The sequence below is a fragment of the Rhinopithecus roxellana genome, chromosome 15 (assembly GCF_007565055.1).
Source record: "Rhinopithecus roxellana isolate Shanxi Qingling chromosome 15, ASM756505v1, whole genome shotgun sequence".
In the NCBI taxonomy this organism is placed as follows: Eukaryota; Metazoa; Chordata; class Mammalia; order Primates; family Cercopithecidae; genus Rhinopithecus; species Rhinopithecus roxellana.
The window spans coordinates 111,593,293-111,660,599 of record NC_044563.1 but is presented as its reverse complement, the minus strand read 5'-3'; the positions used below and the strand labels follow the sequence as shown (position 1 = coordinate 111,660,599).

At 38.8% G+C, this 67,307-nt stretch overlaps 1 protein-coding gene across 2 annotated transcripts; it reads left to right on the top strand.

The window, feature by feature from the left end:
- Window positions 1–43,404: 43,404 nt before the first annotated feature.
- PRRG4 (proline rich and Gla domain 4) lies at window positions 43,405–66,169 on the top strand. Of its 2 annotated transcripts, none has more exons than XM_030919027.1 (6): window positions 43,405–43,528; window positions 44,553–44,677; window positions 51,037–51,200; window positions 53,507–53,555; window positions 54,705–54,837; window positions 65,108–65,542. In XM_030919027.1, exons 1-6 carry the CDS (start codon window positions 43,428–43,430, stop codon window positions 65,337–65,339), a joined length of 804 nt encoding a protein of 267 aa, XP_030774887.1. In that variant the 5' UTR covers window positions 43,405–43,427; the 3' UTR covers window positions 65,340–65,542. The 2 variants fall into 2 exon arrangements, with proteins under 2 accessions (XP_030774887.1, XP_010356643.1); XM_010358341.2 differs by lacking the exon at window positions 43,405–43,528 and adding an exon at window positions 44,072–44,222 and having other exon boundaries at window positions 65,108–66,169.
- Window positions 66,170–67,307: the final 1,138 nt, after the last annotated feature.

Below are 67,307 nucleotides of genomic sequence, written 5' to 3'. Positions count from 1 at the left end.
GACAACATAGTGAGACCCACGTCTCTACAAAAAGCAGAAAAATTAGCTGGGCATGGTGGTGCACACCTGTGGTCTCAGCTACTCAGGAGGCTGAGGTGGGAGGATGGCTTGAGCCAGAGAGGTAGAGGCTACAACTAGCTATGATCGCACCAATACACTCCAGCCTGTGTGACAGAATGAGACCCTGTCTCAACAAAAAATAAACACAGACACCTTTTTCTCAAGGAACTCTAGTAGAGAGATACAGATATACAAAATAATTATAATACAATGTGATCATGTGTGAAGATGGACACCCAGCATGAGAAAATCAGGGGTGGCTTGGGAAGGCCAGTCAGCCTGAGGAAGGTGACTTCTGGGCTGAGACTTAAAATCTTAAAAGACAAGACATTAGTAAAATGAAAAATTAGATAACAGTATTTTAGAGGGAAAAACAGCATAAGTAAAGGCACAGATGGAAGAGATTGAAGTCTAACAGGTAAGGCTGAGAGAAGATGAGATGAGGCTTGAGAAGCAGGCAAGTCTTAGGGGGTCTTTTATGTCATGTTAAGGAGGCTGAACTAATACCATCACATATTCTGCTCTATTATACCAAATGCCTTGCCACATATTCTTTGTTTAAACATATTTTAAAATCAGATCAAATTCCATCTCCTCTGTGAAGATTTTCTTACAAATCCCATTCACACCAATTTCTTCTTTTCTGAACTATACTTACTGTCAGATCATATGGTTAGCACTTTATTGTGTATATTGCCCCATTCTGTTATTGTCTATTCCACATAATTTTGCACTTTATTTTATCCATTTATAATACTGCCCATAAATAATGTTACTTTTTCATTAACTGCTTCATGTTTGAAGAAGGCTTATTAACCTCCAAGTAGGGAAAAACCTTGAGAGCATAGTGAATACTTGATAAACATTTTATTAAATTGATATAAATTATATAAAATTACAAAAACCACTTTTAGTTTCTTAAAATATTTACACTATTATGAGTAAAACATTCTCTATTCATACTAAAATCTTTACCAAATTGCTCCTTGTTTTAAGAAACAAAGGGAAGATTATATATATAAATTTTAGAAATTTAGAAATAAACAAAACATTAACTGTATGATATGTGTGAAGAGATTGAGAGAATTAGATATTCTGTCCACAAAGATCATTATGAAACCATAACATAAAATAAGCTACTAAATGTACTGTAAATTCAAACAATCTAAGGCAACATACTAGAGACCTTTGGATCAAGTACATAAACACTAATTTTGGCCACCTTATAAATAAAACTTAGGAAAATTCCTTTCAGGATTTTATAAAACACTTACAACTTTTAACTAAACTAAACTCCAATTTTTTTTTCAAATATGAAACAAGAATTGCCAAATAGCTTAATAAAAGTTGATTCCAACACAGCTACAAATATACTGCTCATTGAACTTAACTGAAAATAAGTTTTAGTTTTATATGAAATTAATCAGTGCCAGAAAATCTCATAAAGGTTTTTCTTGTTACTAACAGAAAATTTCCATAGGTCATCAGGAAATTAAGAAAGCTGAATGACTTCCGATGTGTTTCTCTGTCATGTCAACATTAGCAAATAAATGAATTAGGAAAATGACATGAATAATTTACAACAAAAATTTTCACCTAAATGTACATTACAACAAAAACATTTCTGCCTTAATTATCTACATGATTATTTCCCAAAGTATGTTCTTTCTGTCGCCCAGGCTGAAGTGCAGTAGCCGGATCTCAGCTCACTGCAAGCTCCGCCTCCCGGGTTCACGCCATTCTCCTGCCTCAGCCTCCCGAGTAGCTGGGACTACAGGCGCCCGCTACCTCGCCCGGCTAGTTTTTTGTATTTTTTAGTAGAGACGGGGGTTTCACCGTGTTAGCCAGGATGGTCTCGATCTCCTGACCTCGTGATCCGCTCGTCTCGGCCTCTCAAAGTGCTGGGATTACAGGCTTAAGCCACCGCGCCCGGCCCCCAAAGTATGTTCTAAAGGGCACAAGGCCCACAAGATACGTTTCTAAAAACAGGTTCCACAGTCAAATAAATCTGGGAAATCCCATACACTAACTCCCCATTTCAGAGATAAGCAGTCCCATTAGCTTTGTTAGAGCCTGTTTAACTTTAATCCACATTTCCCAAGTTTACCTTGACCATGAAACACTTTTTTTCATAATTCAGAAGACAAGCCAGTATTCTGGGGAACATGTATTCCAAAGAACATACTTTGGAAAATTCTAATCTACAAAATTGTTATATGTTCTTCCTTCACTAGTGGCCTAAACTGATTGTAAAGAATAATTTCCCAATTAAAAAAACACCGTTCTCAGACAGGTGTGGTGGCTCCCTGCAATCCCAGCACTTTGGGAAGCTGAGGCAGTGCAATTGCTCGAGCTCAGGAGCTCAAGACCAGACTGAGCAACATGGTGAAATCCTATCTCTACCAAAACACAAAAACAAAAAGTATCCACTTGCGGTAGTGTGCTCCTGTAGTCCCAGCTATTCAGGAGGCTGAGGTGGGAGGATCACTTGAGCCCAGGAAGTGGAGGCTGCAGTAAGCCAACACTACGCCACTGCACTCCAGCCTGGGCAACAGAGCCACATCCTGTCTCAAACACACACACACACACACACACACACACACAATCCCCACCACTGTTCTCATTCAACTGTTACCAGGACTGATAAAAGAACATAATCCATCAACAAAGACATTTACCATTGCATTGATGACTTATTTCAACTATAGCCCTAACACAATTTCCCATAGTGTGTTCCATTAATAAGTACAACACAAAAAAAGAGGACCCCATGGTCTAGTGCAGTAAAACTGTAGACTGTGACTCATTCATGAGTCAAAAAAATCAATAGAATGGGTCTTGACCAGAATTCTTTTTAAATGAAAGGCTGGACTAGTAAAAAATAAAATAAAAAACATAGGTGTACACTGCTTATGGAAAAGGTAAGTACTGACTCATGTGTAAGTATTTATTCATATGGTAAAGGTAAGTATTAACTCTTCATGTCAGCTGTAATCAGAGAAGTTTAAGAATGTTCAAAAAAAGTTAGGTTAAACAAGTTCCTTTACCGCAGGACATTTTAGAGCCCTTTAGAGTATTTCTGGCCACAGAAACCTTTTTTTATTGAAGCATCTCACAGGACTAGTGCTCCCTGGAATACAATTTAGGAAATACTGCGTTTTGGAAACGGTGTACCTCCAACTGTCTTGAGGTACACTATATAAATAACAGTGCCCACTTTTCACCTCCTTCAGAAAACTCACAATCAGACTTCTCATCTTACAGCATCCTTCACAATTTGGTCAAACTTGCAATAACTTTAATTTGGTTAGCATGAAGTGGTGGTTAAGCATCTGGGTTTCAATTCTAGTTTCACCACTTGTCGGCTGTGTAATCAGCCTTGCATTGTTATTTAATCTATTTCCCATGGTTTTCTCACGAAGTGTAAGGAGAATACTGGGAATCCCTACGGTACAGGGTTTGGGGTTTGTTTTCTTAGGATTAAATGAGATAATCTCCAGTCCCTGGCATGTAATAAGCATTCCATATATGATATCTATTGTTATTAGAATAACACTATCGCCGCACCTGTAGTTATTACGGGATACACGGCCAGAGCGAAAGAAACTAAAAACACTATGCTGCCGCCTAGTGGACACTCGGAATTTAAAAATCTGTCATTCGCTTCCTTCCTGACACTACGATATGAGGTCGTATGGATATTAAAACGTTTTCTCAAGCTGCATTAACACATTTTATAAATCATCAAAGTGGGGAATCTAATTTTCCAAAACTAAACAACTACCCCAAGACAACCCTGAAACCAGGGAGGGTTGTAAAGACTCAAATTGGCCGAAGAAATGGCTGAGAAAAGACACCAGTGAAGGACTACAGAGGAAACTCCACCCACAGAGTATTTGCAGATTCTCAGGTTGGGGTATGTCAGTATAGGTTTTTTCTTCAAGGTATAATACAAAGACAGCCATTGGAATTTATCACAACTAAAGCAAAATAACTAATAATCATCAGTTCGAGGATCTCAATGTAAACAGAAGACTCCGTGGAATCTTCACATTTTCTTTCTAAAAGAAGTGCAGTGACCGTAAAGGTTCCCATAACTGACTTAAGGGTTGTCATTTATTTTCAAATCAAAGTGAAGTGGAAGATTGCAGCAATGACATAAGTAATTTATTTTATTTTATTTTTAGACAGAGTCTTGCTCTGTCGCCCAGGCTGGAGTGCAGTGGTGTGATCTCAGCTCACTGCAACCTCCGCCTCCCGGGCTCAAGCGATTTTCCTGCCTCAACCTCCCGAGGAGCTGGGATTACAGGTGCCTACCACCTCGCCTGGCTAATTTTTGTATTTTTAGTAGAGATGGTGTTTTGCTGTGTTGACCAGGCTGGTCTCAAACTCCTGACCTCAGGAGATCTGCCCACCTCGGCCTCCCAAAGTGCTGGGATTACAGGCGTGAGCCACTGCCCCGACCAAATAATTTATATTTATAATTCAGCATTATCAGTATTAGCATGGCAGTCATCTCATTCCCAGTGAGATTCCATTTAAATTTGCTCGTGCAAGGAACTTCGGGGGAAACAAAATTACCAGCAGAATGAAGAAAAAAATAGAGAAATGTCCTTGGGAATTTACACACTTCTGCAACTGCACTAGAACTTTCGCACTATACTTAAAACATTCTGCAAAGTAAGGTTCACCAAAGAAAAACTCGAGATTCACCAATAACAGTTCCAAATGTTGCCAACTCTGAGCGGTCAGAGTTGGTTGAAAATTTGCACAAGAACAATCGACATTACTACATTGCATTCATAAGGCAAACATGAGGTTTAAAACAAAAACCACCACCACGCAAGGCACATGTACAGAAGGCGCTTCTCCACGATGAACAGACGAGACCCTCATGACTCACCCACAGTCTCAATCCTGCCCAAGCAGAGATCCAGATGGAGGCCTAGGGTGGCTGCTTCTCCTGGGTCGGGAGCGTGGAAGATTCTAGACACAGCCCAAAAGTCAGGAGGCTCCAGGCCAAAGCAGCCCCTTGGCAAACAGAGCAAGGATGGGTAGGTTAGGCAGCTGGAGGTGCAGGGCAAACCCGTAAGTAGACTCAGGATGAAAAGATTAGGGCTGCTTCCTAAACAGCCCAACTACACGCTTGTGACTGCTCCGAGTTACCTCAGTGAAGCGCGCCTCTAGCTCCTGTCAGCCCTTCCGGTTCACCTTTTCCCGCGCTAGGACACTTCCGGCTTGAAGGTCATTAGGCTAAGATAGGTGGGTAATCTTGAGCATCTGGAGCAAAATATGATTGATTTTATTTTCTTTTTAAATACAAGCTTCGGAAAAGATCCCTGGATATTTGATGTTTTTCCTTGTTTAAGTATAGCATGTATTGGCTTATATATTCGGATTTTGTTGTTGTTGTTGTTTGTTTTGACACGGAGCCTTGCTCTGTCGCCCAGGCTGGAGTGCGGTGGTGCGATCTTGGCTCACTGCAAGCTCCACCTCCCGGGTTTTCACGCCATTCTCCTGCCTCAGCCTCCCGATATATTCGTTTTTTCAAAAAAGTCTTTGGAAAGATGAAAGAAAAACGAATTAAGTGTTACCTGTGGAGAGCAACGGGAAGCATGTGCATGAGAACAGGAGAGAAAGGGAGACTTCACTGAATGGCTTTTTATACTTTTTGATGTTTGCTTCATGTGAATGTGTTATTAATTCAAAAAATAAATGTTGGCCAGGTGTGAAGGTTCATTGGCTCATGCCTGTAACCCCAACAATTTTGGAGGCTGAGGCAGGAGGATTACTTGAGGTCAGGAGTTCGATACCAGCCTGGGCAAAATGGTGAGACCCCCCCCCCATCTCTACCCAACAAAAATTAGCTGGGCATGGTGGCGTGTGGCTGTAATCCCAGTTACTTGGGAGGCTGAGGCAAGAGAATGGATTGAGCCTGGGAGGTCAAGGCTGCAGTGACCCGAGATGGCACCACTGCACTCCAGTCTGGGTAATGGAGCAAAACTCTGTCACCAAAAAAAAAAAAAAAAAAAAAAAAAAAAAAAAAAAAAAAAAAAAAAAAAAAAAAAGGTGCTTAATTTTTAAAGTGAAATATTAGAAAAAAAAAGCTATAGTTCTAGTTATACTGATAATCACACCTATTTTAAGCACCTAACTAATGATATGTTTCAGTATGTTGTGTTGAATAGTCATTCAATACGAATGTAATATGTTTCAGGCCCACATTGTTTTTGCATGCTGCCAAAATGTGAAAGAACTGTTCCCTACCCTCAAATTTTTTTTTTTTTTTTTGGTTTTTGTTTTTGTTTTTTTGAGACAAAGTCTCTTTCTTGTCCCCCAGACTGGAGTGCAATGGCACAATCTCGGCTCACTGCAACCTCCACCTCCTGGGTTCAAGCGATTCTCCTGCCTCAACCTCCCGAGTAACTGGGATTACAGGCGCCTGCCTCCACTCCTGGCTAATTTTTGTATTTTTAGTAGACAGGGTTTCACCATGTTGGCCAGCCTGGTCTCGAACTCTTGACCTCAGGTGATCTGCCTGCCTTGGCCTCCCAAAGTGCTGGGATTACAGGCATGAGCCACCGCACCCAGCCCCCCGCCCTCAAATTTTTAACCATGTTTTCCAGTAAAAATCTGTCTGAAATTCTTTTTACTCCTTCCCTTTCTCCAGGCCTTTGCCCAGATGTCACCTTTTTAGGGAGAACATTCCTGACTACTCCATAGTAACACCCATGCACATCTCATACTTTAACCCCACCTTGTTTTATCCTCCGTAGCACAATCACCATCTCATCTGGTATATTTATTAACTGTATCCTAGGACACAAGCTTCATGAAAACAGAGATAAATTTTGTTCACTTGCTTACCAGATTCTAGCACAATGCCTGGCACGCAAATGCCAAATAAATTCAAATGACTGAGTGAACAGACTATGACCTTTCAATCTGGTATTTACTAACCATAACAGCTATACTCTAATAATAAACAATATTTATGATAATTTACTATGTGCCAGACAATGAGCTAAGTGTTTTTACGTACATCATCTCCTCTTAGTCTCCACAACAATCCTATAACTATGTACTTTTTGCATATTAGAAAACTAAGGTGTAGAGAGGCTAATGAGTTGAATGTCATCACCTCTGAATGACCTTCTAACTCTATGCAATTTCCCTAATGATCAGTGCTATGGTTTGAATGTTTTTGTCCTGTCCACAATTCATGTTGAAACTTAATCTCCAAAGCAACTGTGTTATGAGGTGTGGCCTTTAGGAGATGATTGAGTCATGAGGGGAGAATAAGATTTGATGCCCTTATAAAAGGGTTTTCAGCCAGCTGTGGTGGCTCATGCCTGTAATCCCAATACTTTGGGAGGCCAAGGTGAGTGGATCACTTGAGGTCAGGAATTCGTGACCAGCCTGGCCAACATAGAGAAACCCTGTCTATACTAAAAATGCAAAAATGAGCCAGGCATGGTGGCAGGTGCCTGTGTAATCCCAGCTGCTCAGGAGGCTGAGGCATAAGAATCACCTGAACCCAGGAGGCAGAGGTTGCAGTGAGCCAAGATCGCACCACTGCACTCCAGCCTGGGTGACAGACTGAGACAGCCTCAAAAAAAAAAAAAAAGTAACAACTTAAAAACTTAAAAAGTTAAAGGACTTAACCATTATTTTCACTTTGGGGATATCACTTTCAAGTCATTGTACATGTGAACATCTAAAGAAACCTAACTGTTTCTATCAGTAGTTAGAAACTGCATATATGAGCCAGGAATGGTGGCACACATCTATAGTCCCAGTTGCTTTGGAGGCTGAGGCAGAAGGATCACTTGAGCCCAAGAATTTGAGACTGCAGTGAGCTAAGATTACGCTACTGCACTCCAGCCTGGGTGACAGAGAGAGACCTTGTCTCAAAAAACAAAAAACAAGTTTAGAACTCTGTACATCTTCCTCCACTTGCCTGGCATATCCTGACTCTGCCACAACCAACAGTTCCCTTCACGTTTCTTTATACATGCTGCTTCCTCTACTTGGATGCTCTTTACTGTCACTAGGCCTATCTAAAAACACTTTCTCATCCTTTAAATTCCAGTTCACAGGTCCCCTCTTTGAAATTTCATCAACTCTCCACTCCCATCTAAGTAGAACTAATCATTCCCTGCTTGGTGCAATCACTCGACTCTACATATCTTTATTGTAGTATTTATCATAGACCCTTGCAATTGTCTGTATACACTTTCTCTCTCCTAATAGACTGTGAACTTTTTGAGGACAGGGACTTTGTCATATTTACTTTTAAATCCCCAATGGCTAGCACAGTAAATGGCACATAGCATAGAGATTAAGAGCAAATGGCTTGGTCCAAATCCTGACTCTGCCATTTACTAGCTCAGGACATTGGGCAAGGCATTTGACCTCTCTGTGCCTCAAAATCCACATTGGTAAAATGGGAATAATGATACAGTATGATCATCCCTAATCCAAAAATCTGCAATCCTAAATATTCTAAAATCTGAAACTTTTTGAGCACCAACGTGATGCTACAAGTGGAAAAGTCCACACTGGACTTGATATGACAGACTGCCATCAAAACTTTGTTTCATGCACAAAGTTATTAAAAATATTGTATAAAATCACCATCAGGCTATGTGCATAAGGTGCATAGGAAACATAAATGAATTTTGTGTCTAGATTTGGGTCTCTAACCCAACATATCCCATTGTGTATGTTCAAATATTTCAAAATCCAAAAACACTGAAATCTGAAACACCAAAGCATTTTGGAGAAAGGACACCCAACCTGTAGTACCTACCTCTAAGATATAAATATGACAGATAAGGTGCACAAAGTGCATAGCACTGTGCTTGGCTGATAGTAAGCATTCAAAAAGTATGAGCTGTTGCATTAGTATTAGTATTAGTATTTTAGAAAGGTCTCGCTCGTCAACCAGGCTGGAGTGCAGTGGCACAATCACCACTAACTGCAACCTCACCCTCCTGGGCCCCAGGGGTTCTGGGCCCCAGTGATCCCCACCTCAGTCTTCTGAGTAGCTGGGACCACAGGTGCACGCCACCATGACCAGCTATTTTGTTTGTTTGTAGAGACAGAGGTCTCCCTGTGTTGCTCAGGCTAGTCTCAAACTCCTGGGCTCAAGCGATCCTCCTGCCTTGACCTCCCAAAGTGCTAGGATTACAGGCGTGAACCACTGTGCCCGACTTTATTGTTATTATTCATTATTATTGTCATTACAATTTTTAGGAACTCAGTATGTATAAATTGGTTAAATGAATTCATGAATGAATAAACAAAGATATTTTCAGTGGCTAATCAGGCATCTAGTTCCAAGCACAGGTAATGGAAGTTCTTCCTCTTTCTACCGCGTGCTCTCTTGTTTCCCTTTTTTCTGTCCCCATTTTCCCCTCTTAGTTAATCTAATGTAACTTTACATATATGCAAATTAAATGCTTTTTTCCACTACAAAGTCTGTGGGTTTTTGTTTTGTTTTTTGCTTTTTGGGTTTTTGTTTGTTTGTTTTGTGGGGGTTTGACACTCAGGCTGGAGTGCAGTGGTGCAATCTCGGCTCACTGCAGACTTACCTCCTGGTCTCAAGCGATCCTCCCTCCTCAGCCCCACAAGTAGCTGGGACCACAGGAGTGCATCACCAACCTGACTAATTTTTTTTTTTTTTTCCGAGTCAGAGTTTCAATCTGTCACCCAGGCTGGAATACAGTGGCACAATCTCAGCTCACTGCAACCTCCGCCTCCCAGGTTCAAGTGATTCTCCTGCCTCAGCTTCCCGTGTAGCTGGGATTACAGGCCTGCACAACCACACTTGGTTAATTTTTGTATTTTTAGTAGAAATGGGGTTTCACTATATTGGCCAGGCTAGTCTCGAACTCCTGACCTCAACTGATCTGCCCACCTTACCTTCCCAAAGTGCTGGGATTATAGGCATTAGCCACCATGCCTGGCCCCATTTTTTGTATTTTTTTGTATAGATAGGGTTTTGTCATATTTCCCAGCCTAGTCTCGAACTCCTGAGCATAAACCACCATGCCCGACCTGTGAGTTTTTTTAATGAATAGAATGTGAATCTGTATTACAATTTGGAATTATTTTTACACTTAACATAGATTAAAGCCTCAGACTGTCTTAATCCAGTCCTAACCATAATCGTCAGAGTGAAAGTATGTCATTTTTACTTGATGTAGTAAAGGGAGTAAGCACATTTACATGTCTCCCAAACTAGGTTCTCTATAATCACAGTTTTCACATCCTACACTATTAGATCTAGAGCTAGTTAGAATTGGTTGTGAATAAGCACAGTGACTCCCTAGGAGAATAACATGAGATAATATCTACATCAAAGAATAACTTATATACATGAAGTAAATGAATAGGTTTCTGCAGCCTACTTAAATGCTATAGTAAAAGCAAGTGAGTGCTTATAACTTGTTATAGTGACAGCACCTATCACATTTCATTATAGTTATTTCTTTCCATGCTTGTGGGCAGAGAATGTATCATATTCATCTTCGTATCTATAACCTCAGCACAGTGCTTGGCACATAACATATATTTAATAAATATTAATGCACAAATATTTATAGTCAGAGTAGCATATAACTTTAAATTTTTCATGTAATAATCGGTAGGACCACAAATTGTAGTTGAAATCTTTCTGAAATTTGTTGTATGTACTGAATTTTCACTCTGGTTTTTACTTTGTATATAATATAGTAACATGTCAATTAGCTATTGAATTTTAAGTGTCAATATTAGTATGATGGATTAATCAACTACAAATAATTATCTAGAAGATGTACTACATACACCGTGGGAGAGGTTTTATGTGAACTTATGATTTATTTATTTTATTTAACCTTATTTTAGATATAATGTACATGGGAGAAAAAACGTTATTGTTGAATTCAAAGTTGCAGTGGGCTATGATCAAGCCACTACACTTCAGCCTGGGCAACACAGTGAGACTTCATCTATGTATTTTTAAAAGTTATTCTTATTATAAAATTGAGAGTAGGCATACTCTTAATAAGACTTTTGCTTTTTTCCTAATAGAATAGGTTTTCTTTTGGGCTTCTAATCCAAAATTTAATGAAAAGCAATTAAACAAACTCAACACATTTATAAAATTTGTCTTTTTTGGCCCCCTCAACTAACTCCTCTTCTGGACCCCTTTACTTATGTTAATGATGGCACCATCCTTTCAGTTAATTAAGATGGAAACTTCAGAGTAATAGTATACTTCTCTTTCCCTCTCTCTTATTCCTCTCCTCCAAGTTGTAGGCCTAGTCAAGGATTTTGGATGAAGTAGGAGAAGAACAGTGAAGTAATGAGTCCTGGGGTTCCTATTTAAGCACTTGGGTAGATAGTATCATCATTTAATAAAATTGAGAAGGAAAGTCAACACTTTAGGGGCAAAAATTGTTATCAGGATGCCTTTGGCTGCAAGTAACAGAAATATTCAACTTAAATTGAGTTGTCAACAAAGTTATTATCTCAGATACTAGGAAGTCAAGAGATGGAGGATTCCTGATGTGGTTTGTGAAATCATTTGCTCTATTCCTTAGTCTCTTTGTTTTGCCCTCCTCCAGTGTTGGCTCCATCCTCACCTAGGCAGCGAGATTGCTTTTAGTTCTGAGCATCTCATTCATACACAACAACATAAAAAGGAAGAAGAAGGCTGAGTAGTCTAGTGACTACTTAAAAGGGAGAAAAATCTTTCCAGAAACTTCCCAGCAGACATCTGCTCATATCTCATCGACTCAAACTCATTCACATGCCTATCTTAAACCAATCACTGTCAAAAGGAATGGGATATCCATGACTGGCTTATATAAATCAAGATTTACTCCTAGAGCTGGAGACAGAGCCGTCTTCCCCAATCCACATGGTGGGTAGGGGTATAGAAAACCTAACTGGCTGGGTGCAGTGGTTCACGCCTATAATCCCAGCACTTTGGGAGGCAGAGGCGGGCAGATCATGAGGTGAGGAGTTCGAGACCAGCCTGGCCAACATAGTGAAACCCCATCTCTACTAAAAATACAGAAATTAGCCGGCTGTGGTGGCACACACCTGTAGTCCCAGCTACTTGGGAGGCTGAGGCAGGAGAATCGCTTGAACCTGGGAGGCAGAGGTTGTGGTGAGCAGAGATCACACCACTGCACTCCAGCCTGGGCAACAGAGCAAGACTCCATCTCAAAAACAAAAAACAAAACAAAAAAAAAAACAAAATAATTATAACTCTGCCAATAACAAAGAAGGAGAAAATTGAGTTAAATAGACAACCAATAGCATCTGCTACAAAAATCAGTGGTTCTATTTTTGCAGATGTCAAGTTTAAGGATCTATGAGACATCCACATGGAAAAGTCAAAAAGACAACTGGAAATGTTGAGTCTGAAGCTTAAAGAAGGGTCTCAGCTAGAAATACAAATTTGCAAGTGAATAACATAACGTGTTTAATCCATGAAAGTAGGTTAGATCACCCAGGAAGAAAACATAGAGAAGAGGACCTTAAATTATTCATCTTTAAATCAGAGATAAAATATTATATGTTTTATTGGATTATTATGAGAGTCACTTGAGACAATGAATATAAAGCACTAGATACACAGTGAAAATTCAATATCTGTTAATCATATGCAAATCAATATCTCTGATAGCCAAATTTCAGTCACAGTAACAGCCTATAAAAAAGATATTTTCTCTTAGGTAGGTCCTTCCAAATGTCATACTTTATAGATGACTGCCTACAGCACTAACATTTGTTGTTCTCTCATTCTCTTTTTTTCTGGTATTATTACGATATGAAATGTCTAATTAATTCAAAGTTTTATTTATAAAAAGTTACTAGTATCATGAAGACATGACCAAAAACACAGGAAAATGTTCTTAAAATATAAAAACACACCAACCATAATTTAATCTTAGTGAATCAAAAATTTTGTTATCATCTTCTCGTCCCTCAGTCTTCATTAGTATCACCAATTGTGAGAATATTGGTTAATATGACATGACACCATTTTGCTAAGATTGTACACTTCTGTAAAGTGATAGATGATCAAGGAAAAAGCTGTATACCAAAATATAAAAGCAAGTTACAAGCATCAACAAGCAATTGATGGGCTTACATATACTGTATACAGAATTCTTCCTAACAAAAACTCATCCTACATCATAATTTAAAGATTGTTCTAACAAGCAATTCCTGGTGATTATTACACTAAAGTGTGTGAACCACTCACTAATAACTACTGCTATGGAGGAAAACCTCTTGTACCTGGCTATCACAGCTTCTAATCTGAGCTGTTTTCTGAAACTATTTACCGTAATTTTTTTTTTGATACAGAGTCTTGCTCTGTTGCCCAGGCTGGAGTGCAGTGGCATGATCTCAGCTGGAGTGCAGTGGCATGATCTCAGGCTCACTGAAGCCTCTGCCTCCCAGGTTCAAGCAATTCTCATGCTTCAGCCTCCCAAGTAGCTGAGACCACAGGTGTGCACCACCATGCCCAACTAATTTTTCTTTTTCTTTTTTTTTGGGGGGGTGGGGATTTTTAGTAGAGACAGAGTTGCACCGTGATAGCCAGCCTGGTCTCAAATTCCTGGCTTCAAGTGATCTGCCAGCCTGGGTCTCCCAAAGTGCTGGGATTACAGGCCTAAGCCATGGTATTTACTGTAAGGTTTTTTTGTTTGTTTTTTGTTTGTTTTGTTTTGTTTTGAGATGGAGTCTTGCTCTGTCACCCAGGTTGGAGTGCAGTAGCGTGATCTCGGCTCACTGCAACCTCCTCCTCCCAGGTTCAAGCGATTCTCTTGCCTCAGCCTCCTGTATAGCTGGGATTATAGATGCGTGCCACCACATCTGGCTAATTTTTGTATTTTTAGTAGACATGGGGCTTCACCATATTGGCCAGGCTGTTTTCAAACTCCTGACCTCAGGTGATCCACTTGCCTCGGCCTCCCAAAGTGCTGGTGTTACAGGTGTGAGCCACCGCACCTGGCCAGTATTTACCATAATTTTTGATACTAGTTTGTCTTCACTAATAGACCAATGTACTAAACAGCGTGCACCTTTTATTAAATATTAACAAATCATTTATCAGTTTAGTTCACAGGATTCAATTATTTAGTCAATTCCATAAGGGAACATATAAAATTGAATTTTTATACCTTTAGCTTGACTAGATCTTGAACTTTGTGTAGTGCCATGAAATTGCAGCTATCCTATATTGCCATGCCGGAAATAGTATGCGTTAATCAATTATCCTAGATAGTATAATGTGACATAATGCTATAGATTTTCCTTTATATTTGAAGATTAGACTGCTAATCATGTCTGGATATCTTTAACTAAATTATGATCTAAAAGAGCAGTATGTAATTATTTTGTGGGTAATTTATTACACCTGTTTTTTTTGTTTTGTTTTGTTTTCGTTTTTGTTTCTGTTTTTTTGAGACAGAGTCTTGCTCTGTCATCCAGGCTAAAGTCCAGTGGCACAATCTCAGCTCACTGCTACCTCCCTCCCCATTCCAGGTTCAAGCGATTCTTCTGCCTTAGCCTCCTAAATAGCTGAGACTACAGGCGTATGCCACAGCATCCAGCTAATTGTTTTTTTTTAGTGGAGACAGGGTTTTTTGACCAGGCTAGTCTCAAACTCTCGACCTCAAGTGATCCACCCACCTCACCTCCCAAAGTGCTGGGATTACAGGCTTGAGCCACCACACCCAGCCTAAACCTGGTATTCTTGTCAAATTGAAAACATCATTTCTTTTCCGTTTTTTGTTTGTTTGTTTGTTTGTTTTGTTTGTTTTTGTTTTTTTTTTTTTGTTTTTTTTTTTTTTTGAGACAATATCTCACTCTGTTGCCCAGGCTGGGGTGCAATGACACAATCACAGCTCACTGCAACCTCTGCTTCCCAAGATCAAGTGATTCTCCTGCCTCAGCCTCCTGAGTAGCTGGGACTACAGGCGCGCACCACCACGCTCCGCTAATTTTTGTATTTTTAGTAGATACAGGGTTTCACCCAAGCAGGTCTCGAACTCCTGGGCTCAGGTGATCTGCCTGCCTCAGCCTCCAACAGTGCTGGGATTATAGGTGTGAGCCACTGGTGCCAGCCAAAGATATAATTTCTAGTAACTTTTCATAGTCAAGAGTTTTCTTTACAAACTAGAAGTGAGTGCTTAAAACACTAGGGGTGGCCAGGAGATTTGAATTAGCTCAGTTTTCACATTAATAGCCAACTGATCCTACCTTTTGCCTATGGTTTCAAATACTGAACTATTCCTTTGTGCAATAAGACAAGTTTTTCCCAGAGATAGTGAATGGGTTGCCCTGAGCCTTCCATATTCTCTTCCTTCTTCTTATTTTCACACTGTGGTTAAAGCTGTAGTCCATTTGTTTTATGATAGTCTTTAATGTAAAAACGAACAAACAAGATTTAGTCTATAACCTCAAAACAAAGATTTACTTAAGCTCTGTTTGGATGCTTTTGATTCAAAGTAGGAATATTCCTCATTGAGTATTTACATTGCAATTAAAAAGAGACTCCACTAATGCCAAAGTATGTAGTGAATGTTCATCCTCTGCCCAACCTTCACCTGCTTCTTCCTCTAAAATTAGTTCAGAATATAGATTAAACACTTACCTGTTCTTTCCCTGACTCAAACTGCAGAATAAAGGAGTGGGTACAGAGACAAACCACCTTAAGAAAACAGAAAAAAAAATCATCAGAAAGTAGTTCCATCTCTGCAATCATTGATACACTAATTCGAACATACAGAACCTTATATCTCAAAGAAGGCTCTTCCATTACTCAGCCTGAATAGAGTGAGTTACTAACAATAGTGTCCCAGCCTTAAGAGTGAAAAAATGAGGCCGTTTCCCAGATAATTAATTCAATTTCCCTTTCAGTTCTCTTCAATTAATGATATAGACATATCTTCCACATCTTATTTTCTGCTTTTCATGTTAATGCTATTTGAACTTTTATTTGGTGTTCATAAACAAGTAATACCATTTATATACCTAAAGACTGCTTACAAACTTTCCAAGGTCACAGACTCCCTTTATTTCAATCATAGTAAATCTCTGTGACATTAATAAGCATTCCACATAAGTAAGAAAAGGATGAAAGAGCTCTTAAAACTTATACTGCTATAAAATATACTAAAATGCTTGCTGGGCCCCTTTATTCAGAGAGTTCAGTGAGTCAAGTCAAGTGTAAGAAACTGTATCCAAAATGCAGGTCTAAGTTAAACAAAAATATAAAATACAAAGCCAACTTGAGGTAATTTTCTGAAGAACATTCTTCAGATCAGATTTATCTACCATACAAATTGATATTTTGGTTAAATGTGGCTTGAAACACCCATATGAAGTCAGTTAAAAATTTCACAAGACATAGCAAGAGAGACCTAGACCAGTCTTGGGAAAGCTATGGTATTGTTTTTCAGTTAATTTTCACATCTTTATGCCTCTCCCCATTGCTCCTGACCAGCCCTCTGAGCCACCAAGTGCTTCTCTGTGGAGACTCAACTGGAGCTGACCAGTGACAGGCCTATACTGAAGTATAGCATTAAAGCATTTTAGAGCCAGAAGGAAATAAAATTCTCAATCCAAACTACAACGCCAATAATTAAAGCGCAAAGATTTCAAATACTTTTCCCAAAGTTAAACAAGCTATAGCTAATTCCAAATCCGTGGTTCATTTTGTGGCCTTTGCAGGATCTAAGACCCATTTTTGGAAAGTCCTCTTTTCTTGTTATGAAGTAGTAAACTAATTTGACCCAAGATAATAATAGGTTTAATTCACATTGCCCTATGTGAACTTCCTGACTAATATATGTATAATCTTTGCTGTAAGCAGAAAACTAGTTAAAGGAGGTTAAAAATTCAAGTTTATTTCCATTATTGGTTGTAGCTATTTTTGTGAAAGCCAAAACTCTTAAAATATCACTTAGATTCCTGTTGATTTGTGTTGACACAAAGGGGACACAGGAAAAATCATGGGAAAAAAACTAGTCACTGGCCAGGCATGGTGGCTCACCCCTATAATCCCAGCACTTTGGGAGGCTGAGGCAGGGGGCATCCGTTGAGCCCAGGAGTTCAAGACCTGCCTGGGCAACATGGTGAAACCCCATCTCTACATAAAATATAAAAATTATCCAGGCGAGGTGGTGCACACTTGTAATCCCAGCTACTCAGGAGGCTGAGGAGGGAGGATTGCTTGATCCTGGGAAGCAGAGGTTGCAGTGAGCTGAGATCATGCCACTGCACTCTATCCTGGCAGCCTGGGTGACAGACAAGACCTGTCGCAAAAAAAAAAAAAAAAAGAGAGAGAGAAAGAAAGAAAGAAACAAGAGAAAAGTCTTCTAAGCAGACTTTTTTCAGGTGGTTAGCCTCCCCAGGTCCAAATCACAGAGCTGGCCTTAAAGGCAAAATGGTTAGGAAATTCTTAGTCAGGATTATGTGAGGTAAAAGGCTGGCACAGTTAAGAATTCTGATCTGATAGGTCTAACATGGGCCCCAGGCAGACAGAATTTGAAAAAGCATCTGTTTGATTCTGGTACTAACCTGCCGCAGTTTGCCACAGTTACTACGGGACTGAGTGAAGGAGACGAACGCAGAAATGAAAACTTAAGACAAAATAATTTGTTTTAAAGAAGGGGTCCAGGGAAGAAAAGGGCTCCCTACTTCTAGTGAGCAAGGGCAGCCACCCTGAGCTTCTACAGCCCTTTGTATTTATTGGGTAGAAAGAGCAGGGAGGAGGAGGTAACAATTGGTCAGCTGCTTGATTGATCACAAATTCATATTATTGCTAACAGGCTTCAAATATACCTAATCACAAGAAACACTGCGCTTGGGCGTGACTGCCCTCAGCATTCCTTCTGGGCAGCGGACGCAGTTTGTCAGTTTGCCAACATCCTACATTTATGAAAACAGTTTGCTGTTTACTCATATAGCTTCTGGTGGTATACTGAGTTGATCACAACCCTCACTCTTTTGGCTTGCAACACTAACCCCTGCTGATAATGAAAGGAAATAAAGGAAAATCTCTAAACCCGTGGAAAACATTCTGAAATTCAAGAGTAAGAGCTACCTAGAAATTAGGCCAAAAAATTTTTTCTGGAAAGGACCAGATAGTAAATATTTAGGTTTTGCATGCCATACATAAAGCTTGTCCAACCCATGGCTTGCAGGCTGCATGTGGCCCAGGACAGCTTTGAACGTGGCCCAACACAAATTCATAAACTTTCTTACAACATGATGGGATTTTTTTTGCAACTTTTTTTTTTTAGCTCAGAAATTGTTGTTAGTGTTAGTGTATTTTATGTATGGTCCCAAATAATTCTTCTTGTTCCAGTGTGACCCAGGGAAGTCAAAATATTGGACACCCCTGCCATATATCCTCTGTCACAACTCTGTCCTGCATTGTAGCAAGAAAGCAATTACTGTAGCCTGAATTGTGCAAAAGTAGCCACAGGTACTATGTAAATGAATGGATGTGGCTATATTACAATAAAACTTAGCGCAAAAAGAGGCAACTTTAGTTTGTCTGCCCTGACCAAGAATAATCAGAAGAATGGCTCCCTCTAAAATAAATTCACTAGAAAAGCATGTTTAGAGAAAAGTTTAGAAAATTTTCTGATTCTTTTTCTCAATAAGATCCAATAATAAATTGCATTTATGAGAACAAAATAAACATTTATAAAAATGAAACAATTTGAGAACAGAAAAGATTGGATTTAAACCATGATTCCCAAAATTAAAAGCATGTGTACGACAGTTGGAAGCAGAATTAGTAGATCAGAAGGCAACTCAGAAATTTAACCAAATTAAAGAAAGGATAAAGGAAAAAACAATATGAGAATAAGGAATAGATGTGTGGAAGAAAAAGTCGCTGAATAAGAATTCCTAAAAGAGAAAATAATATACAGAAAAGAACAAATAACCAATTATAAGAAAAAAAGTCTTTCCATGTTGATAATTTAGCATGAGTGGGGAGTAGGGAACATGTCAAATAAAACAAGATAGGCCATGTGGGCCGGGCGCAGTGGCTCAAGCCTGTAATCCCAACACTTTGGAAGGCCAAGGCGAGCGGATCACTTGAGGTCAGGAGTTCGAGACCAGCCTGGCCAACATGGTGAAACCCAGTCTCTACTAAAAATACAAAAATTAGCCAGGCGTGGTGGCATGTGCCTGTAGTCTCAGCTATTCAGGAGGCTAAGGCAGGAGAATTGCTTGAACCTGGGAGGCGGACGTTGCAGTGAGCTGAGATTGTGCCATTATACTCCAGCCTAGGAGACAGAGTGAGACTCCGTCTCAAAAAAAAAAAAAAAAAAGGGGCCATGAATTGATAATTGTTGAAGCCAAGCGATGAATACTATTCTTCCTGCTTTTATATGATAAGAAATATTTTTCTACCTTTGTAAGTTTATCTAAGAAAAAAACTTTTAAATTGTTATGGTTTCCTATAATTATGAAATAATATATGTTAATTGTTTAATGCCAAATAAAGTACACAAACTCTAATTTATAATCCTACTACTCAGACATTACTCCTATTAATATTTTCATTATCTATTCTGCCAGTACTTTTTTCTATTCACATATAGATCTATAAAATTGAAATCATTCTATACATACTGCCTTGTATCTTGCTTTTTCTTGCATCGTATAATAGATAGAATTCCATTTTAACCTTATTAATTAGGCCCAGTAAAAAATATGTGTTTGACATTCTCCTAAAGGCCATATTTACAGGCTCATTATGATTTTGCAGCTAAACTTCAACTAATATGGTAGAGAAACATTTAAATGTAATGCAAAACTTAAGCATTATAAGCATCCAGGACTATTTAGGGATAAAATATGATGCCTTCAACAGAAGTAAGGTTAAGGGAACGTGTGTTCTTGTGTGCAAGCAACTGAAATCAGCTCTGGCTAACATAAGCAGAAGATAATTTATTGGAAGGATATTGTGAGCTCACAAAATAAGAAGGCTGGAGGAATAGATACAGAAAATGGCAGAAGCTAAAGGAGCCTGAGCAGCAAGAGCCACAACCCAGACAATAATAGAGGAAGAGTCTGGTTAGGACGCTAGGGGGCGGAGAGGGGTCACACACAGGACTGGACTGTAGACTTGCTGTCTTGAGCATTACAAGTTTGTGCATCTGTATGTCAATCCCTGGGTTGGAGTTTCCAGATCCTGGCGCCTAGATAAGGTGCCCTTACCCTTGCTGCCACAAACCAGGGAAAAGAAACATCACCCTTCTTTGGTTTCAGTAGTGGAAGGCAGACCCTGCATCCCACTAGAGTTAAACACAACAGAGAATTGCCCCTAAATAGGAAGGAAGGTGGATGGGGGAGGAATATATACATTTCTTTGGTTCTCGTCTTAATATTCATGACAAAAAAATTACTGTGTGATCATGACCTAATCCTTGACTTTTAATCTTCTCCTTTAAATAATAAGAACAATACTTGCTCCTACTAGCTTCACTGATATGTTGTAAAGATGAATGATTTAATATCTGCTTACCATCCTAAATACCTTAGGAAAAGCATGCATCGTAGGTACAAGTTATTTTAATTAGGGAAATTATAATTAGTAAAGATCACAACATCTGCTGTGCTTCAGACACAGGTAGTAATAAATGTTACTTACTCAAAGATACTGGACACTGCAGATATTTTGCTCTAACTTCATTATATTGTATGTAAGCTGCAGTCTTAAAACTGTATTAATTTTTAGTTAACTTTTAAACTTTTTAATGTAAAATACAGTTCCAAGGCTTGGAATTGGAGAGGGGAAGAAAGATGCATAGATTGTTCAGTTGGTTGGATCTGTTACATTAATTTCACAATCTGTGAAGGAGTGGATTGCCCCTTGAATGGTAATGGAAAATTAGTTTCTTTATTTCTTCATTAAGACTGTGGGAGGAAAATTAATACGGTCTTCAGCTTTTCCAAATTAATAGAATATATCTTTATTAAAATGATGAATGTACATGACTACTTGCTTTTTGGTTGAGAGACTCTCTAACTCATGGAATAACTGAACTTAAAGCTAAGCTTTGGAAATATCTTTTTAGAAAACTGAGGTTCAATTAGGCTAAATTATTTACCCAAAGTCACACAATTCATTAAAAACAGAGCAAAACTAGTAAATCGGGCTTCTGACTCTTAATCCAGTGCTCTTTCTAATTCAGCACGCCCTTTAAAGAGGGAAAAAAGAAATTACTTTATTATCGTTTTCACCCTTTTATGCCCTGAGGAGTAGAAACCCCTAATATAGAATAATAAGAGAAAATATGTAACTTTGCCTGATTTTCTTTTTGTGGGATTCAGGTGGAAAGAAATAGAGCCACTATCTTAGAAATGGCCAACTTTGGATACAACCCTTAAGTCAAGTCTTTCTTTAACTCCCCCTTTCTCCATTTTATACTCCTACACAACCCCAATTCCCTGTTAACTCATTCCTCTCCCAGCATCCTTCTTCATTAAAACTCTTCTGAGGCCGGGCGCAGTAGCTCACGCCTATAATCCCAGCACTTTGGGAGGCTGAGGCAGGTGGATCACTTGAAATCAGGAGTTTGAGACCAGCCTGGCCAACATGGTGAAACCCCATCTCTACTAAGAATGCAAAAATTAGCTAGGCATGGTGGCACAGTGGCATGCTCCTGTAATCCCAGCTACATGGGACAGAGCGACAGAGCAAGACTCTCTCAAAAAAAAAAAAAAAAAAAAAAAAAAAAAAACCTCTTCTGAGATTTTATTTACTACTTTAAGTATATGTGATGCGTACACACACACGTAGATATACCCACAACCCATTTTTTTAGGAAATAAAGCATAACATTGGAGCCTCTTCTTTATCTTTCCCTGATTACATCTTCTGTCCCTTGCTCAGAAGTTAACTAGTCACTCTCCTGTAATTTCTCTTCTATCATTTTTTTGCTTGTCCTTACATGTGAATGTATTCCTAATCAATACATTGTTTAGTTTGTGCATGCTTTCAAACTTTACATAATATTGGCATAAACATACATGTTCTGAACTTCCATTTTCACTCAATATTTCATTTGTTAAGAATTGTTATATACATTGATGCATACTGCCTTAGCATATTTGTTTTCAGTACTGTATTGAATGCCATTAGATGTGTGTTAGTCTGTTTGCATTGCCCTAAAGGAATATCTTAGACTGGGTAATTTATAAAGAAAAGAGGTTTATTTGGCTCGTGGTTAGGCAGGCTATCCAAACAGCATGGCACCAGCATCTGCTTCAGGTGAGGCCTCAGGAAACTTATAATTGTGTCAGAAGGCAAAGGGGCAGCCAGCATATCATGAGGCAAGAGCAAGCAGGAGAGACAGGGAGGAGGTGCTAGACTCTTTTAAACAACCAGATCTCACATGAACACATAGAATGAGAACTCATTACTATGAGGACAGCACCAAGCCATTCATGAGGGATCCACCCTCATAACCCAAACATCTCCCACTAGGCCTACCTCCAGCATTGCAGATCACATTTTAACAAGAGATTTGTAGGGGACAAAACATGTAAACCATATCAGATGAATCTACCAAAATATATTCTATTCTATTTCCATTCTTCTGTTGATGGTAATGGTTGACTTTTTTTTTTTTTTTTTTTTTTTTTAGTATTACAAACAATGCTGCCAGAATATTTTTGTACCTGTCTCCTACTGAATGGAGGTGTGAGTGCTCCAGTTGCTGAGTGGTAAGTTATGGGCATCTTCAAATTTGAAATAATGACAAATGGTTTTCTGGATATATTTTTAACAATTTTGCTCCACTTAGCAGTGATTTTTAGTTCCCATTGGCCTATGTCCTTTTTAATACTTGGAAGTGTCAGATTTTTTCATTTCTTCTAATCAACAGTAGTTTTATTTTATTAACACATTGATCTAATGCATGGGAGGGTGCGGTGGCGCATACCTAGCACTTTGCAAGGCCAAGGTGGGAGGATCGCTTGAGGCCAAGAGTTCGAGACCAGCTCGAGCAACATGGTGAAACTCCATCTCTACCAAAAATACAAAAATTAATCAGGCATGGTGGCATATGCCTGTAGTCCCAGCTACTCAGGAGGCTGAGGTGGGAGGATTGCCTGAGCCTGCAAGTGGAGTTTGCAGTGAGCCAACAATGTGCCACTGCACTCCAGCCTGGGCAACAGAGAGAGAGCCTGTCTCAAAAACAGAAAAAGAAAAAAAAAACCAAACTGTAACTGAAATTTAACAAATCTTTCACTTATGAATGTAGGCAGCAAACCACAGTCAAATACCTATGGCTTTGTCACCAAAGAAAATCCCATTTAGAAAAAAGGGATAAGGATATTCCTTATTAGAAATAAGGAATAATAACATTTAGCATGTTTTTACATATTTATTGGCCATTCTGAATTCTCCTCTCAATATTTTAATTAGGTAGTTTGTCTTTTTATTGATTTGTAGTTCTTTATATATTTTGAACATCATTGTTTGCTAATTTTCTGTTTTGAAACTATTTCTTTCTTTTTGTGAATTGTCTTTTCAGTTTTTTCAGTTTGTCCTTTGCTGAAAAAATATCATTTATCAATATTTTTCATTGAGAACATGTTTTTAGTGTCTTAAAAATTCCTTCTTCCCTTGATGTCATATATGAATTTATAAATACTCTCGTATATTTGTTTCTAAATGTTTTAAAGTTTTGCTTTTCACATGAAGTCTCTTTTTTTTTCCTGCAGCCTCAATCTCCTGAGCTCAAGCAATACTCCCACCTCAGCCTTCTGAGTAGCTGGGACAACAGGGGTGCACTACTACATGCAATGAATTTTTTAATTTTTTACAGAGATGGAGTCCCACTATATTGCCTAGGCTGGTCTTGAACTCCTGGCCTCAAGCATTCCTCCCACCTTGGCCTCCCAAAGTGCTGGAATTACAGGTATGAGTCACTGTGCTTTGGCCTACATGAGGTCTTTAAGCAGCCTAAAATTTATGTTTTTATATCATATGAGGACTGAATTTTTTCCCATATGGATAACAAATTGTCCCAGGATGCTTTCTTAAACAATTCTTTAATCGTTATAATTTGCAATGCCAAATCTATTCATATGTAAATTATAAATTGTCCATGTTTCTGTTACCAGCTTCTATATTCTGTTCCACTGATTATTAGTCTAATATCACACCATCTTAATCACTATAGCTCTGCAAATCATGTGATTATCTGGTAGAGCAACTCTCCCTCAACCATATTCTTCTTCAGGAGTGTCTTAAGTTATTCTTAGCCTTTTACTTTTCTAATCAATTTTAGAATTATTTTATCAAATTTACATGAGTAGTTCTGTTGAAATTTTCATTGTATTATACTGATTTAGATTATGTTAAGGAGAATTGAATCTTCCTATCCTTGAACATGTTATTTCCATTCATTTATTTAGGTCTTCTTTGATCTCTTTCAGTAAAGTTTTAATAATTTTCCTCATAAAGTTTCTATGCCTGCCTCCTTAGTTAGATATTTTAGAGTACCTTATTTATTGCCCTGAGATTCAACATTGACAATTAAGTTATGTCAGATGGCTTTAACTAGGAGCCTCAAATTCAGTTATCTATGGAGCCAAGTAAAAAAGATAAACATAAAAAGTAGCTCAGGTGTAAGACAGTGGAAGATGGTGAACATTGAAGGGCCCTACTAATTTCCAACCAATTGTTGCCTGACGTTACCAGAACTTCCAAATATTCCAGGTGAGCTAGAAATTTCCGGATTCTTAAAACACTGTGCAGCCTGCCAGTTTCAATCACCCTCAGATTATTTAAAATAGAGAATGAAAAGTGAAATACTAGGTTTCAACCAGCAAGTGAGGTAGGACTTCAGAGAGCAGAAAAGAAAGAAAGCCCCTGAGATGGCCACAACAACAACACAAAACAGACAATAACAAGTGTTGGCAAGGATGTGGAGAAATTAGAATCCATGGCTAATGGGAATGTAAAATTGTGCAGCCACTTTGGAAAAATAGCTCGGCAGTTCCATAAAAAGGTAAACACAGAGTTATCATATGACCTAGCAAGTCCCCTTGTAGGTATATATCCAAGAGAAATGAAAGTATACGTCCACATAAAAACTTGTAAAAAAATGTCCATAATGACATTATTCATAACAGTCGAAAAATGAAAACAGCCCAAATATCCATCAGTGATAAATGGATAGATAAGAGGTAGTATATCCACAAAATAAAGTATTATTTAGCCATATAAAGGAATGAAGTACCGATGCATGCTACAGTGTGGATGAACCTTGAAAACACCATGCTAAGTGAAAGAAGCCAATCACAAAAGACCACATATTGTATGATTTCATTTACATGAAATGTTCAGAATAGCCAAATCCCCAGAGACAGAAAGATGATTAAAGTAGTTAATAGGGACTTTGTGGAGAGAGAGAGAGAATGGTGAATGACTGCTAATGAGTGGGGGTTTTATTTTGAAGATGACAAAAATGTTCTGGAATTACATAGTTGTGATAGTTTCACAACCTTATGAAAATACTAAAATCACTGAATTGTATGTGTAAAAAGATGAATTTTATGGCATATGATTTATATCTTAAATTTTTAACATAGAAAAGGAGAAGAAAAAAGAAAGCAAGTATGTGTTGGGTGTTCCTCCAACGTTAAAATCTGCCAACATAAAGCCTTTGAGATTAAAAAAATTCACTTATAACTAAAAGTGAACATGTGTGGTTATATTATTTTTGCTTTTTTTTTTTTTTTTTTTTTTTTTTTGAGACAGAATCTCACTTTGTTGCCCAGGCTGGAGTGCAGAGGCACAATCATAACTCATTGTAACCCCAAACTCTTAGCCTCAAGTGATCCTCCTGCCTCAGCCTCCCAAAGTGCTGGGATTTACAGGCGTGAGCCACTGCACGCAGCCTATTTTGCTTTTCTAATAGGCGCCCAGCCTATTCACAACCGTAATACTTTTGGTAATGTACACTTAGCAAGACCTATTCTTCTGGGTGAGAAGGAAAAAGGTTTGTTACCTCTTTTTGCTTATTAAAACTGTGTGTTATGTTTCCTTTGGTTGGTATCATCTTTCCTTTGCTAGAATTTTGGAAAAGAGATGGTAAGTGTTTGCGCCAGATCTCTACATAGGTTCTCACCCAAACTTGCCACCTTAACTCTTGAATCCCATCTTCTCCCATTTTCTAAGGAACATTTTTTCCAGCTTCATCTCCCTGAAACCACGTAGACTTACCAACCTTACACACCTGCAGTTTCCCCAGACAATCCATCTCTTTTAGATCTCTATGCTTTTATACATGCTATCCTTTCTGCATGGAAACTTCTTCTGGAGTGGGGTGAGGAATGGGTATGAAAAGAGGTGGATGACTGTATTTTGGAGGCAGTGCTAACAGACTTGTTAATCAGTTGGATATGCAAAAGAAGGAAAGAACCAAGGATGCCTACTAAGCTTCTGACTTTAGTAACTTTTCAGATGGTACTGCCATTTTCTGAGTTTGGGAAGACTGGAGGGAAGAAGATGAGGACTAGGTTTAATGCAGGCAAGTTCCAGGTATCTATGAGACATCAAGTATAGATATATTAACCTAAAGTGAGGTAATATGTCTGGAACACAGAGGAAAGATTTGTGCTAGAAATGTAAATTCGAAAGTTGTCAACACATTAGTCATATCTGAAACCATGGAAATGATCACAATTACTTAGGGATTCTCATGTTGCCCACGAGAGCCAAACAAGTTTTAGGTAGTAGCAAGTTGTACCAAAATGTATTTAACAATTCTCTCCTCTTCTTCTAACATATAACTGTTCCCAGTGTTTTGTGAAACTCATGAGTAATTTTTATATTTTCCACAAATATTTATAATAATTTTTTCTAAAGAGAAACTGGCTTTTTTTTAAAAAGAGGCCTGTTCAGAATAGACTCTGATGCCCAAAGTCAAGTGGAAAAAAGTAACTGTACAGTGAGAGAGAGAAGAAAAAAAGGATAAGGACGAAGTACTGTGGGGAGAAGGGTCACAGCAATGAGGATTCCAGCTCAGTGCTGTGGAGAGGGAAGACACGTCTAAGGAACTTCTTCAAGTTGTATACTGAGCACAATGTTATTAAAGCCTCTTTTACATCTCCCCTATGTAATCTTTAGTACATTCTACATTGCTGACTAAATGGTTTTCTTTCTTTTTTATTTTATTTTATTTGAGATTGAGTTTCACTCTTGTTGACGAGGCTGGAGTGCAATGGGGCGATCCCAGCTCACTACAACCTCTGCCTCCCAGGTTCAAGTGATTCTCCTACCTCAGCCTCCAGAGTAACTGGAACTACAGGCATCTGCCACCAAGCCCGGCTAATTTTTTGCATTTTTAGTAGAGATGGGGTTTCACCATGTTGGCCAGGTTGGTCTTGAACTCCTGACCTCAAGTGATCCGCCTGCCTCTGCCTCCCAAAGTGCTAGGATTGCAGGCGTGACCCACCACGCTCAGCCCTAAGTGATTTTCATATAGTGAGTTCTCTATGGTGAATGTAAGTAATTGCCAAGTCTTGATTCAGGTCAGCTGGTGACTGAGAAGAGACACTGCACAGCCAGTATCTGAGCTACATTTGTTTTTTTAAAATGGCAATGCAATGAACATCTTCAGAGCTACATCTTTGCATACATCCAGGCTTACTTCGGTAGCATAAGTTGCTAAATACTGGGTTAAAAGGACTGAATCATTTTTAAGGCTTTTTACATGTGTTGCCAAATGGCCCTCCAGAAAAGTTGAACCAATGTATCACCAGTAGACTATTTGAGTATTCATTTCCTCTTACTACATTTTAATCTTTATCAAATTAATGGGAAAAAGTGGTTGTCCCCTGTTTTGACCAGGTATCATCCACTAAATTTTTTTTAACATTGCCTTGAACAGTCTCTTTGTCTCCATTCATTCACTACATCAATTCATTCTGTATGCCCCTGCCAGATTAATCTTCTTAGAGTAGGGCTCCTATGACACTACTCCCCTGTTAAAAAATTTTCCATGACGCCTCAATACCTACTGACTCATGTATAAATTCTTTAGTCTGTCATTTAAAACACTCTGCCATACAGCCTCACCACATATTGCTAACCTTATTTAAGCCTCCACTTTCCCTACACATGCCCTATGATCCAGTCAAAATCATACAGTCATTGCTTTCCAAAATATGACCCACAATTTCTCATCTCCATGTCATAATAGTCCAGTGATGAAAATTCATATAATGAGTGCTACAAATCTCCCCTCCCCTGCCCATGGCAGATATTGTTAATTAATCATCACAGACTTTCCCACTGAGCTGGGATACAGTATCTCTACATAGTGCTACTCACTGCCACTACCAATAAACTGGAACTGGCACTTATGGTGAAACTAACTTGCCAATCCTGTAATAGTCCTTTCACCTAGTTGGCCTTTACTCCAGGTCCTCTTCTTGAATTTGTTCCCACCAATTGAGGTTCACTTCAAATGCTCCCTCCTCTGTTGCACTTTCCACATGGAATTTTCTAAGTACATTACATGGCTCTTACAATTCTACGTCATTTGGCCTTGTTTGGTTACTTGTGTGCTGTCCTCTGCCCTTTTGAGTCGTAAATGTATTAAGTCAGTAAAAGTAGTAAAGAGTTCAGATTCTAGAGCCAGACTACATTAGCTCAAATCCTGGCTTTGTCCTAACTAGCTGTCAGCCCTTGAGCAAGTTGTTTAACATCTTTGAGCTATAGTGCCCTCATCTGTAAAATGGGCATAATAATTGGATCTGCTGCAGAAAGTTGTGAGAATTCTATAAGAAAACGCAAGTCAAGTGCTTAGCCAAGTGCCACACACATATTAAGTCTTAAAAATGTTACATATTTTTCAAAACATAAACATAGAGTTACCATATAGTCCAGCAGTTCCACTCCTAGGTGTATATGCTCAAGAAAATGGAAAATATAGGTTCACACAAAAACTTGTACATGAATGTTCATAGCGGCATTATTCATAATAGCCAAAAATTAGAAACAGCCCAAATGTCTATCAGCTAATGAAGGTTGAACAAAATGCCGTATATCCACACAATGGATTATTTAACCATAAAAAGGAGTGTGTACTGATACATGCTACAATAAAGATGAACTTTGAAAACATTATATTAAGAGAAACAAGCCAGTCACAAAAGACTATATATTGTATGATTCCATTTATATGAAATGTCCAGAATAGGCAAATCCATAGAGACAGAAAGTAGGTTAGTGGTTGAGAGGGGCTGGGGGAATGGGAAATGGAGAGTGACTACTTAGTCACTCCCCATTTTGGGGGCCATGAAAATGTTCTATAATTAGATAGTGGTGTTGGTTGCACAGCATTGTAAATATACTGTAAGTTCCTGTGTTGTACTCTTTAAAATGGTTAATATGGTAACTTTGTTATGTAAATTTTATCTCAGTTAAAAAATGTTTTTTATATTACCATTCATTCTTATGTCCCCCAGAGCACTTAAGGAGATATTATTAGGACAGTGATTTTTTTTTTTTTTCAGGAAAAGATATGTAATATGGTCTTAAATGCAAAGAGGAAACATTTGAGTAACCTCTGTTATTCAAATTATCATGATTACGATTTCCATACAGGACAAACCATAGATAAAATGATTATTTTTCTGTAGAAATTCTAAGAATAGACTAGGCCCAAATGAAAACAAGAGTTTCCACAATCTTGGGATTACACTTGACTGAAATGCAACTCAGCAAAAAACAGAAATAGGGAACTTAAAAAAAAACTACAAATAGCCAATGAGTGTGTAAAAATATGCTAATTAAAACAATAAGGGGTTCCTTTTTTTTTTTTTTTTTTTTTTGACATAGGTTCTCACTCTGTCACCGAGGCTGGAGTGCAGTGGCTGGAACACAGTTCACTGCATCCTTGACCTCCTGGACTCAAACAATCCTCCCATCTCAGCCTCCCAAGTAGCTGAGACAACAGGTGTGTGCCACCACACCTGACTAATTTTTGTATTTTGTAGAGACAGAGTTTCGTCATGTTGCCCAGGCTGGTCTTGAACATCTGGGCTCAAGTGATCCCCTTGCCTCAGCCTCCCAAAGTGCTGGGATTATAGGCGTGAACCACTACACATAACCAAGAGGCTATTTTTAAACCATTTTCTTAAACTATTTGAAAAGGGACAATGCTTGTCATTTATCATTATATGGAGGTGGCCATATACATTTATAATCCTTTCTGGAAGTTCATTTGATAACCTGTATAATACATACATATGTGTATGGATGGGAGAAGGCCTGGAATGATGTACTGCAAGTGGTGAACTAGGAAGTGGAATTAGGCATTTTTCTTCTCTTTCCTTATATCCTAATTTTTCTATAATAAATATAAATATTGCTTTTGTAATAGAAAATAATAGAAGTATTTCTTAACTTTTCAAAAAGTCATTTGAAAGTAGAGGGGGAGTCAGTTCACTTTGTTGAAGTCAACTTGTTATTTTTTAAAAACCGAAGAATAAACTGGAACTTTTTTTGAGACAGAGTCTCACTCTGTCACTCAGGCTGGAGTGCAGCCTCGATCTCCCAGGCTCAAGCAATCCTCCCACCTCAGTCTCCCAAGTAGCTGGAACTTGGGTATGTGACACCATGTCCCACTAATTTTTCTGGTTTTTTGTAGAGATGAGAGTCTCACTATGTTGCCTAGGTTGGTCTCAAACTCCTGGTATCAAGCAATCCTCATGCCTCAGCCTCCCAAAGTGGTGGGATTACAGGTGTGAGCCACCACACTCATCCTGAACTTTTTTGATATATGTAGAAAATGATAAGTAAAATACAGAAATAACTGAAGAGGCATTAAATATGTTATTAGAGAATGATCATGAAATATCTTTATAAATCAGCAACACAAAAGTGCAATAGTTAAGTTCCTGAAAATGGATGAGGCAATAATCTCTTACGTTTAAGAACAGAGTCTCCACACTTATTGAAGTGAATTACTAAATTGCCTTCTAAAGTGGTTATTCCGGTAGTGAGCAGAAAGTGCCCTTTTCACCATACCCTTCCCAGGACTGAATGTGTCATTATTTTTTTCTCTTTGTCAATCTAACTGACAAAACAAAACAAAACAAAACAAAAAAACTTATTTAAATTTTTATCATTTTGATTGCTAGTGAAGCTGAACATTTTCTGAGGTTTACTAATTGGCTATTTTTATTTCTTCTTTTGTGAATCATCTATGTGTTATATCTGTTTTTTAACTCATCTTTTTTCTTGATTTGTTTTAGTACTTTAAAGAGTAAAGATCTCTACCCTTTATCTATCATATATGTTGCAAATATTTTCCCGATTTGTCATTTGCTTTAATAGTGTCTTACCATGTCTGAAAATGTTTAATTTTGATAAGGTCAAATTTATCAATCTCTACATTTATTATTTTTCTTTTGCTTTTGTTATTAGAGAGTTCTTCACTCCAGGAGAAGATATTATCCACACATATTTTCTTCTCGTTCTTTTATAGAGTCATTTTTTCATTTAATTCTTAAAGTCATCTGGAATTCATTTTGAAGTAAGATGTGAGAGTGGCAACAAACTTTTAAAAATGTAGTTTTACAACATTACGCATTACAACAGACTCTATACAAAGAAAATATTCGCAATTTTAAATGTGTCCAAAAAAATCATTAACTTAATACGACAGAATTTCCTGACATAAGTATTTAAATGATTCTATAGAGTTCATTTTTAAAAGTCTTGGGCTTTGTGCAAACTTATGTTAACAGTTTTAAAAAGTCCTTTTACTTATTTTACTAATAAACTTCTATATTATTTGGATGTCTTACAAGGGTACAAATTGCACTGCTATTTAAAAATTGCAATTTTCTTTTTTAAAAAGAAAGAAAAAAGTATACCTTTTATTTCCTGAAAAGGTGATACCATATGTCAGAGTCAGATCTTGAATTTCACCTTTTCATGACTGAAAGAGAACAAAAGAATCTCTTCATAAGTCATAGGGTATGAATCATAAGTGCAGTTACTGAATGATTAAGTAAATTCAAATGCTAAGGGGGTAAAGTGGAAATCCTATTGGATAGAAACCAGAAACCCCAGTTGCAATGCTCCTCCTGATTCACTTACTAAATTTCCTTGTAACTCAGGAAACCCGAAATGTTTCCATAATTAATACATCTCTTCTTCAGAGCTCAGCTGTCATTTCAGTGTGCGTAAATTCTCAAAGGCCCATTGAAGGGAGGGGAATACCAGAGGTAAATGGTTTGGGAATAACACAGATGTCATTTTACTGCTAATGAGATTGAAATAGAAATGTATTTTAAGAAACTTAACCTTCCTTTCAATTTCCACAATGTCTGAACAAACTTTCTTTTCTCTTTTTCCATAGTTCAGCTTCTTGAGATGTTAACTGTATACAGAAATGCTCACAAAAAGATGCATACTCCGTAAATTGATGTTACTAACATTCATGCAAATACATACAGAATAACATTGATGTAGGTAACCACATGCTTGCTCACAAGAGTATGGATCATCAGGTTTATCTGTAGCATGTTGATGACATGGACTAACAGAATCAGGTAATCAGCACATTTGGGAACATCATTTATGACTAAAGACTTCTGAGTCCACAGTTGGTAAGGAGCCTTTTGCCTAATGCTATCTAGGCCCTTGGGCTCTGCAATATAAACGTCCCGGAATAGTTTGACCAAAAATGATGAATAGGAGGATTTATTTATTAATTCATTCAGTAAGTATTAATTTAGCATCTGCCAGGTCCTGAGGAAAGCAATTCTGTTGAATCATATGAAATTGCTGATATTTGGCTGTTTTTTTATTTACATAAGTGACAATTTCATATGATTAAACCTAAGAAAATTATAGAAACTTCTTAGGGAAAGAAAACAAGAAAACGTTGAGAATCATAAGAAAAAAAATTTTGAAGTAATGACTTAGAAGAAATAAGAGGGAAGGAAAAGAGACAGAAACATAAAATTGTGAAATAGGAAAAGGGGAACAGACAAACAAAAATAGAAGAAAATAAGAAAAGCATATAACGATAAAAACTGATACCATCTTAAGAATTAATTTAATTTATTCAGTATTTATTGTGTCTATATAAACAATCTCATAGTAGATTCAATACATCCCTCAAAATAAAGAAAAGACATTGTTCTCTTTGAAGATGAAAAACAGGGCTAGGCATGGTGGCTCATGTCTGTAATTCCAGCACTTTGGGAGGCCAAGTTGGGAGGATCAGTTGAAGCCAGGTGTTTGAGGCCAGCCTGTCCAACATGGTGAAACCTTGTCTTTAAAAAAGAAAAAAAGAAAAAGAAAAAAGAATGAAAGACAGATCAATATTCCCAATATTTTAAGATTCTAAATCTTAAAATATTGAAGATAGGCTGGGCATAGTGGCTCATGCCTGTAATCCCAGCACTTTGGGAGGCCGAGGCGGGTGGATCACCTGAGATCAGGAATTCGAGACCAGCCTGACCAACATGGCAAAATGCCATCTCTACTAAAAATACAACAATTAGCCAGGCATGGTGGTGGGCATTTTTAATCCCACCTACTTGGGGGGCTAAGGCAGGAGAATCACTTGAACCCAGGAGGTGGAGGTAGCAGTGAGCCAAGATCATGCCATTACATTCCAGCCTTGGCAACAGAGCAAGACTCTGTCTCAAAAATAAATAAATAAATAAATTCTGAAGATAAAGAGAAAATGAAAAAAAATTTGAGGCAGTGGCAGAGCTAAAACAGGGAAATAATAGTAGATATACTACAAGAAAGATATATAAATTCAATACAAACCCAAGAAAAACATAGCAAAATTGGAAAGAAATAAAGTAGAAGTTCTGATAACAGAAAAATTCGGCAATAATATCACCTGATAACACAGAAATCACATCAAATTATCAGAGTACAGAGGCCAATTACAGTAAATCTAAAAAAAAAAAAAAAACACCTTTTTATTTTTTAATTTTTTTTAAATTTTTTTTTATTATACTTTAAGTTCTAGGGTACATGTGCATAACGTGCAGGTTTGTTACATATGTATACTTGTGCCATGTTGGTGTGCTGCACCCATCAACTCGTCAGCACCCATCAATTCATCATTTATATCAGGTATAACTCCCAATGCAATCCCTCCCCCCTCCCCCCTCCCCCCTCCCCCCTCCCCATGATAGGCCCCAGTGTGTGATGTTCCCCTTCCCGAGTCCAAGTGATCTCATTGTTCAGTTTCCACCTATGAGTGAGAACATGCGGTGTTTGGTTTTCTCTTCTTGTGATAGTTTGCTAAGAATGATGGTTTCCAGCTGCATCCATGTCCCTACAAAGGACACAAACTCATCCTTTTTTATGGCTGCATAGTATTCCATGCTGTATATGTGCCACATTTTCTTAATCCAGTCTGTCACTGATGGACATTTGGGTTGATTCCAAGTCTTGGCTATTGTGAATAGTGCCGCAATAAACATACGTGTGCATGTGTCTTTATAGCAGCATGATTTATAATCCTTTGGGTATATACCCAGTAGTGGGATGGCTGGGTCATATGGTACATCTAGTTCTAGATCCTTGAGGAATCGCCATACTGTTTTCCATAATGGTTGAACTAGTTTACAGATCCACCAACAGCGTAAAAGCGTTCCTATTTCTCCACATCCTCTCCAGTTCCTGCTGTTTCCTGACTTTTTAATGATTGCCATTCTAACTGGTGTGAGATGGTATCTCATTGTGGTTTTGATTTGCATTTCTCTGATGGCCAGTGATGATGAGCATTTTTTCAGGTGTTTGTTGGCTGTATGAATGTCTTCTTTTGAGAAGTGCCTGTTCATATCCTTTGCCCACTTTTTGATGGGGTTGTTTGATTTTTTCTTGTAAATTTGTTTAAGTTCTTTGTAGATTCTGGATATTAGCCCTTTGTCAGATGAGTAGATTGCAAAACTTCTCTCCCATTCTGTAGGTTGCCTGTTCACTCTGATGGTAGTTTCTTTTGCTGTGCAGAAGCTCTTCAGTTTAATTAGATCCCATTTGTCAATTTTGGCTTTTGTTGCCATTGTTTTTGATGTTTTAGACATGAAGTCCTTGCCCATGCCTATGTCCTGAATGGTATTGCCTAGGTTTTCTTCTAGGGTTTTTATGGTTTTAGGTCTAACATTTAGGTCTTTAATCCATCTTGAATTAATTTTTGTATAAGGTGTAAGGAAGGGATCTAGTTTCAGCTTTCTATATATGGCTAGCCAGTTTTCCCAGCACCACTTATTAAATAGGGAATCCTTTCCCCATTTCTTGTTTTTGTCAGGTTTGTCAAAGATCAGATGGTTGTAGATGTGTGGTATTATTTCTGAGGGCTCTGTTCTGTTGCATTGGTCTTTATCTCTGTTTTGGTACCAGTACCATGCTGTTTTGGTTACTGTAGCCTTGTAGTATAGTCTGAAGTCAGGTAGCTTGATGCCTCCAGCTTTGTTCTTTTTGCTTAGGATTGTTTTGGCAATGAGGGCTCTTTTTTGATTCCATGTGAACTTTAAAGTAGTTTTTCCAATTCTGTGAGGAAAGTCATTGGTAGCTTGATGGGGATAGCACTGAATCTATAAATTACCTTGGGCAGTATGACCATTTTCATGAGATTGATTCTTTCTATCCATGAGCATGGAATGTTCTTCCATTTGTTTGTGTCCTCTTTTATTTCATTGAGCAGTGGTTTGTAGTTCTCCTTGAAGAGGTCCTTCACATCCCTTGTAAGTTAGATTTCTAGGTATTTTGTTCTCTTTGAAGCAATTGTGAATGGGAGTTCACTCGTGATTTGGCTCTCTGTTTGTCTGTTATTGGTGTATAGGAATGCATGTGATTTTTGCACATTGATTTTGTATCCTGAGACTTTGCTGAAGTTGCTTATCAGCTTAAGGAGATTTTGGGTTGAGATGATGGGCTTTTCTAAATATGCAATCATGTCATCTGCAAACAGGGACAATTCAACTTCCTCTTTTCCTAAATGAATACCCTTTATTTCTTTCTCCTGCCTGATTGCCCTGGCCAGAACTTCCAACACTGTGTTGAATAGGAGTGGTGAGAGAGGGCATCCCTGTCTTGTGCCAGTTTTCAAAGGGAATGCTTCCAGTTTTTGCCCATTCAGTATGATATTGGCTGTGGGTTTGTCATAAATAGCTCTTATTATTTTGAGATACATCTCATCAATACCTAATTTATTGAGTTTTTAGCATGAAGGGCTGTTGAATTTTGTCGAAGGCATTTTCTGCATCTATTGAGATAATCATGTGGTTTTTGTCTTTGATTCTGTTTATATGATGGCTTACGTTTATTGATTTGCATATGTTGAACCAGCCTTGCATCCCAGGGATGAAGCCCACTTGATCATGGTGGATAAGTTTTTTGATGTGCTGCTGGATTCAGTTTGCCAGTATTTTATTGAGGATTTTTGCATCGATGTTCATCAGGGATATTGGTCTAAAATTCTCTTTTTTTGTTGTGTCTCTGCCAGGCTTTGGTATCAGGATGATGTTGACCTCATAACATGAGTTAGGGAGGATTCTCTCTTTTTCTATTGATTGGAATAGTTTCAGAAGGAATGGCACCAGCTCCTCTTTGTACCTCTGGTAGAATTCGGCTGTGAATCCGTCTGGTCCTGGAGTTTTTTTGGTTGGTAGGCTATTAATTATTGCCTCAATTTCAGAACGTGTTGTTGGTCTATTCAGGGATGCAGCTTCTTCCTGGTTTAGTCTTGGGAGGGTGTATGTGTCCAAGAATTTATCCATTTCTTCTAGGTTTTCTAGTTTATTTGCATAGAGGTGTTTACAGTATTCTCTGATGGTAGTTTGTATTTCTGTGGGATCGGTGGTGATATCCCCTTTATCATTTTTTATTGTGTCTATTTGGTTCTTCTCTCTTTTCTTCTTTATTAGTCTTGCTAGTGGTCTATCAATTTTGTTGATCTTTTTTTTTAAAAAAAAACCAGCTCCTGGATTCATTGATTTTTTGAAAGGTGTTTTGTATCTCTATCTCCTTCAGTTCTGCTGTGATCTTAGTTATTTCTTGTCTTCTGCTAGCTTTTGAATGTGTTTGCTCTTGCTTCTCTAGTTCTTTTAATTGTGATGTTAGGGTGTCAATTTTAGATCTTTCCTGGTTTCTCTTGTGGGCATTTAGTGCTATAAATTTCCATCTATACACTAGTTTAAATGTGTCCCAGAGATTCTGGTACATTGTATCTTTGTTCTTATTGGTTTCAAAGAACATCTTTATTTCTGCCTTCATTTCGTTACGTACCCAGTAGTCATTCAGGAGCAGGTTGTTCAGTTTCCATGTAGTTGAGCAGTTTTGAGTGAGTTTCTTAATCCTGAGTTCTAGTTTGATTGCACTGTGGTCTGAGAGACAGTTTGTTATCATTTCTGTTCTTTTACATTTGCTGAGGAGTGCTTTACTTCCAACTATGTGGTCAATTTTGAAATAAGTGTGATGCAATGCTGAGAAAAATGTATATTCTGTTGATTTGAGGTGGAGAGTTCTGTAGACATCTATTAGGTCCACTTTGTGCAGAGTTGAGTTCAATTCCTGGATATCCTTGTTAACTTTCTGACTCGTTGATCTGTCTAATGTTGACAGTGGGGTGTTAAAGTCTCCCATTATTATTGTGTGGGAGTCTAAGTGTCTTTGTAGGTCTCTAAGGACCTGCTTTATGAATCTGGGTGCTCCTGTATTGGGTGCATATATATTTAGGATAGTTAGCTCTTCTTGTTGAATCTGAAAATTTTGTTTGTTTTTGTTTTGCTTTGTTTTGTTTTGAGACAGTCCCGCTCTGTTGCCCAGACTAGAGTACAGTGGTGCAATCTCAGCTCACTGCATCCTCCACCTCCCAGGTTCACATGATTCTCCTGCCTCAGCCTCCAGAGTAGCTGGGATTACAGGCATGCATTATCATGCCCAGCTAAATTTTGTATTTTTAGTGAAGACGAGGTTTCACCATTTTGACCAGTCTGGTCTCGAACTCCTGACCTCAAGTGATCCGCCTGCTTCAGATTCCTAAAGTGTTAGGATTACAGGTGTGAACCACCACGCCTGGCCCCTAAAAATGTTTTCCTATGTCTTTTGTCACATAGAGATTTCCCATCAACTTCCCATTTTATATAATTGTGAGTGAACCATTTATAAAATATATAATTTGTGTTTAAGACAAATTCTAAAATTTTTATTTGTATATTATTGATTTCCTTTTATATAATATACAAATTATATAAAAGCAAGTAATTCAAGACTATCCAGAGTGAGAAAGAATAATTAGAACATTACTTAAATAGAATTTTAGAACAGGAAGGAATCTTAGAGTTCATGCAGACCGAACTCCCAATGTCTCAGAAGAGGCAGAGAGAATTCAGAGAAGTGACTTGTTCAAAGTCATCTAGCCAGAGAGAAGCAGACTTAGGATCAGAACTTATTATTGTTTCATTCACTTAACAATCAGGAAGTCCTGCCACATGCCAGCCAAGTGAGGTACTAAGCAGCAAAAATACAAACATGGGTAAATTTTGCTCCTTGGCTCTCAAGGGACTGTCAGGATTAAAATGTCGAGGGTGGGTAAGGACCATCCATAAACTTTACTAAAGCCATTAGTAAGCATCAGTAAAAGAAACCATGCTTTAAAATCCACATTTTATACTTCAAAACTCAGCTAAGCCTGGTGCCGTGGCTCATGCCTGTAATCCCAGCACTTTGGGAGGTCAAGGCAGGAAGATCACTTGAACCCAGGAATTCCAGACCAGCCTGAGCAACATGGCAAAACCCCTGTCTCTACAAACAATACAAAAATTAGCCAGGTATGATGGCATGTGCCTGAGGTCCCAGCTACTCTGAAGGCTGAGGCAGGAGGATCGTTTGAGCCCAGGAGGTTAAGGCTGCAGTGAGCCATGAAACTGCCACTGCACTCCAGCCTCGGCGATAGAGTGAGACCCTGTCTCCAAAAAAGCAAAACAAAACAAAACTCTCAGTTCACACTTCATTTGAGAGTGTCAAGCCAGGGCAGTACATAAAATAATAAAGGAGAATCCTTCACCAAAGGAGGATACACAGATCCTGGTTGGTATATTTCCTAATAGAACTTCCATGTAATGTGTGTCTTTCAGTCAGTACCAACATCATTAACACTTCATTATTGTCTTTCTCTGATGCAGATTTTTTTTTTTTTTTTTTTTTCTGAGATGGAGTTTCGTTCTTGTTGCACAGGCTGGAGTGCAATGGCGCCATCTCGGCTCACCACAACCTCCGCCTTCCAGGTTCAAGCAATTCTCCTGCCTCAGTCTCCCAAGTAGCTGGGATTATAGGCATGCGCCACCACGCCTAGCTAATTTTGTATTTTTAGTAGAGATGGGGTTTCTCCATGTTGGCCAGGTTGGTCTCGAACTCCTGACCTCAGGTGATCCGCCTTCCTCAGCCTCCAAAAGTGCTGGGATTACAGGAGTGAGCCACCACGCTCAGCCTCTGATGCAGAATTAACCAATGATTCCTAAACACTGTCAATTGCATAGGTAGAAATGCATAATTTGTTTAAACTCCTTTTTTACATGTTGTGTTTGGAAAGTACGGTTTTGCAATTGATGCCAAATAATCTTTGCTTAGAATATCATGATTACCTGAATATGAGTTTACAAAAAAATAGGCCAAAAATTGTGTGGCACTCAGAAAGTAAGACTATGATGAGAAAATAAGGCTGATAAGTGTATAATAGGTGTAAAAATGCCAACATCAGTACAGAGTGACAGTTCTGTGGCCAGCCATGACACAAGTCCCTGTCATAGGTCCCTGGGGGCAGCTCCAGTGCACTCAAAGAGCTATGAAGATTACTATATTTTCAGCATGACACGTAGGCCTTGTTACTACTCACAGTGTGACATGAAATCAGATGATCCCTCACAGTGTTCTTTTATTTAATTTTTTCATTATTAACAATCATTGTTCTTAAATGGTAGAATTAAATAAAAGTTCTGTTCAAAAGTGTCCTTAAAGGGCTTTAAGCAAATGTTTAAAATAAAATTCTTAACCCCTTTACCGATTTGTTGAATCTGAGAATACCTGCATATAGATATATAATCAACCTGGAACAGTAGGAGTCTTTCATTTCTCACTTGCTGAGTATACTGAGATAAACTAAAACAGCAAACAATTGATGTTGAAATGTCAAGGCTAAAATGTCACGGAAACAGCAAGTTCAATAAAGTTGCATCTCCTGAAGAGGCTAATGATAGTCATCGATGTGTCTTTAAGGATGTGGATATGACTTTACTTACAGAGCTTCATGGCTGCAACCTTAACATCTCCTGTCACAGTCCTTGAGTCCATCCTCATGCCCACACAGTAAAGTGAGTTTTCATTTCATTCTTGAATTCACACAGGTAAGTGGGTGGGTATGTGCTCAAATTCAGAGATGCATTATCACATTAATCCAAGTCCATTAATCTCATTGCTCTGATTTTGTTCTTATTTCCTCTGAAACTAAATAAGTCTTTACCTACTGCCCTTTATCGCTTGATAACAACTCAGAAAAAAAGAAAAGAAAAAAAGGCACTGGAGTCAAGAACCAGGCTACTACTTGGCTGATGACTATTCATTTACTTCATGCTTCAGTAACCCTCTTTGTAAAATGAGAATTATAATATCTAGCCCAACTCCACAGATAACCAGAATAAGAAAAACACTATCTGTGAGAACACTTAAAATGCTTTGGAAGAAAGGCATAAGAATATTATAACATGATGATGATGATGATGATGATGATGATGATGATGATTATTATTATTATTATTATTATTGAGATGGAGTTTCATTCTTGTTGCCCAGGCTGGAGTGCAGTGGCGCGATCTTGGCTCACTGCAACCTCTGCCTCCCAGGTTCAAGTGATTCTCCTGCCTCAGCCTCCGGAGTAGCTGGAATTACAGGTGCCCACCACCATGCCCGGCTAATTTTTTTGTATTTTTAGTAGAGACGGGGTTTCACTATGTTGGCCAGGCTGGTCTCGAACTCCTGACCTCATGATCTGCCCGCCTAGGCCTCCCAAAGTTCTGGGGTTACAGGTGTGAGCCACCGTGCCTGACCAAGAATATTATAACTTTAAATAGCAGATGGCACAAAATAAAATGAATACAGCAAGGAAATAATAGAAGAAATCAGCCATCTTGGGCACTGTTGTTACTGGTTTTTCTCATTTCTCTCTTTGCCATCTAACCTCAAAATATCTTGCAGCTCTGTAGTGACTGAAGTCTGTGTGCATGCTGCCAAATGCTGTAACATTCTCTAGGACTCAATGTTACAGGGAAACACACAGGGATGTAATTCACTGCTGAGAAACAGACTTTCATTTCTCTGTCTGCCTCCCTCTCTGTCTATAAACTCTGATGTTTGATGTAAGCACAAGGCCTCATTTGTTTTGGTCCAAATATCCAGATATGTGGGCGGACTCATTTTACCAAGGAATGTCATCAAAGTTCACAAATGCTGATTCCATAACATGAGGCATTTGACCATTGGCCTCTCCCCAAAGTAGTGGGAAATGAAGCACTTTTCTTACCTGAAAATAAATTGCTTTTGCTCCATTGAAATGTATTCAGCATGAACAACGTAGAAAGCACTCCCCTGGGTACTATGGAGGATGCAAAAATGAGTAAGTCAGTTCTTGCACTTGATGAGAATTTTACAGGCCCACATTCTCAGACACAGGTCTCAGCCAGATTAAGTTCTCCTCCATAACAGACGCTGTGGTGTCCATCTCCCCACCAGGAGGTCTCAGTGCTGTAGCTTAACTCAATGAATAAACAGGAAAATGGGTGTTCTAGTGAAAATGTTTCCTATTCTTGTGTTCAACCACAATAAACCATGGTTGGCCTCTTCATAGTCTGATCTCAATTGCTTGAATAAGAGGGAGGGAAGAATCCATCATAGAAATAGTTTAGACCACGAGGCAGACAAATGGAAAGTGAAGAGGGAGGGATTGGAAGAAGGAAAAGGAAAAGCACTGCCTAGAAGGAATCAGTGAAAACAAAATTTCTGCAGAAAACTTAAGAAGAATTCAGTTGATTATCAATAATCATAATAAAATAGACAATATCCTTTCAGAGGAGAAAAACAGAATTTGGTAAAAATTGCATTAGTCAAAAATTTGAGTCCAGGAACGGTGGTTCATGCCTGTAAACCCAGCACTTTGGGAGGCTGAGGTGGGCGGATCACATGAGGTCAGGAGTTTGAGAACAGCCTGGCCAACATGGTGAAACCCCCTCTCTCCTAAATGTACAAAAAATTAGCCAGGCATGGTGGTGGACGCCTGTAATCCCAGCTACTCAGGAGGCTGAGGCAGGAGAATCGCTTGAACCCAGGAGGTGGAGGTTACAGCGAGCTGAGATTGTGCCACTGTACTCCAGCCTGGGTGACAGAGCAAGACTCTGTCTCAAGAAAAAAAAAAAAAAGAAGGAGGAAAAATGTTTCCCTTGGCCCCCATCAAGTGCCAGGTCACTTTGACCAAAGCATAAATAGTGTTTCAAAGAATTGTTAAGCATGTTCTTTGGATAAAGAAGGTTGTGACCATCACCTGGCATAGGTCCTCTGTCCACCTGCTGCATTCATTACTTGATGCAGCAGTTCTTGAAGTCTTTAATCAAGACCTTTTTACACTCTTTTACATTATCAAGGACCCCAAAGAGCTTTCACTTATGTAAATTGCATTTAATGATGTTTATTATCTAACATTAAAACTGAGAAATTTTCAAAATATTATTTGAAATCAAGACAACATAGCATACTTTTTGTTATGTTTATGCATAGACTCAAGGAAAAGATCAAGATTTCAAGATAATTATTTGAGAAAAATGAGGTTATAGCTATCCTAGTAGATATGAACAAAGAGAACTAATCAAAGTGCAAAAGCAGTAGCCAAGAGAGTTGGTGGACACCTGTAGTTCCAGCTACTCTGGAGGATGGGACAGGAGGATCTCTTGAGCCCAGGAGTTTAAGGAGTCAGCCGGAGCAACAAAGTGAGACTCCCTACTCTGAAAAAGAAAAAAAGAAAAGAAAAAAATTAAGTTCAGAAGTACTGAGAATGAATTTTATTAATCTCTATAAATCTACATAAATCTCTATAAAATGTACGTACTGATACATTAAACATACTGCTATAGAAAATACTAGAAAATACAAGCACGCGCACTCAGGTATTCTATTAGGAGACAGAGTGATGACGTTATTACACGTCAAATAGCCCCTGGAAATTTCCACTGTACACTCTTGAGAGAATGAAAGTGAAAATGGCAAATCATGTATTGTTACTATGATGGAAATCGTTTTGCCCTTAGAGACCCCTGGAAAAGATCTTGGAGACATCCCAGACCTGGCAGACCACCATTGGAGAACCAATGTAATCAATTACTTGTAAGTCCATTCCCATTTCTTATCACGCATAAAGGGTATTTTGTCTGATGAATATCTTGTCCTCGTCCCCGGACCACCCTTTTGAGAACAGTTGACCTAAGGTAACCACAGGACTCCTGGCCCAGTGGGACCCAAAGCGAAAAGCCCTGGACTCCCCGAGGGCGCTCTGCTTAGGACTGAGAACCGAAATGCTCCCTGAATTAGGAGCATTGAGAACGCCGAGTGCAGACACAAATCGAAAAGCAGCGACCCGTGCAGCCAAGGCGGGGCCAGAACTGGCGGCAGGAGGCTGGCCCGCCTGGGGTGGGGCAGAAGTTGGGGCGGCTGAGAGCGCAGCGTGGGCTCCGGGGAGACGCCGGCCCACTGCCCGCCCGCTCGCCGCAGGTAGGCCCGGCCTCCGGGAGGTGGGGCGCGGCCAGGTGTCCCCAGGTAGCCGCCTCCTCCCTTCCTCCGTCGGCCGCCTCCCCGGACCGAGGCAGGACCTCGCGCCGCGCTTGTTCCCCGGGCGCCCCCTGCGGACCCCAGGCGCTTCCCGGGTTTGAGCGCGGAGGCCACCCAGACCCTGCGGAGAGCGAGGCCCGGAGCGTCGCCGAGATTTGAGGGCGCCGGAGACCGAGGGCCTGGCGGCCGAAGGAACCGCCCCAAGACGAGCCTCTGGCCCGGGGGCTGCTGGAACATGTGCAGGGGGACACAGGTGCGGGGCTTGGCGGCGGGACCTCGGCGGAGTGGGGGTTACCTGAGGGGGCCACCTCGGCGGACTGGGTTGGATTCCAACACATAGCCGAGGGTTGCCTGCGGCGACAGGTGCCCCATCAGCCCTCGGCAGGGTCCCGGGGCGCGGCGTTTGTCCCAGGCGCTCTCGGGGGCTGCTTTCTGGGCGTGCGTTGGGTCCCAGCGACCGAAACCGCGCGCCGGCGCTCTTGTGCCTAGATTTTGAGTACAACAGGTTGGTGATTCAGTTCGACAGAAACTCAAAGTGCTGAGCTAGGGGCCTTTTTTTAATGTGTTTTTTTGTTTGTTTTAGTTTGTTTGACAGTTGCCAGACTATGTTTACATTTCTGGTTCTACTCAGCCAACTGCCCACAGCTACCCTGGGGTTTCCTCATTGCACAAGAGGTCCAAAGGCTTCTAAGCATGCGGGAGAAGAAGGTAAGCACGAAAACGTCCCTGGAACCCGGAGCCGCGTAGCACAGATCTCAGTGAGAAAGTGCAGTATTTGAAATTACATACCCCCATTAATCATAGAAATACTAAAATATCCTTTAGTTTAATTTGTGGTATATTTGGCAAAGTTGTGGTTTTTTATGTTCTTTAACTGCAATTTGTAGGACTTGATTTCTGTGAGTTTCCTTTAATAAGTATATATGTAAGACCTCGTTTGTGGTTAATTGAACGGAAAACCTATTTCAGCTTCTGAAAATCAGTCAGTGACGTTTCTCTAGATGAAGCTGTGTGGCGATTATAATGAGCGTAATTACTTGTTCTTCCTGGAAAGGCGAACGGGGTAGTCCAGGATCTAGTCTGGACTTGTTGTGAGACCCTGGGCGAGATAACTTAATCCCGTTTGGCTTGAATGTCTTCATCTGTAAAAGTGATGGGGGTGGGGCGTAAAATGATCTCTGAGGTCCTTTTTGACTTCAGATGGTCTAGTTGTCTAGATAAAAGCAGCTAGTTGAGAAAAGATTAAGTTTGGGGCTTGCTAAGTTAGAAGTCCACAGTTTTTAGGTTTCAGATCATTAACAGTTTGTTTCCTGCCTATATTTTAAAAGCCTAACCTAGTAAAACCAGAAAAGAAAAAAAACAAAAACAAAAAGAGCCTCTAGCTCTCAGCATCCTTCTCCCTGACTATTCATGGTGCTTCCCCACCCAGTGCCAATACTCTGGATCCACGTCCCCACACGTTCCTGTCTCTTATCCCTTCTCATCAGATCCGATTCTCAGCTCATTTTCATTTGGGAAGGATCTGTTACACTAATACTCCTAACTGACTTTATTAATGATTAATACAGCCGTGTGTGTGTGTGTGTGTGTGTGTGTTGAGATACAACAATCCATTAACTCAAAAGCATGAAACTCTCATGACAGAATTCTAAGCAACTGGATAGGCTAACTAGAGGGATAGGGAAAGATTTTGGAAGAGGATCCTTTTTAGTCCCTCTCAAGCTGCACCGTATATGTAAGTCCACTTAGAAGATTGCACTTTTGGCCCGTCGTGGTGGCTCACACCTGTAATCCCAGCACTTTGGGAGGCCGAGGTGGGTGGATCACGGGGTCAGGAGATCGAGACCATCCTGGCTAACACAGTGAAACCCCGTCTCTACTAAAAATACAAAAAATTAGTCGGGCATGGTGGCTGGCACCTGTAGTCCCAGCTACTCAGGAGGCTGAGGCAGGAGAATGGCGTGAACCCAGGAGGCGGAGCTTGCAGTGAGCCCAGATCGCGCCACAGCGCTCCAGCCTGGGCGACAGATTGCACTTTTAAGATTCCATACTCAGATGCTCTTCTCTAAAATGATTGTGAGTACAATCATTCATTAACATGACACAGGTATAAGAGACACTGTCGCCGGCATGGTGGCTCATACCTGTAATCCTAGCACTTTGGGAGGCCTAGGTGGGTGGATCACCTGCGATCAGGAGTTCGAGACCAGCCTGGCCAACACAGTGAAACCCTGTCTCTACTAAAAATACAAAAATTAGCCTTGCGTGGTGGCACGTACCTATAATCCCAGCTACCCGGGAGGCGGAGGCTGCAGTGAACTGAGATCATGCCACTGCACTCCAGCTTGGGCGACAGAGTGAGACTCCATCTCAAAAAATAAAAATAAATAAATAAATAAATAAATAAATAAATAAATAAATGACAGTCTCAAGGACACTATAAGCTATGGAAGGAATTTAGAGATCATACTTGAGTGTGGAGGGCTGGAGATGTCTATGGAAATGTGAATGAAGGATCTGACACGTTTGAAAAGACAGCCTGTTCAGTCAGTCACCACTTGATGAATACATGCTAAGTGCCAGGCTCCATGCTATTGGTGGAGACATAGAAATGAAAGACTGCAATCTCTGCCCTGGAGGACATCTTCATCTGGTTGCAGGAGGCAGGGTGTTTGTTAAACAGATGATCTCCGTCAACTGTATAACAGAAGCCAGAACAGAGAACTGAGAGCAGAGGAAAGAGTGAGTAGCAGTAACTCGACCTCAAGAGAGTTGTATAGCAGAGAAGTCAATGCCTTCCATCTGCAAATGGGCTATAATAAATGGAGATATGAAGAGTAACTGGAAATAGAGGACCTTTGGCGAAATTCTTTTTTTTTTTTTTTTCTGGAAATGGAGTCTCACTTTGTCTCCCAGGCTGGAGTGCAGTGGCACAATCACAGCTCACTGCAACCTCCGCCTCCTGGATTCAATCAATTCTCCTGCCTCAGCCTCCCGAGTATCTGGGATTTACAAGTGCATGCCACTGTACCCAGTTAATTATTTTGTATTTTTAGTAGAGACGGAGTTTCACCATGTTAGCCAGGCTGGTCTTGAACTCCTGACCTCGGGTGATCCGCCCACCTCGGCCTCCCAAAGGGCTGGGATTATAGGCATAAGCTACCGTGCCCAGCCCTGAATTTTGATAAAGCATGAGGGTGGAGTTAAAATGACTGAAAAGGAGCTTATTTAGAAAACACAAGGAGATAAAGGAGGGGAGGAGAATGGAATATCTGGGTTGGTGAATTTATAGCAGTGAAATGCATAGACAGCCTCTTAGGAAAGTCTAAGACACGAAAAATAAAGAAGGGTAGAGAATCTAAGGAAGCAGAGCCAAGGCCATTGCATCCTCCAGCCATGGTCAAGGGGAAAATAGGAGCTCTTGCTGAAAGCCAAGGGTGTTTCAAGGGCAGGGAAGTTTACTTCCTTTCAATTAAAAGCAAGTTCAGACTTACTTAGAATCCAGTAGCAAAAGACAGTATTTCTCCTGAGATCATAAGGGATGCAGGGAAAAATCTGATCTGGCAATAAAGGTCAGTCAGTGACAGAATCAGAACTTGCACACTCAGGGAAGTGGCAAACAGCAGCCCCTGGAAGGCACATTTAATACAGTATTAATCATAATATGATTAATCATAAATATCATATTTATGATATTGGCATAAATACTATTTCAGGAAAAATAAAAATATTTGTGGCTCTCCTTTTTTTTTGTTTCCCCTATCAAAGTAGCTTTTGAGTTCCATGAAGGTGTATTTTTAATAACTCAACCTACTGGAACAGAAGACTGTCATGAGAAATTTGGCACTGCTCTTTTTAGCCAATAAAATGTAAGGATCTGGACATATTTGAGAAGTATGCATAGGCAGATATCTAATTCTCCATTCTGAACTTAGATTTCATGAAGTAAGTATAGCTAAGTGAGGCAGGCCATGGGTTGTTTCATCAATAGTTTGATACTTTAAACCTATGCTGAGCTGAGAAACACCAGACTATACCTATGAATTGCTTCAACTGGTAGACTTTAGGTCCAAGAGTTTCCTCCCACTATAGCAAAGTTGAGTTTGTTCATTCACTAAGTAATTTTTTGAGCACTTCTTATAGGCCAAGAACCAACATCCCTGCTTTAATGGAGCTTTCCTTCTAGTGAGGAGAACAGAGTGGTAACAAATATGTAAAGCATATAGAAAACCAGATGGTGATGAATACTATGGAGAAAGGCAGAGTGTGGACAGGGAGTGCCAGGGGTGGGTGGGTAGGGATGGGGGTTCAAGGTAGCATTGAACAAAATCCTGAAGGATGTGAGAGAGCAAACTGAAAGAATTAAGTTCTGTTCAGAAGAAACAGTAAGTACAAAGGCCAGAGAGAACCAGGTGTGTTGGAAGCCAGCATAGCTACAACAGAATATGTGAGGGATAGTGGTAGGAGATGAGGTTAGAGGGGTAAGGGCTTGGGGACCAGACCAAGAAGGGCCTTGTAAGCCACTGTAATGACTTTGGCTTTTACTCTCCAGGAGGTGGAATTGCTGTTAGAAGGTTTTTAAAAAGCAAAGTAGGAACAAAGTGTATCTTATCTTTTAAAGGGCCCTCTTTGACTGTTATGTTAAAAACAGATGGTAGAGCAGCAAGGAGAGCCTTGGAAGACCATTGTAGGGATCCCAATGAAGGGTGACAGAGGCTTGGAAAATTTTTCATTCTATTTCCATTTAGTGGTAATATAAAATCTATAAAAAGACAAAGGAGGAAACAGAATAGAAATATTTCATCACACTAGCCCCTCTATCTACCTTTTAGAATACTTTTTAAAACAATGATCACCAATTATCCCATTGTAGCTTCCCACTTGGTTCGAATAGCCCATATCTGTTATTTATAACATAAAAATGGACACTGTAGAATAGTGCTGCTCCCCCAAAATATAATGTGAACTACCTACATAATTTAAATTTTTCTAATGGCCACATTTTAAAACTAACAATAGGTGAAATTAATTTTAAGAATGTATTTAATTTAATCTAGTATCTGAAATATCACCATTTTAAAATATAAGCAATATAAAACATTATGGAGACATTTCACATTCTTTTTTTTTACACTAAGTCTTTGAAATCCTTATGTGTATTTTACACTTACAGCACATTTCAATTCACACAAGCCACGTTTCTTATTTATTTATTTATTTATTTATTTAGAGATAGGATCTTGCTCTGTCACCCAAGCTGGAGGGCAGTGGTGTGATCTCAGCTCACTGCAACTTCTGCCTCCTGGCCTCAAGTGATCCTCCCACCTCAGCCTCCCAAGTAGTGGAACTACAGGCATGCACCACCACACCGGGCTAAGTTTTGTATTTTTTGTAGAGATGGGTTTTCACTTTGTTGCCCAGGCTGGTCTCCAACTCCTGGGCTCAAGTGATCTAATCCACCTGCCTCAGCCTGCTGGGATTACAGGCGTGAGGCACCACTCCCAGCCACAACCTACATTTCAAGTGCTCAATAGCCATCTGTGGCTAATGGCTATTGTATTAGAAAAAATAGTTCTAGAACATTTGGACCTGTTTGGAAAGATAATTCATTTGTGGAAAAAATATCTTGGACAAAATGTGACTGTCCTCAAAGGGCCAAAAATAAATGTACAACTTGAGGTCCCTCACAAATCAGTATGAGTTTTCCAGACCATGATCTCTCATGAACAGTCTTTCAATTGCCTACATTAATACATTCTTTCTTTAGAAATGGTGAGCAGTGAAAAGTATCTGCACTTTTAAATTATTTTAAGCATTGTGATGTAGTTCTCAGTTTCTGAATTCCAGTCTCAGTAACATGATCTGAAGCAAAATCTCTTAAGCTTTGTTTGTGTGACACCAGAACAAGTTTAAAGTTTGTGGGTTTTGAAAATACTGCCATGGTTGGATGCTTTGGTTTTGTGTCAACCTGTTCTTAACCTGTAGTGTTTACTGTTTATCTTCCCCCGTCAAATGTAAAAGGAACCTTATAAAACATTATAGACACATATTTGGGGTGTACAGTAGAGGGAGCTACTACTTTGGAAAGGACTAAATGTCTTTAGTTGAATCTTATAATTAGCTTATACTTTTATTGATTTAGAAGTTTAGAATTGTATGTTTTAGCATAAACTTGACTACAGTAATTTTAATATAAAAGTATTAATTTGTAATTTAAGAACTTGGCAGGGTGCGGTGGCTCACACCTGTAATCCCAGCACTTTAGGAGGCTGAGGTGGGTGGAACATGAGGTCAGGAGTTCAAGACCAGCCTGGCCAAAATAGTGAAACCTCATATCTACTAAAAATACAAAAATTAACTGGGCGTGGTGGCACATGCCTGCAGTCCCAGCTACTTGGGAGGCTGAGGCAGGAGAATCGCTTGAACCCAGGAGGCATAGGTTGCAGTGAGCTGAGACCATGTCATTGCACTCCAGCCTGGGCAACAGAGTGAGACCCTGTCTCAAAAATAATAATAATAATAATAATTAATAACTTAAAGATATATTAGTGATTATTTAATTCCCAATGTTATAAATGAGGAAATGGTAGCCCAAAGAATATAAGTGACTTAATCTCAGAATACACAGCTAATAGCTTAAGCTAAATCTGAACCAAAAATCTGTCTTCTAACTCTCAATTCAATATGTTGTCCATGATGCCCCACTAATTTTCCTCAGTCAAGATAATAGGGAACCAATTCTTTAGAAATAGAACTGTCAATGATTGGAAAAATAATTATCTGGAGGGAAAAAGAGATATTTAAATAATTTTTATTTATACTACTAATTTTGGACATAACCAACTCCAGTGAAATTATGCTAATTTTGTATTTCATATTTATCAGAAATGATCTTCACTGATGCTTTTTCTTTCTTTCTTTTTTTGTGGTTAGATTTTAAAGCTTTACAAAAAAGTTTGGTATAATTTAGCCATATCAAGAGAACTATTCACTTTTTCCCACAATTAAAACAGGAATTTTTTGACTATTTTTCATCAATGTTTAAGTCTTTTTTATTACTTTATTAGTGTTTACATCAAAAGAAGAAGCAAACTTTTTCATACGTAGACGCCTCCTGCATAATAGATTTGATCTGGAGCTCTTCACTCCCGGCGACCTAGAACGAGAGTGCAATGAAGAACTTTGCAATTATGAGGAAGCCAGAGAGATTTTTGTGGATGAAGATAAAACGGTAATGTGGTTGATTATGTTAATTGGCTGCAAATGTTAAATTGTACTAAGAAAGTGGCACTTTGAGTTATTAGAGATGCTATGCTTTAAACAAAATCAGGATTATGTACCTGTTATCTCTTTCTACTTCCTTAAAATGATAATTAACCTATTTAGACTTGGCTTTACACCTAATTAATTTTACACCTAATTCATAGTAGTTACTAAATTATTGACTGTTGTGATTTTGTGTTTAATGTTTGTTATATTTAAAATTAATCATGGGGGCCAGGCGCGGTGGCTCAAGCCTGTAATCCCATCACTTTGGGAGGCTGAGATGGGGCAGATCACGAGGTCAGGAGATCGAGACCATCCTGGCTAACATGGTGAAACCCCGTCTCTACTAAAAAATACAGAAAACTAGCCGGGCAAGGTGGCGGGCGCCTGTAGTCCCAGCTACTCGGGAGGCTGAGGCAGGAGAATGGCATAAACCCGGGAGGCAGAGCTTGCAGTGAGCTGAGATCCGGCCACTGCACTCCAGCCTGGGCGACAGAGCAAGACTCCATCTCAAAAAAAATAATAATAATAATCATGGGGCAAAGTGAATTTCACTCCAAGATTTTGTGGTTAGTGCTCTAACTCAGGCTTCAATCATTTATGACTGAGTAATTTGTCCTATCGGTGACCTTACTTTTTTGATGACCCATATTTGTATTTGAGGTATTTACTGGAAGTCTGCTATGTGCCAGGTATTCTCCTTGGCACTGAGGATACAAAATATATAGCCCTTGTATTCGGAAGTATATTATTTCATCTACCAGTGTAATTTAAGGGAAATATTTTTTAAAGTTCTTTCTTAGAATATAACTAAATTCTGTTCATCTTGATAAGGTACAAAACAGATAGCATTGTTCCTGTGATAATCTGGCATAGTCTTGAAAAATGTTAAGTAACTGAGATGATGATGATGATGATGATGATGATGATGATGATGATGATGATTTGGAGACGGAGTCTCGCTCTGTCGCCCAGGCTGGAGTGCAGTGGAGCAATCTCGGCTCACTGCAACCTCCACCTCCCAGGTTCAAGCTATTCTCCTGCCTCAGCCTCCCAAACAGCTGGGACTACAGGCACATGCCACCACGCCTGGCTAATTTTTTTGTATTTTAGTAGAGACAGGGTTTCACCATGTTGCCCAGGCTGGTCTCAAACACCTGAGCTCAGGCAATCCGTCCCCATCGGCCTAACAAAGTGCTAGGATTATAGGCATGAGCCACCATGCCTGGCCCTAAATTCTTTACGTTTGTAGATTTCATAACCCTGGCTCCTTTTTCCCTTTCTTAAGCGTCCTATTTTACTTTTTGGTTAATAAGAACCTCCCCAGGTATCCTTCAGACGCAGGTGGTAATGGAACCTAGTTGTTGACTTTTCCATAATTGTGCCCACCCTCCCATTCCCTACAAGTATTTGCTGTTTCTATTAAGGAGGAAAACGAAGCATATACTGTGTAGTTGTGCCTGTTGGAATTTTATTCTGTTTTCCACAAACCTTTTATAATTTTATCATAGTTCCTTAAAATTCATTTAAATTCTCTCAAGTAGCACTAAACTTAAAATTGTCTCAACAATGTCTTCCCAAATCAATAAATACCTTTCAATAAGATCTCCCAGAAGGGCACAGTGGCTCATGCTTGTTCGAGACCAGCCTGGGCTTCATAATGAAACCCTATCTCCACAAAAAAGAAAAAATTACCTGGGCGTGGTGGCATGCGCCTGTAGTTCCAGCTACTCAGAAGGCTGAGGTGGGAGGATTGCTTGAGCCTGGAAGGTCAAGGCTGCAGTGAGCCATGATCACACCACTGCACTCCAGCTTGGGCAACAGAGCAAACTGTATGAAAAGAAAAAAAAAAAAAAAAAAGTCTCCAGAGACAAACTGAGGGCTTACCTCCCATAGAAAACTTCAGTCTCCTTTTCAAACCTGATAGTGGGTCCATGGCATCAACTTCTACCTTTGGTACTTTCACCTACTCTCTAATGCAATAATTTCCCCCAGTGCCTTAGTGGGGGCTTCAGTCAGGTGAAGGGAAAATAGCAGGCAAAGTAGTAAAGAGCTGGGACTGGCAGTAATCCCTTGACAATTAGATGGCAGAGGCAGTTGTGGGTGGTAATGCTTTAATTAGAGTGAGTCACACCCTCCAGCTTGAATGAACTGGTCTCCTACCTATGGTACATGCCAAGAGCTTACTACCCCTAGTCTAGGTCATTAGGACCAAATGAAATATGATAATACAGATATTGAATAAACTTGGGAATTTTACCTTTTTTTTAGATTGCATTTTGGCAGAAATATTCAGCTAAAGGACCAACCACAAAATCAGGTAAAACAACAATTGATCAAATTTAATCCTTTTCTCACCCTCTCTCTATTGTAATACATTTTAGTTTTATTGTTTGAGTTTGGTTGTTGCTCAACATACATACCTTATAAACCCAAGGAGATTTCTCAACTATACACTGGGCTATCTCAGACAGAAAAGGACAGATTCATCTATTTACATACTGAAAATCAAGTTTGGTGAGATACTAGGGAAATGAGATAATGGGCTTCAAGCTGTTTTAAACAGCTCAGCTAAGTCAAGACTTGCACAGAATAAAAATAGATTCTATTCGTTTCAAGATGTAAGCTATTTTAACTTTTTTCTTTTTTACCATTAAAGGCAGATGGAACATTTATGCTAGATAAATTAAGATTGTTGGATGGAATTAAGTAACTTGTAGAGGGGGGAGATCCTTTATCTCATCTGTATTGATCATATTTAGCTGCATTTTAGTCAGGTATTTTTTTTGCCAGCTATTCTTTCATTCCTCTTAGGTAGGGCCCCCTCCATAGCAGGTTATATTGCATAGCTACCCTGAGTTGCTTAATAAATATTATCTCAGTGGTTAATACCAAAGTATGTCTAGTTGAGCAGCGAATATGTTTATCCCACTTAATGCTGAATATTATTCATTTAATAAATGGATAATATTTTAAATATTTTAAATAAATAAGTTTTAAATAAATAAACTTAAATAAATATATTTTGAATATTATTAAAATAAAATAGTACCTTTTAAATATTATTAAAATATAAATAATACCTTTTAAATATTATTAAAATATAAATAGTACCTTTTAAATATTATTAAAATATAAACAGTAACTTTCAAATATTATTAAAACATAAATAGGACATTTTAAATATTATTAAAACATAAATAGTATATTTTAAATATTTAAATAAATATATTTAAAATAAATAAATATATTTATATTTTAATAAATAAATGAATAACCATAACTAGGGCTTTTAGAAGTGACATTTAAATTTTTTTCAGGTAGATTCTCTAGCACAAGGAATTGAAAGAAGTCAACATCAATGATTAGATGCTGTATAATGTGTTTAGACCCAGGATTAAATTTGTTGAAATCATAGGTGATGCTATATACTGGTTATATTTATGTTATTTTAATGATTTATTTTAAGATGGCAACAGAGAGAAAATTGACGTTATGGGCCTTCTGACTGGATTAATTGCTGCTGGAGTATTTTTGGTTATTTTTGGATTACTTGGCTACTATCTTTGTATCACTAAGTGTAATAGGCTACAACATCCATGGTAAGTACTAAGTAAAATTATTTAACTCATTACTAGACATTCTATATTATTATTTTAACAATGGTTCAAGCAAATGGCTGCCTATTTTCTTAAATAAGCCTTTTATTTTGGAAGAATTTTAGATGTATAGGGAAGTTGCAAAGGTTAGTACAGAGAATTCCCATATATCCATCACCCAATTTCCCACATTGTTAATATCTTATATTACCATAGTAGATTTATCAAAACTAAGAAAATGACATTGGTTCATGACTATATAACTGAACTCCAGACTTTGATTTCAGCAGTTTTCCCACTGGTGTTTTCTTTCTGTTGCAGGATCCAGTCAAGGTATCACATTGCATTTAGCTGTCATGTCTTCCCAGCCTCTCTAGTCTGTGACAATTGTTTGGTCTCCTAATTTAACATTTACATAAAGTACCTAATGATGCTATTTCTAAGGTCCTTCGAAAGAATACAAGAAGTTTCACATATGTCGGCTTCATTTTTCAGTATTTCCTTCTTAAGCAAGAGGCAGATACCAGGGTCTTCACATTATTTCCAGAGGCAAGAAGTCCTGTACTTTTACTGTGAGCCACAGAGTTAACAGATCCACATGGCTACCCAAACAGAAACAGTGTAACTGGCTTTTAAATTCAACTATTTTTATTAACACTTTAAATTGAAATTAATAAAATAAAATGGTTACCAATGAAGGATCACAACACATTGATAAAGCTTCAAAAAGATTCATAAAGGCCGTAATTGGTTGCATAATAGAAGCTCAGCATCCTGATTGAAATACAAAGTACTGATTATCTTCCCAGTAAGTATGGCTGAGTAGGCGTAGAAACAATCTTATTTTAAAAAAGAAAGAAAGAAAAAAAGCAGCAGATGCTAAACAGGCTATTAGAAATTGATACTTATTTATCCCTATTCACACTTTCACATTCTATGAACAAGCTCAAGATGGTGACCATGTGTCCTTTTTTTTATGATAACGATCATTTTACTTATCTTTTCAGCAAAATGGGCAGTTTTTGTATCCCTCCAAAAGAATGGAAAGTATTGTTTATCATATATATTAGAAGACTCTTTGTCTTCTAAATTAATAATAGTTTTCAATTCATATCAACGAAAATTTAAATTTTACGTAACAATTGACCTGTATTGTTCAGAAAAATGTCAGTGTCATGAAAGACACAGACAGGCTAAAGAACTCACTGTTCCAAATTAAAGTAAATGACATGACAATTAATGCAATGTGTGATCCTGGTCCGAATCCTAGACCAAAAAAATAAATTGCTAAAAAGGAAAATTTGCCCAGCGTGGTGGCTCACACCTATAATCCCAGCACTTTGGGAGGCCAAAGTGAGAGGATCGCTTGAGGCCAGGAGTTCAAGACTCAAAACCAGCCTGGGCCACATAGTGAGACTCCTATCTCTATAAAAAAAAAATGTAAAAATTAGCTGGGCACGGTGGCCTGAGCCTGTAGTCCCATCTGCTTGCGGGGCTGAGGTGGGAGGATCATTTGAACCTGGGAAGTCAAGGCTGGAGTGAGCCATAATTGCACCACTGCACTCCAGCCTGGGCAACAAAAAACAAAAAACAAAAAAAAGGAAAATTTAGGAGAAAATTTGGATATAGCTACATATTAGATAATAGTAATGAACCAATGTTAAATATTCCGAATTTATGTGAAGATCTTTTGAAAATACTTAATTCTATAGTGGTTCTAAAATTCTATTGGCAGTCACAGTAAAAAACAGAAGCTAATTACAACAACATGGCATCAAAAATTATGTTTAATTGGTTAAATATTCAGAGTTTTTGTCCATTTTCAAAGAGGATAGTACAACTATTCAAGTCTAAATACAATATAAAAATGGCCTATAAGAAACTGGAAGACTTTAATCATAACTGTTTAATTGGTTTAAGGTTTTTCTTCATTGTGTCATATCAGATATAAACTGAAAATAAAATGACATGTATAGGAAGGGCACCAAATTCAGAATTTGGAGGCAAAAACTCTCATGTTAATTTTGCCACTACTTATGGAGCTTGAAGCAAATTCATTGATTTTTTTTAAGATCTTTCCTCATCTAAAAGAGGAATGAAGGGAATAGACTGTGATTCCTCTTAAAGTTCCTTAATATTTTTTTATTTTGCCAAAGATGAGAATAAATTTTTTGCCCTTGATTATATTCTCAGAACTAGAGTTTTTAAAGTTATTTATTAAAAAGAAGCTTGGCCGGATGCAGTGGCTCACACCTGTAATCCCAGCACTTTGGGAGGCCAAGCGGGGCGGATCACCTGAGGTCGGGAGTTCAAGACCAGCCTGACCAACATGGAGAAACCCCGTCTCTACTAAAAATACAAAATTAGCTGGGCATGGTGGCGCATGCCTGTAATCCCAGCTACCCAGGAGGTTGAGGCAGGAGAATCACTTAAACCCAGGAAGCGGAGGTTGTGGTGAGCCAAGATCAAGCCATTGCACTCTAGCCTAGGCAGCAAGAGTAAAACTCTGTCTCAAAAAATTAATTAATTAATTCAAAACTAAAAAGAAACTTTTACATATATACACATGTAAATGAAATTAGTAAATATAAAAGATACATTTTCCTCTAACATTTAATAAAAATATTTTCTCTTGAAGAAAGTTTATTATCATTATCATTATTATTATTATTATTTTGAGGCAGAGTCTTGCTCTGTTGCCCAGGCTGGAGTGCAATGGCGTGATCTTGACTCACTGCAACCTCTGCCTCCCAAGTTCAAGCAATTCCCCTGCCTCAATCTCCTGAGTAGCTGGGATTACAGACGTGTGGCACCACACCCAGCTAATTTGTGTATTTTTAGTAGAGACGGGGTTTCACCATGTTGACCAGGCTAGTCTCCAACTCCTGGCTTCAAGTAATCCATCTGCTTCAGCCTCCCAAAGTTTTGGGATTACAGGCATAAGACACCACGCCTAGCCAGAAGAAAGTTTAAAGTAGGTTGTTTCATTTCATCTAGTATTAATTGCTTAAAAAATCATTTCCATTGTGAAAAGAGCATCTGAAAATGTGCTGATTATGGAGGCTAAGGTCTTTAAAAAGATTTTATCCTGTTTTTTGCCTACAAAAGTAATACATGCATTATTTTAAAATTCAAATGTTATAGAAAAATATAATATAAAAAATGAAAGTCCTCATAATCCTACTTTTCAAAAATTACCACTATTATGAATTTGGTATGTAAAACTCCAGATTTTTTCCTATGCATTTACTATTTAGTTGGTGCAAAAGCAATTGCGGTTTTTGCCATTTAAAGTAACGTCAATTGCTTTTGCACCAACCTAATAACATATTTTATGTTTTAAAAAGAAATATTTGTTACATGTCCTCCTTTGCAACTTGCCTTTGGCACTGAACAATATAATTTAAATATATTTCCAGTGCAGTACATTTTTAAAAAAATAGTAAAATATATGTAACATAAAATTTACCATCTTAATCATTTTTAAGTATACAGTTCAGTAGTGTTAAGTAGATTCACTGTTGTGTAACCAATCTCCTGTTTTTCTATTTTTTTTTTTTATTTTGCAACAGTGAAGTTCTGTGCCCAGTGAACAAACTGTTTCCCATTCTCCCCTCTCCCTAGGCTCTAGCAACCACTATTTTACTTTTTGTCTCTAAATTTTACTACAATAACACCTCATATAAGTGGAATCATACAGTATTAGTCTATTTTTGACTGGTTTATATAGCACAGTAATTCTAAACCATTCTAAACCATTAATAGAGTCTCTTCAAAATGTTTTATTGCAGCATTTCATTTATGTTTGATGAAGTTTTTTTAAATTCTAAAATACAGTAAGATGTGATTCCTTTCTAAAATACGTTAGTCCTAGCCTAGCTCCTGTTTCTGGGAGAGACCACCAAGGTGTATTCTCCCTATCCTAGAAATAGATATGGTATAGTGGTTCACTGCATGAGCTCTGGAGCCAGACTGCCTGGATTCAAAACCCTGATACGCCACTAACTAGTCATTTGACTTTGGATATGTTACTTAAACTTATACTCTGCCTCAGTTTCTCTGTGAGTAAATTGAAGGTAATAATCTGAGCCACCACATTACATAGTTCCAGAGAGTTGTCATTCACATGGGCTATAGTATGACCAGTACCTTCTGGTTTTGTGCAATATGGTAGCTCAGATAATAACAGTATGTATCTCATAAGGGACTTATGGGATTTAAATGATGTGATACACAAAAAGTACTTAAAAGAGTGCTTGGTAGCAAGAGTAGCAAGTACTCAATAAATGTTAGCTATTATTATTATTATTATTATTATTATTATTATGAGACGGAGTCTAGCTCTGTCACCCAGGCTGGAGTACAGTGGTGTGATCTTGGGTCACTGCAACTTCTGCCTCCTGGGTTCAAGCTATTCTTCTGTCTCAGCCTCCCAAGTAGCTGGGATTACAGGCACCTGCCACCACGCCCAGCTAATTTTTGTATTTTTAGTAGAGATGAGGTTTCACCATGTTGGCCAAACTGGACTTGAACTCCTGACCTCAAATAATCCTCCTGCCTCGGCCTCCCAAAGTGCTGGGATTACAGACATGAGTCACCACGCCAGGCCCAGCTATTATTATTATAGATTTGCAAACTAAGATTTTTCTAAAAGCTTTCACTGGAATGTTTATGTATTCCCATCCAATGTTTGTATTTCTTTAAAAATATGTCTGGACTGGGAATGAACTGCAGATTCTCCAGTGTTCATATAAAATTAAAACATATTATCAGAAGGTAATATAGGTAATCAGAAAGTATTATATTGCAAATAAGTTTTCTTCAAATTTGGCAGATCTACAAAAATTTTATTTGGCGTATGAAATCTCCCTAGCTTACCTGACCTTTATGATCTTGTAAAAAAAAAAAAAAAAAGAAAAAGAAAAAGAAAAAAATCTCCCTAAGCTGTATTTATAACCGTCTTCCACATCACCTGCTGTTGCTAATCATATACTGTACACCACTTTCACACTACCTTCTCTTTAATACTCTCACTATTTGTATAGTGTATTATGGCACATAAAGGAGATTACATGGAGAGGTTACCATTTGAGTGACGCAACCACATAACAAAAAAGCAACTTGGATATAAACTTGTAAGATAGAGAACACTCTTCTTATAAATGGCTAGGAATGTCAAGCAGGCATACCACAAGTGTGGGATATAACTAGTCACTTTGGCAGACATGGGTTTTAGAGGAATTAACTAGGAAGGGGTGTTTCAAGAAAGTGGACCCACAGGAGCAAAGATGGGTACTACCAAGGCTCATATAGGAGATGATAAGCAAAATAGTCTTGACCAAAGATTTTTTTTTAAAATAATTGTAGGCCAAGGCCAGGCACAGTGGCTCGTGCCTGTGGTCCCAGCTTTGGGAGACTGAGGCAGGAAAATCGCTTGAGCCCATGAGTTTGAGATCAGCCTGGGCAACATGGCAAAACCCTGTCTCTACTAAAAATACAAAAAAAAAAAAAAAAAATTAGCCAGGTGTGGTAGTGCGTGCCTTTATACCCAACTACTAGGCGGGCTTAGGTGGGAGGAGCACCTGAGCCCAGGAAGTGGAAGCTACTGTGAGTCGTGATCATGCCATTACACTCCAGCCTGGACACTGGGAGAGAGACCCTGTCTTCATAATAAAAATAATAATGATAATAATAATAATTATTATTATAGAAACAGGATCTCACTATGTTGCCCAGGCTGATCTGGAACTCCTGGCCTCAGGCAATGTTCCTGCCTCTGCCTCTCAAAATGCTAGGATTACAGGCATGAGCCATGGGGCCAAGCCCTTGACCAGAGATTTAAGAGCTGTGATAAAGAGTAGTGAGTGACTGGGGAAATTGTTGGATCATTGGAATGGCAGCCATGAATTTACATTTGAGTTGCCAGACATAAGGTGGACCACTTAAGCAGAGGATTAAAAGGAAAAATAGCCTTTGGGGAAGGTTTTTGAAAATGTGGTAATATGCTAGGTTCTAGGAACACAGTGGTGAGTAAATCAAGCATAGTGCCTGCCCCCATAGTTCTTATACTCTGGTTTTCTTAAGTAATGTGTACTAGAGCTGGGAGAAACTGGAAGACAGAGGAAAACCAACAAGGATGTTAGTGTGGTAATTCAGATGTGAGATCATGAGTTTGGACCCGTCTTCAAGGAAAAAGAAGCTGAAGAACTTGATGCCTGATTAGAAAGAACTTGGGGCCGCACACGGTGGCTCACACCTGTAATCCCAGCACTTTGGGAGGCTGAGGTGGGCGGATCACAAGGTCAAGAGATTGAGACCATCCTGGCCAACACAGTGAAACCCCATCTCTACTAAAAATACAAAAATTAGCTGGGCGTGGTGGCACACGCCTATAGTCCCAGCTACTTGGGAGGCTGAGGCAGGAGAATCGCTTGAACTTGGGATGCAGAGGTTACAGTGAGCCAAGATCGCACCACTGCACTCCAGCCTGGCGACAGAGTGAGACTCTGTCTCAAAATAAATAAATAAATAAATAAATAAATAAATAAATAAATAAATAAATAAATAAAGAATTTGGGAGTGTTGGAAGAATATGACTTGAACCTAAGCTTCTGTGCTGAAGAAATATATATGGAAGCTGGTAGAAAGAAAAATTTGGATTTGACAGGACAAAATGGTTCATATTTTATTTATTTTTTTGAGACAGAGTTTCACTCTTGTTGCTCATGCTGGAGTGCAATGGTGCAATCGCTCACTGCAACCTCCGCCTCCTGGGTTCAAGCAATTCTCCTGCCTCAGCCTCCCAAGTAGCTGTGATTACAGGCATGCACCACCATGCCTGGCTGATTTTATATTTTTAGTAGAGACAGGGTTTTACCATGTTGGTTCAGGCCACTCTCGAACTCCTAACCTCAGGTTATCCACCTGCCTTGGCTTCCCAAAGTGCTGGGATTACAGGTGTGAGCCACTGCACCTGGCCAAAATAGCTTATATTTTAAAGATAGCTCAAGAAAGGATAAAACAGCAAAGAGACTAATAACCCACATTTCTTTAATGAAGGACTTGAATGGACATTTCTCTAAAAATATATGAATAGCCAACAAGCACTTGAAAGGTACTCAACATTGTTGGACATTAAGGAAAGGAAAATTAAATCAAAACCACAGTGAGAGTCAGCTGCAGTGGCATGCACCTGTGATTCCAGCTACTCCAGAATAGTTGGCATAATAATTTTTAAAATAACAAGTATTGGCGAGGATATGGAGAAATTCAAACCTCATATACACATTGCCAGTAGGAATGTAAAACGGTATAGCCACTGTGGAAATCAGTTTGACAGTTCCTCAGAAAGTTAAATGTAGAATTACTATATGACCTAGCAATTTCACTTCTAGATTTGTATTCAAAAGCATTGAAAACAGGAACTCAAACAGATACTTGTACACCAATGTCCATAGTAGTAGTATTCAAATATACAAAAGGGTTGATGGAAATAGCCCAAGTGTCCATCAAAATGTGGTGTATCCATGCAATGGAATATTCAGCCATAAAAAAGAATGAAGTTCTGATGTGTAGCTACAATATGGATGAACCTTGAAAACATGATACCAAGTGAAAGAAGCCAGACACAAAAGAACAACTATTGTATGATTCCACTTATATGTAATGCCTAGGATAGGCAATATCTAGGATAGGCAAATTCATAGAGACAAAAAGTAGATTCGAGATTACCTTGGGCTGGGAGGATAGGGATATCTTAGTCTATTTGTGCTGCTATAGCAGAATACTTGAGACTGGGTAATTTATAAGGAACAGAAATTTATCTCTCATAGTTCTGGAGGCTGGGAAGTCTAAGATCAACAAACCAGTAGGTTGTATGTCTTATAAGGACCCAGTCTCTGTTTCCAAGATGGTGCCTTGAACACCGTATCCTCTAGAGGGGAGGAACATTGTTCCTCACATGGCAGAAGAGCAGAAGAAAGAGAGGGCACTACTCCTGCAACCCTTTCTTACAGCAGCATTAATCCATTTATGAGGGCAGGACCCTCATGACCTAAAAGCCTCCCAAAAGGCCCCACCTCCTAATACTGTTGCATAGAGGATTAAGTTTCAACATGAGTTTTGAACGAGGCCGAAACGGGTGGATCACCTGAGGTCAGGAGTTCAAAACCAGCCTGGCCAACATGGTGAAAACCTGTCTCTATCAGAAAAAAAAAACCAAAAAACAAAAAACAAAAATTAGCCAGGTGTGGTGGCGAGCACCTGTAATCCCATCTATTCAGGAGGCTGAGGCAGGAGAATCACTTGAACCCGAGAGGTGGAGGTTGCAGTGAGCTGAGATCATGCCATTGCACTCCAGCCTGGGCAACAGGAATGAAATTCAATCGCAAAAATAATAATAATAATAAGCCAAGAAATTAAAAACAAGACCTTTTCATTTCTTAGTTCCTATATTTTTTGGAGGAAAACAGGCATCATAGGATGTTGCCAGTTGGAGATGATATTAGTGCATACTTTCTGATTTCAGTCATGTGAGATTGTGACGTGTAAGAAAACACTGTGTAGCTATTTAATGACTGATGTAATTATCACATTGTTTCCATATATTATATTTTGAAAGTCAACATGGAAAAATTTATTTATTCAAATGAAATATCTGTCTCCTCCTTTATCCTGTAAGCCAACAAATAGAACTTTTCGTCATGAGCTAATGAATGTGGCAAGTGACTGCCTACCATGAATACATTCCAGACTTCTGACAGAGGAGGAATTGTGTTGAGCCCTCTAAGTAAACTTGTGATCCTCTCAGTCACCTCTCAACTATTGAAGGGCCGATTATCCAGTTCCTGGATTTACACAGACCTTTTGCTTTTCTTCTTTCTCTGCAATTTTTCTCTCTCTTTCCCTCCAAATCAGATCTCATTATTACCTCAAAAGGAGAAATGGTGCTCTAAGAGACGTATTGACTGATTTAATTTGGAAAAGTGGGCAGTATTTTGGGCCTGCTAAACTGTTTCTTGATGGGAAGAATATTGTAAATATTGACTAGAAGTTAGGGGTTATCTATGCATTTTTTCCCTTCTTCCTTTTTTCTGGAGTACATAGTAGGTATATGTATTTATGGGGTACATGAGATGTTTTGATACAGGCCTGCAATGTGAAATAAGCACATCATGGAGAATGGCTTATCCGTCCCCTATGCATCTTAATTATTTCATTAGCCATAACTATAGGAGGTTAATGTATGTGTAGATACTTTATAAACAGCCTAAATAGATCGATTTATTAATGTCTAAATCATAATTTGTACTTCACAAGTGAGAAAGGAAAGCCATAGGTTTAAGACCCCAGACCCATGTTGCATTTCATTGGCTGACAAGGTTTAGTGAAAATGGTGAGACTTGAACTAAGCCATTTTTTTTTTTTAAGTGTTAGGCTTAGATTAGAGTAGAGGGGAGAAAAATATTTCGAGAAAGGAAATGATACCAGTGAAAGCACAGAGAAGGGCTGAGAACTTACCGCCCATATAGGGGAGTGTAAAGAAGCTGCCTTGGTAGGGCAGAGAGCTGTAAAAAATAAGGTGCGGCTGCAATAAAAGAGGCTTTGAAGAGAAGGCACGGGACTTAGAACTTGACTCAGCTGGAAGTACGCTGCAGGTTTGGCTTCTGAGAAGAATGACATGAAGAAAGTACTGCTTAGGAAGGATTGGCCAGGCAGCAGGACTGCAGGAGGGAACGGAGGAGAGGGACAGGCATCAACCTGTTGTGATTACCTCTGTGACATCTATTTCCTTGGTCTGGAACTGCGCCACCTTTCAACGAAGCCTGAATTTGGTTTTGGTTTCACATCCTACTTTCAAGAAGTTTTAATCCAGGAGTAAGAGAAAAGGAAATTCACTTGTTTTGAGTCCTTATTCTAGTGCACCAGACACTGCTAGAAGCTTTCCATGCATCTTGCTCAATCCACACAAACCAACTCTGTGGAGACAGCTGTTATTAGCCCCATTTGAGAGAGGAGAAAATTGAGGTTGGTAACTTGCCTTTGGTCACATAGCTAGGAAATGACAGGATCAGATTTCAAACCCATGTCTGACTTCAAAGCTCTTTGTCTTTCCACTGTACCAAGACTTTCAGAGTCTGGGGGTAAAATAAAACTGCTGTGTTAATACATTGTGTTTAATATTTATTAAAATAGTCAGTTGGATTTTTAAATATCATCATCTCAACCTAAAAATGCTGCCTTTCCTAGACCTAAATGTTGTCTCTCTGCTTAGCTCTTCAGCCGTTTATGAAAGGGGGAGGCACACTCCCTCCATCATTTTCAGAAGACATGAGGAGGCTGCCTTGTCTCCATTGCCGCCTTCTGTGGAGGACGCAGGATTACCTTCTTATGAACAGGCAGTGGCACTGACCAGAAAACACAGTGTTTCACCACCACCTCCATATCCTGGGTACACAAAAGGATTTAGGGTATTTAAAAAATCTATGTCTCTCCCATCTCACTGACTACCTTGCCATCTTGGTGTAAGAAATTTGTGTTATTTGATAGGCCGGGCGCGGTAGCTCATGCCTGTAATCCCAGTACTTTGGGAGGCCAGGAGTTCAAGACCAGCCTGGTCAACATGGTGAAAACCGTTCTCTACTAAAAATTCAAAAATTAGCTAGGCATGGTGGGGCATGCCTGTAGTCCCAGCTACTTGGGAAGCTGAGGCAGGAGAATTGCTCGAACCTGGGAGGCAGAGGTTGCAGTGAGCTGAGATCACGCCACTGTACTCCAGCCTGGGTGACAGAGCAAGACTCCATCTCAAAAATAAAAAAAAATAAATAAAGAAGAAGAAGAAAGAGAAGGAGAAATTCATGTTGTTTGAATGGTTTGTTCTCCCGAAACCAAAAAAGACACGACTATCCAACTTTTTATTACAAACTGCAAGGAATAAAGGAAGAATAAGTCCATGTACTATACCACAGAAGTTCTGTCTGCATCTTGGATCTGAATTTGACCATTATCAGCTTGATAAGAGATTTTTGACTTTATATCCTTGCAGTTAAGAAGAAAACACTTTTTTGTAATTTTTTTAATAGTTCAAAAAAAATCTTTGTTATAAAGAGCATAGGTAGAATTAGTGAACTCTTTGGATCCTTTGAACAGATAAAGGTTGTAGATTTCTTGTGTTGAATATTAAAAAAGCAAGAATGTCCAACCATTAAGATTATCCAAAGTCAGGCTGGGTGCAGTGGCTCATGCCTGTAATCCCAGCAATTTGGGAGGCAGAGGTGGGTGGATCACCTGAGGTCAGGAGTTTGAGACCAGCCTGGCCAACATGGTGAAACCTCATCTCTACAAAAATACAAAAAAAATTAGCCAGACATGATGGTAGGTGTCTGTAATCCCAGCTACTGGGGAGACTGAGGGGGGAGAATCGCTTGAACTCGGGAGGTGGAGGTTGCAGTGAGGCGAGATTGCACCATTGCACTCCAGCCTGGGCAACAGAGCGAGACTCTGTCTCAAAAAAAAAAAAAATTATCCAAAAATATATTGGACTCTTTCTTAGGATTTTTTTGGCGGGGGGTTAGAAATACTTCACAGAATTTGACATTTCAGTATAAATCTGTGACCTTAATATAATCACTTGGTTTTATATGTTAAATTATTGCGTAGCAGTCATCATATTTTGCAAGGTTTAATTCTTAACTCTTGCTGTCAGACATGTTTTATTATAGATAGTGGGGTCAGTAGTTTTCTTGTTCTAAAAAATACTATTTGCTATGAAGTTAATTCTTCAGAGGATACAGGGTTGCAATGAAAAGGAGTTGTAAGGGTTGTTATGCTATCAAATAAACAAACAGACCTCAAATCTAGAAGACACTAGAACTTAATGAAGTTGCCCCCGTTACTCATTAGTAAATACTCCCATATTTGTTGCAAAATTATCTCCCTATATAACTACATATGATTATTTTGAAATTTGTTAAACTTCATAAATAATAGTTTGAGAATCTGGAAAAAGTAATTTGCTTTTCTCCTCTTAAAACAATATTGATTAACGTTACCAGAAACCTTTTGCATCTCTTAATATGTCTGAACACAAAAGGAAAACACCATAATCATTTAAACCCCATTCTTTTTCTCTTCTTCTAAACCATATGTATAACCAGTTTTTCCTTAAGAATGTAGCAGCATGTAAGCTATAACTTTCTGGAGCACGTGCACACACATGTACCTGGGTGGGTATGTAGGCATATGTGAGTTTGTTTCCTCTTCCAGGAGCTCAAGAAATAACATACTCCTGGAAAATAGAATAGAAATTTCTGTGCTTTATGTTTTTTCCAGGCATTACATTTTCTTATCATTTAGGATCATTTATAAATGATCATTATTTATTTTGTTTTATAATTTTTACAAGAGTGAGACTGCAAACCCACGTTTGATAACGCCTACCAAATTAAAAGTTTAGAAAGTATAAATCAGATTAC

Excerpts from the sequence above, each read along its gene's own strand:
- PRRG4 (XM_030919027.1), top strand. The coding sequence starts at position 43,428 with ATGATGGAAATCGTTTTGCCCTTAGAGACCCCTGGAAAAGATCTTGGA. Across the intron at positions 51,201-53,506 it reads TTGTGGATGAAGATAAAACG|ATTGCATTTTGGCAGAAATA; the intron begins GTAATGTGGTTG and ends CCTTTTTTTTAG. Across the intron at positions 54,838-65,107 it reads AATAGGCTACAACATCCATG|CTCTTCAGCCGTTTATGAAA; the intron begins GTAAGTACTAAG and ends CTCTCTGCTTAG.